This window comes from Capsicum annuum, chromosome 10 (assembly GCF_002878395.1).
Source record: "Capsicum annuum cultivar UCD-10X-F1 chromosome 10, UCD10Xv1.1, whole genome shotgun sequence".
NCBI lineage: Eukaryota > Viridiplantae > Streptophyta > Magnoliopsida > Solanales > Solanaceae > Capsicum > Capsicum annuum.
This window is the reverse complement of record NC_061120.1, coordinates 28,429,326-28,501,414: the sequence shown is the minus strand read 5'-3', so window position 1 is coordinate 28,501,414 and position 72,089 is coordinate 28,429,326. Positions and strand designations below refer to the sequence as shown.

At 33.9% G+C, this 72,089-nt stretch overlaps 1 protein-coding gene across 5 annotated transcripts; it reads right to left on the bottom strand.

Annotated features, from left to right (window-relative positions):
• Positions 1–36,694: 36,694 nt before the first annotated feature.
• LOC107845534 lies at positions 36,695–44,273 on the bottom strand. Of its 5 annotated transcripts, none has more exons than XR_007045608.1 (8): positions 43,359–44,273; positions 42,948–43,005; positions 42,491–42,574; positions 42,155–42,290; positions 40,231–40,566; positions 39,115–39,564; positions 37,459–37,521; positions 36,695–37,116 (listed from the first exon to the last, which is right to left on the bottom strand). XR_007045608.1 is itself a non-coding variant. In XM_016689910.2 (5 exons), the coding sequence occupies exons 1-5, from the start codon at positions 44,083–44,085 to the stop codon at positions 40,288–40,290; spliced, it is 1,284 nt and encodes a 427-aa protein (XP_016545396.2). In that variant the 5' UTR covers positions 44,086–44,273; the 3' UTR covers positions 39,843–40,287. The 5 variants fall into 5 exon arrangements, 1 of the variants encoding a protein (XP_016545396.2); XR_001666884.2 differs by having other exon boundaries at positions 39,499–39,564; XR_007045609.1 differs by lacking the exon at positions 39,115–39,564.
• Positions 44,274–72,089: the final 27,816 nt, after the last annotated feature.

The following is a 72,089-nucleotide window of genomic DNA, read 5'->3' as shown; positions in this document are numbered from 1 at the left end:
AAGGACCACTAAAAGAAATTGAAATAGAGAGGGATAAACTAAAGAAAAGGTTGATTTTGGCCGAAGAAAAAGAGAATGGCCTAAAAAAATTATTGTATAGTTTGTTGTTGGTGTTGGCTTTCTTCAAAGGTGTAATAAGGATGTAGGAAACTGAATAAATAGATGTATGATTTCTTAAATCAATTGTGGGTGTAATCTATAAATAATAGAGAATTATTTTAATGTTGTTTATCATTGATCTCTATAAACCATGATAGTTACTTAATTGGTAACACAACGCAACATATACTAGTAAACTTTTTTGTCGTCATTGTAAATATATGATTTATTCAATTGATCGTGCGTGCAGTCTATAAATTATAGAGAACAACTTATTTAATATTTTCTATCTACCTCTATAAATTAGGACAATAGCTAAATGATAACGCAATGCAATCAACTATTTAATCTAACAATACAGTGGAATAACTGAACATAATTTCATCAGCAAATGTCATCATTGACATGCCAAATATATGTAATTCAATTATCCATTAAAGACAAATCATTAAAAATATCAAATCACTAAGAATATTATTTGTTCAAAACCACCAAACTACATGTTATCATCATTAAGTTCATTAACAATGCCCATCACATCCACCTCATTTTCATCATGTTTTTCTCTTCTTCTTCTTCTGATTTCTTCTCTTCTTCAATATTTTCATCCTCCTATTCAGCCACTCCTTCTTCATTAACTGCCTTCTCATTTTTTTATTTTTCTATTTCTGTTGATTTCTTTTCACCATCTTCTTATGTTTTCTCCTCATTTTCTGCTTCATCTTCAGCTGTCATCTCCTCATCTTTTTCTTCGTCTTCTTTTTTCTCATCTTGTTTATCTACCTTCTTATCTTTCATTTCTTTTTCTATCTTCTCTTCTTCAACTTTTTTATTTGTTGCAGCAATGTCAGTCACTATAACTACAAGTTCTTTAAGGTTTACTTAATGTCGGCTACAAGGGAGACTATCGAGGTAAACTGTATTTTTTAAAAGGATTACAAAAATTATGCAAGAAAATTAAATTAGAAGAATAAAAAATAAATTAATTTACCTTCATCTTGTTGATTCTTCTTATTCTTCTCCATTCTCCTCAACCTCTCGTCTCTAACAAAGAAGTAATATCCAGAACACTTTTCTTGAGCAAAGCAATACGCTCATGCAGGTCATCATCATTAGAAGCGTCTGGTGCAGTTTTGAGTCCACTTGAGCCAGTATGGTCACAAGCATATGCTACAATTGAAACATAATTGTGACCACCCTAATCTTCGTCATCGTTTGCAACCGACGTTGATGAAGTTAGGATAGTCACTCCTTTTAACTATGCCTTCAAAGCATCAATGGACGTATCCTTAACTTCATCCATGTATGGATTAAATATTTTCATATAGCTCTTCTCCATCTCACGAACAGTGGGGGTAAGGTACGGGGGCATAATCTAAAATAAAAGTATAAATTACATGACATTTACTAATATTATAATATTATTATCATATTATAATAAGTATAATCTTACCTTTATGTTGTTTCCTTTTTACTTAAACGGGTCGCCTTCCATTATGTTTTTGCACTATGACATGTGTCATCTAAGAAGATGGGGAATGGGCAAAGGAGAATCCAACGACTTATCGGCTTACCCTCCCAGATGAGGAAAGACCTCATATATCCAAACCTGTAATTAATAGAAGCATAAGTAAATCTACATGGTCTATGTATAAGTACATAAATAGGTAAGAGTCTATAATAAATCAATAAAATAGTAGATTAAAATACCAGAAATGCCCAAGGAAATCCATATAAAGCGTACGATGCATTATTCCTCTTTACAAGTACTTATATGTGCTTGCTCAAATCAATCTTCTTATTCAAATAGCTCAATGTATGCCCAAATGACTCTTTTCCCTAGGAATGCCTCTCGAAGAAATCTAAATCAGCCGCCACCTTGATATGGTCTTAATCTATCTTCTTTGACAGATCCTTTGCCAGCAGCATCGAGTTCACGAACAAAACCAAAGCGTACTCTAACTTTTGTTGATTAGTCAACATATTACCTTTGATCATACTAATCAACCTTGTAGAAGTAATGCTCTTGTTCTTCATCACCATAAAATGAAATTTTTCTCCATTTTGGAGTACTTTGTTCAATTTTGATTCACGGGGATATGCTGAACAATTCAGCCCTATAATCATAGTAAATTCCTTTAAGCCAAAACAAGCAAGCTTAACATTCACATAGAACTAAATTTCATGCAATTTTTTATTATTTTTGATACGTTGTAGAAACACATAATGGACCATTTGTCCATTAGACTTAAAATTTTCTGACATATGCCTCTAGTATCTGAAATAAATCTTCTTAAAATCAGCATACAACTTTTGTTCAACAAGAATCCTTCTAATCTCTCGATAGACCATCATTCTTGCTCATACGAAAATCATTGCACGAAAAGAACCTAGCTCATCCATCAAAGTTGTTAGGTTGTATGACTCAAAGGAGATATATCTCATACAAATTAGCAAGGATAGGGGATCACCATCTTCCCTGTCTCTACTATCTCTTCTGTCCTCATCTTCACCACTATAACTTTCACTTCCTTCTTTACTTTCCCTTTGCTTTTCCCTTCACTTTCCTCAACATCGTCACTCTCATATGCACTATTTTTGTCATATTTGGAAATATCGGTAAGGATTTTTTATTCAGTTTCCAACTTGAAATCATCGACTACAGCTTTTTTCCTTTTTAAAGTTTTGGTAACTTCTTCGGCTTTTCGCTTCTTACTACTAGAAGTAGTGGAAGCGGGCCATTTAAATAGGCTATAAACTCTCACCATTTATGATCTACAACCAAAAATGAATTTGTAGTGGTCGATTTACTGACCACTGGTCAATTAATAAAAATAAAAAAATGCAGCAAAAATAAATCTATAGTGGTCGATCTATCGATCATTGGTCTATTAAGAAAAATGGGAAAACGCCTCCGATCAAATATGCAAATCAAGTTTCAACTTCTCCAGATATTAACAGTGCAATTCACAACAACAAGAACACCATTAAAATAGGTCCAATTCAGTACAAAAATTCAAAATCAATACACAATATAAATACAAAAATTTAAAAATTTTCTAGTCATTATCCAATGGAAAACACAACTAAACATGCGGAATCAACAATGTTAATGATAAACGCTCAAATTTTGACTAATTCAATAATGAACAGTGCAATTTACGTCAAAATCAAAGAACCCCAACACAAAATGGAAAACAATATACTAAAATGGATCTAAAACTAATCGGAAAAGAAGATTAAAATTACCTGAGCAAGAGAAACTGGAAAATTTTGACTTGGGAAGCAAGTGTAACACCCTAGATTCTAAACCCTGGATGCTACAAGATACTTATGACCCCGAAGGACCACAAGCTAACTCATGACTGATATCTGTAACTGAGCACTGAATAATATACTGTAAAATGTGGAAAACTAGCGGAAAACTTGCCATAAGGTTCAATAATGAAATAAAACCAAATAAAGTATAACAATACAAAAACTGAAACAACTGTCTGAAAGTACTCTAGTCAGAAAAAGCCTCTAAACTTTCTGAATAAAGAGTTGATGGGATAATCCCCCAACTAACTCTATCTATAGAAATGATAAATCTAATGCAATAATAAAATTAGGAACATCCTCGAATGATGAGGACTCCCTGCTAAGTCTACTGCTGCTGGCTGAATCTGAACTGTTAAGTGTGATCGGGATCTTATGCTTCTGAACCTATGGTATAAGACACTATAGCGTAAGAGAAAAGTATGTGTCAGTATGTGAGAATGTACAAATATGCTAGATGAGGTAAACCTGAATGCAAGGGTTCATATGCATGAATTGTAACTGACTACATAATGTGAACATGACTGAGTGAGAATATAGGCATGAGTGCATAAACTATAACTGAAATCATGGTATCACTGAATACTGAATTCTAATAACTGAATTTCTAATAACTGAGTCTACTGATACTGATATCTGACTGACTGAAACTGAGATCAGGCCTATCTAGCGGGTAATCTCTGAATCTACTGATAATGAAAATGATTGACTGAATCAGAGATCAAACCTATCTAGCGGGTGATCTCTAAATCTATAAAAAAAATCTAATTTCTTTACTGAGCTAATTGACTATTTCTAATAGTCTTGATTTTCATAATACTGATCTGAGTTCTATTCTAAAAATTGAGACTGAAACTGTGGGATGTAATCATCTAACCGACATACCTCTTTCTGAACTAATTGGGGTACAACTTGTAACCCCAGCTAGAAGGGTGTCAGTAACGTGCCACGGGTAAAGACAACTGTTATGGAGCAAGTCCTAATCTGACGGGTGACCCCTGAGATTAGTCCTAAACTAGCGGGTGATCTCTGAGTATGTCAGTCCTATCCAATGGGTGACATCTCATTCCTATGATGGCTATGTAGTTCTGGAACTTAGGGATTTCTTCTAGGGACCCAGTCCTCACTAACGGGTGTTCCCCTATCCCTAGGCTCGCTCGATGCTAAATCCTACTCCCAACTGAAAGACACTAAACTTATTTCCTAGTTCATACTAGGCCTAACTGAGCTGTTACAGATCATACTATTTAACTGAACTGAACTAAGTTACTGAGTTATCCTAAGTTCTGTAACTGACTGAGTTTTACTGATTGTGGCACGACTGAGATTGTCTTGAAACTAACAATGGCTCTAGGCACATAGCTAAATTATTAGGTATTAAATACCCCCAACATTCGATAGAATGGATAATATAAAGCATGAAAATTCTTGAATAACATGATAATGGTCTATCATTCACAATACAATCAATTAGGCATTTCATCTAGTACTTGAAAGTCATAAACTTGTAAATGTATAAAAAAGCATATTAATGTCTCATGATTCATTCAATAAGGTCTTTCATCAAATACTTGGTATGCATTAACTTATACAAAATTGGGGATTTCTTATCAACATGCTATAATGACTCTATCCCGTTCACCTAGGCCTTTTATTAAACATATAGGGAGCATGCTTTGGTCATACAACAATCAATACATCTAAATCATCATGGCTACATCAACTCACTTACAAATTTAAGAGTTTATCATGAACATTATGCAAATCATTACATACTAGGATCATATCTTGAAACTTGTAATCTAAGACATGAATCAATACCAACAACAACATGAACATAACTATCAATTCACATAATTCATGAAAACTCATAAATACAAAATCTTTGAATTTAGAAAAAAGATTCTTGAACTTTATGGATGGAAGAGACCCATGAATCAACATCTAACATACCTTAATACTTGACTTTAAGAAGATTGACAGTGAAATTCTTAAGTTTTGAGTCTTGAACTAAGAACCCTAATGCTTGTTCTTGAGAGAATTTGAGAGAAAATAAGTGTACTTTGGTGAATAATAGTTGAATCTCGTGTTTTATGGCTATATAGGAGTGGGTAAAAGACTAAAATAACCCTGGGTTCATGACTATTTTAATGATTAAAAACTGGGTACCAACGCGCTGGTTGACATGCCGCGTCGTTGGCACTAACACGATAGCCAATGCACCACATTGAGTCACTATTTTGGACACTAGAAATTGGTCTAAACCAGGTCTAAAAAATCCAAAACTCAGCCAAAAATCCCTATTGACATCCTTGATCATGAATTATCTAAGATATAGACATTTAAAGGACTTTAAGGTCACAAAATGAGATTACCAACTTTTGAAGGCTAAAAATAAACTAAGTCTGAAAACTTAGCTAGAATTTTCTAAGTCTGGGGCCCCTTGGAAAGCAGTAATTAACTGAATTAAGCTTAGGATTTTGCGGGGTCTTACAATATCTCCCCCTTGGGAATATTCTGTCTTAAATAAGACTGACTAAGCTGAGATTTTTGATAGACTGAACTTACTTACTGGACATGAAAATCTGAAGCATGACTATATGACCAACATTACTAATTTTCTAAAATTTAATACTGGACATGCATATCTAATGCATGGATACCTAACTCATGAATGCATGACTGAATATGCAATGGTGACTGATATCGAGTTGTAAGAAAAATCTAAGCATGAAACTAGATGGGTTTAAGGACATGAAAGCATCGGGGAGATCATAGGGTATCTCCCCTTGGGACACTATGTCCCTCTAAGAATGCTTACTTCACTAAGATACTGGGGCGATGCACAGGATACCTATGAACTAATTATGACTGAATATCTGGGATCTGAAACTAATACATGACTCATGAACTGAGTTGAACTCGTAACTACTGGGATGTTCTATCTGGGAATAGTTACATTCCTGAGATTTCTAATAATATGACTAGATGGAAAGATGGGAAAAACAAACCATACAAATTTGACTGCTTGACTGCTAAACTGAATTATGGCTTTACTGACTGACTCATGCTGAAAACATAAGCTCAACTAGGAGAAAAGGATCTAACAAAGCATATCATGAAGATGAAAGACTTATAACGTACCCGAATCTATGATAGGGAAACTTTCCTGATCATGCAGAGCTTGAAGTGCATAAAATCTATTCTGATGCTGACCACTAGTGGTACTGGAAGTGGCACCCTGCTGATGCAAATCTTTACCCCTCTGAGTCAAAACTCTACACTCCCACAGCCTGTGGTCTAGCTTACCATATTCAAAACATACCTCGCTGCCTGCTCTATGTGCACCTAGGTGATTCCTACCACACTCTTCACAAAGTGGATAGGTACAATCACTTCTCACACTACCCTAGCTTTTGGAGCCTGGCACCCCATCATGACTATTATTCCTGAACTTTGGTACTGGTGCACTAGATAAAGACGGAGCTGGGACTGGAAAAATCTGACTATGCTAAGAACGGTTACCACTCTGTGACCCTGGCTGAGAAAAACTAAAACTACCTATTCTGGCTCTTATTTACTCTCTCTTTTTCCTTGGCTTTCTCTATCTCAATCTACTAAGTGTGCATCATCAATATAGAAAGATCTATGTCTCTATTGAGCATAGCATTCCTACACTCCTTAACCACCATCCCAGACACACCGGTCATAAACTTACTTATGCTTGCTCTAGGGTCAGTCATCTGATCAGGGGCATACTTCAAAAACTGGTTGAACTTGAGAAAATACTCATTCACTGTCATAGATCCCTGCCTCAGGTTCATAAACTCTTATATCTTAGCTTCCCTCATCTCAAGTGGGAAAAACTTGTCTAAGAATGCATCCTAAAATATCTGTCAAGTCATAAGAGCTACATCCTCCCCTCTATTCTTCTTCCACATAGCAACCCAATCATAAGCAACATCCTTCAGCCTATAGGATTCTAACTCTACACTCTCCTTTTCAAAAATATGCATAATTTGGGTGATCTTCATCACCTCATCAAGATAAAGTTGTGGGTCCTCACCTGCCTTAACCCAAAGAATTCTGGTGGGTTTATTTTTATAAAATCTTTGATTCTAGCTGCGGCTAAATCTGCATATTACTGAGTTAGGGTTGTATCCTAATGGTTACCCTGAATATTTGTTGTAATAGCTTGGGTTAGCACCTGAAAAATAGCCAGAAACTCTATATGTGACACATTCTTATTCAAATAATTTATGGTCTGAGGTGGCTGGTTATCATTTCTATGGGAATTAGCTCTGTGGGGAGTCATATTCTGTAAATGAAAGAAAGAAACAGATTAGACTGAGGGTTTTACTAGAGCTCATGCTCACTCGCACGACATGAATACTGAAAAAAGGGAAACTATTCCTAAAACATCTCATAACCTCCTATACATAAATGTGGCGTGCAACACAACCATGCATAAGACTCTACTAGATATGTCTTTTCAGACTTCTTAGGACACTGTTGAACCTTAGGCTCTGATACCAAGTTTTTAACGCCTCAGATTCTAAACCCCGGATGCTACACGGTGCTTATGACCCTGAAAGAACCATAAGCTAATCTATGACTGATATCTGTAACTGAGCACTAAATAATATACTATAAATTATGAAAAACTAGAAAAAAACTTTCCATAAGGTTCAATACTAAAATAATACTGAATAAAGTATAACAATAACAAAACTAAAACAACTGTCTGAAAGTACTCTAGTTTGAAAAAGCCTCTAAACTGTCTGAATAAGGAGTTGATGGTTAATCCCCCAACTTCTGAAATATTAAATCTAATGCAATAATAAAATTAGGAACATCCTCGAATGATGAGGACTCACTACTAAGTCTACTACTGCTGGCTGAAGCTGAACTGCTAAGGGTGCTCCGAATCCCGTGCTTCTAAACCTATGGTATAAGACACCATAGTACAAGAGAAAAGTATACTTCAGTATGTTAGACTATACAGGTATGCTAGATAAGGTAAGCCTGAATGCAAGAGTTCATATGCATGAACTGTAACTGACTACGTAACGTGAACATAACTGAGCGAGAATGCAGGCATGAGTGCATAAACTATATGTAGAAAAATCATGAGAAGAAGAGGATTTGAGGAGAGAAAAAATTGTTGAATTTCTTAAATAATTTTAATAAGTATTTGAAAAATTAATAAATATAAAAAGGGACCATATTATATTTTTTATAATATTGTACTTTATCCCTAACTTTTAAAAATATTAAAGAGGCCCATGACCCCACAACCCTGACCCACTTTTTACCTTTTCCAAATTCTAACCCTAAAAAATAAATGAAAAAGAAATTTAGTGTCTATTCTCCAAATTAAGTTTTCAAAGTAGGCATTCTTCCAAATATTCTCATATAACTAATACCTTTCATTTGGTGATATTAGTAATACATAGGATTTAATACAATGAGACTAATACATTCAAAGACAAAATATCTTTCAAATTCTTTTAAGTATATTTTTAAAAAAGGAAATTGACTTTATCTTTTATATTTGTACTAGTAAATTTATTTAAATAAATTAGCTTACAAATTTTATTATTTAGAGAGAGTTGTCCATTATAAATAAAATTCAATATCAATCTATAGAACATTTGAAATATGAGTTGTATAGCCTATTTCTGTGGGTTACTATCAATTTTTATTTCATCACCAAAGGTAAAATTATTAACACAACCTACTTAAACTAGGAGGGATCAACTCATGAAACTCTATCTAAGAAAAAGTGGAAATATATATACATAACTATCCTAGAATATAGCGGTGTGAGTACATCTGGCCTGTTTAATTCAAAATCTACTCATCAATAGATACGAATTAATAGTAGTTGGAGTGTGAATAGTGCAGATACATGCAATTTTCTTAGCTAATTGCTCCCACTGAGGGGCTTTCCTTCAAAAATTCTCGCATTTCGTTCTTTTCAAATAGTAACTTGCAGTTTTTGTATGTAAAAGTAGATGATTTATTCAGTTTTACTATTGTTTATTTTCCTAGTTTTAAAAATAGATAATTTATTATTTTTAATTAAAATTTGATGTTTTGTGAGTGAATTAATTTATTAAGATGAAAAGTATTTATCCTTGAATAATTTAAATGAGAATATAAAAAAGTCGCCTACCATGCATGTTGCCCTTACTTTAGTGATAAATTTTGGACGCTCTGCTAATTTTTTATTTAAGGGTATGAGATAGGTGTGGAGAAAGATAAAAAAGGTCAGATCAATCCTTCAACATTTGAACAACATCAAATTCAAAGGAATTAAAGATAAAGTCATCAATCTAAGGTCATAACTGAATAATATTCAAGATGTCATGAGGATCCTGTAGAGGTTGCTTCAAATAAACAAACTGAAAGGAATTTGAGACAACTAGAGTAATGGAGTATGATAGAGGAGCACTATGCAACAGAAGTCCAGAGTGCAATAGTTGACATTAGGTGATACTAGAACTACCTATTCTTTGGTCATCTCAAGAATAGGATGACTCAAAACACAATTACAAGTTTGATTACTACAGAGGGAAACAAAGTGTAAACTCATGAGGGAATAGAGAAAGAGGTGATTGATTTTTAAAAAAGATTGCTTGGTGAAGCTGCTCCATATTTACCATGTTTTAATATGAATATAATGAGGATGGACCGAAACTAAATAGATAACAAAAGTTACAACTGATTTCCCCAGTGTTACAGAAGGCGGTCGTTAATGCCTTAAAGGATATAAAAGCTCGAGGATAAGACAGTTTTAATGCAGTATTTTTCAAAAAGGCATGAACTGTGGAGAGCAAAGATGTCACACATGTAGTTCTCAAATTTTTTAAAGCAGGTAAAATGTATACTCCTATAAATTGCACAGAAGTCACGCTTTTTTTAAAGTGGAGAATCCAACTAAAATTTGAGAATGTATACCTATATCTTATTGTTCAACAGTGTACAAAATTATCTCTAAAATGATCACAACATGATTAAAGGAGGTGATGAGTTACTTAGTTGGCTTAAATAAGTCAGCTTTTGTACCTGTAAGAGCTATAAATGACAATATTATTCTTATCTATGAACTAGTAAGAGGCTATGAGAGGAAGGGTATCTCAAAAAGATGTATGATGAAAATTGATATAAATGAAGTATATGATTCATTAAAGTGGAATTTTATAGAGCAAATCTTGTCTGAATTAAAGTTTTCGTGTCAATTTATTACTTGTATTATGCAGTGTGTTACTACAGTCACCTATTCGATGATGATCAATGAAAAAACTACTAATCCATTTCATGTAAGAAAGGAGTTAGACAGGGGTGTTGTCTCATGTTTTGATAATGACCTTTTGATATTAAAGGACTAGGTTCTTGGCTCATCATGAATTGGTACAGTTGTCACATCTCTGCACACTTTTGTCTGCTAGTGCAACAAACTATACAGGTGTGCAACGTATTTGATTAGGCATCTGGTCCAATTAAAACTCAATCCTAATTTATACACTACTATAAATAGAAAAAATATGCTTCTCATTCAATAGCTTTTGCAAATTGATGAATCTCTTGAAAATGACAAAAACTCTCAAAAATTGCTCAAGTCCCCAATCTCTTTGTGCTTAAGGTCTAGGTGTTCTTGAGTCAAGTCTTGATTTGTAATCATTTTACTCATCCTATAAGAGTAAAGATTTTCTCTTGGCAGTAGAGTGCTTAGGTCGAGTTACCTAAGGTCCATCGATTAGAGTTATCGATTGTGAAGTGGTTGAGGTTTGTAAAGCTAGTTGTAGTAGAGCATTGCAACTAAGTAGAAATTAGTGTTAAGTTCTTTAGAGTGTGCAATCAATGAATTTTGATTATAGTAGAGATTGAGTACTTGTAAGGGCAACCCGTGATTTTTCTTCCCTTGAGCAAGCAGGTTTCCACGTAAACTGCTATGTGTATTTAATTTCTGCGAGTTTTGCTAGTCATTGTTCTATTGTTATTCTCCAAATCATAGGGACCTGGTCTTTGTTAAGGTGGTGCACCCTCCATATTTTGATAATTAGTATTAGATCTAGGACACTCTAAAAGTCTAACGCCTAAAGTGATTTTTTTATCGTGGCTGCTCCACCTAATAAGGAGAAAGGACAATCTACTACTAAACCACCCTGCTTCAACAGGAAGTATTATGGGTGGTGGAAAACCAGGATGTATGACTTTACTATAGATGAGGACTGTGAACTGATAGATGTAATACTTCATGGTCCTCATGTGCTAGTCAAGGAAGGATGCATAATCGGAACAGTTGTCAAAACCATGAGACAATATGATGAATAAGATCACAAGAAAATTAAAAAGAATTTCAAGTAGAAAAAATTACCCTTGTGTAAAATTAGACCTGACAAGTATAATTGAATCTCTGCTAGTGAAAATGCAAAAGAAATCTTGGACTGTTTGATAATAACCCATGAGGGTACTACAAATGTCAAGGAGTCTAAAGTGGACATGTTGATTACTCAATATGAATATTTTCCCTTGAAAAAAAGGAGAAACCATTCAAGAAATGCATACAAGGTTTACCTCAATCACCAACAAATTGCACTATTTAGGTGAGTTTATTCCCTTGCATATGCAAGTAAGTAAAATCCTAGGAGTTCTTCCAAAATAATGATATCACTTAACTGAGGCCCGAAGAATAGAGTATCCGCGATATAGATTTATTTAAGAGATTTAAACTAAGGACATACATGACATAATCTAAATTTCACCGATCATTAAGAGTGTAGCATGAGTACCTGGAATTGAACATATTGTAAAGCATGGGCACATGAGTCATGAGCTGCATGACCTGAGTTTGGAGTTCATAAATTAATGAAATATGATTTGTACTGCTGAGTGAACTGGAACTCCTCATAATAGAAACTGGAAACATACATGATTCTATGAAAGTGAATAAATATGATCTATGATCATAGAGCTGACATATAAGGAATGAGTAGATGTCATGATGACTGAAGTACAAAACTTTGCACTGAGATAAGAATCGGTCGGGTATCTTCCTCCCTAGTGTTGTTCTACAACACACAGGCCTCACTACTAGAATCTGAGAGCCTGACTTAGTTCCTTGTTCTATCATATCCCCCTTACCTTTAAGCGATTATTCTAAGTTTATGGACCCCTTTAATGAACCCTACACTGAACTTCAACCACTTTACTATAGATTTCAAGATATAATAATACACATAATTAATAAACTCATCCTGAAAGACTACACCGGAGAATGTAAAACCCATTGCTAGTACTTTCTTCTGAGATATATCTCTTAACTTTCTATAGCACCACTACTCATTATATAAGAACTTGAACGCTTACTAACTTAGAATCTTCATGAGTATCACCATACCATGAGTTCACACCATCTAGAATTCCAAATCTTCTTTCTATTAGATCAATCATTCGAGATTCAAATTTAGATTCTAACACTTAACATAGATAGTCCAAAACTTTTAACAAACTATTCTAACTTCATTCTTGAACACTCTTTGAACAAATACAATGCTTAAACTTTCTTTAGCTTCAACAATCATCATCATATACTTACACCCTTCTCGACAACTTACCTACCTCCCTAAACATATAATCTACCTCTTTTCCTTCATAGCCTACTAATATCATATCTCTAAACTTATATTTTTTCCTAAACAAGGAGAATTACTATTTTACCAACATACCCAACATCAAAAACCTATAACCCATAACTTAGCTGGTAAGAACATTATATACTACATAACAAGCCTCATTCGCACTTAGCAACTCAAGGGTACTACCAAAGCACACACACAGTAAGAACTTAGAAATAATACAATCTTATTTCACCTAGGACACACCTCTAAATCATACCCATACCATCATACTTAATTCTAAATCAATAAACTTAAATTCTTGCATATACTATTTTAAGCCTACTGGTCCACCTTTTATACACTAGCACCATGGATTCATAATCTACTAAATCCAGATAAACACTACCCCCACTTTACTACTGTTAAACTTCAAGGTATATTCTTCTAACTCTAGATCATATGTTACCATAGGATTCTGAGAAGGGATCTGAAAGTACATCAAACTTTAGCTCAATGCATAATTTTTCATGATCATGAATGAAATCTTTCATACTTTGGAACATAAAGGCACTAGTGGGATACTTATTGAGCCCACATTTAATCCCATAACTATTTGTGGGGACTGTCTGAGAAATCTCTATCTGTAGAAATTTGAGCTTGACTATTTTTGTTACCTTAAAACTAAGGCAGAGTTGGCATGAATGGAGTATGATGAGAATTTGTATAAGTTTCTTAGAGAAAATCTCTACAACACTATCTGAGATATAAAGAAGGGAAACAATTCTTAAATGCCTTATATGCTTTCAAAAAAAAGTACAGAAGTCACTGTACTATTTCACAAGATTCTACTAGACACGACTTCATAGGCACCCCAGGACACTTAAACCTTGTTCTCTACTACCAAGTTTACCCCCTGGTAATAACACGGAGCTAGGAACCACAAGTGATCCCAAGTTAACCTATGTACTAGCATTCTGCTTGAGCAATTGATTAAAATTGTATTTATTAAAAGCTAAATTTACAGAGTGGAAAATAATCACGAGGAAATTTGTATAAGTACAATACCGATATGGTTTATAACACGATAAAACTGAAGAAAGAACATGAATTATATATCATGACTCTGACTGACTAGGAAGCCTCTACTATGCTGACTGTAGGCGGTTAGGACATGTGTCCAACTACCACAAATCAATACATAAGAGTGATAACAATATAGTACATGAACTAAAATTGATTGGAGTTTTCGAAATAAGATAACTAATCACCTAATGGAAAAAAGCTAAGAACTGTCTGACCCTGGTGTATGAGATACATCTGGTACCTATATTATGAAGGATATAGCTACAAACACATATATGTGGTCAGTACTTTGGAATGTACTGAGTATATGGAGACATACACTAAACATGGAAATATTTAAAACATACTTTAAAACAAAGGACATAAGTTATTTGCTAAAATATATATTTAAAACATGGCTATACGTGAAAATTGTAAGTCATGGTGAGATTTATAAATCATGAGCTAAAAATAATTATGTAAGTTGGGAAATGATAAAACATGAATATTGTATGTGAATCTTATATAATTTTGAACATGCTGTAAAACTAAACTGAGGATCATGTATGGATACTGAGCATGAAAACATGAACATGTAAAACTGAGAATGCAAGACCAAGTAAAGCATGTACTAAAATGATCTAAATAACAGAATAATTGATATCTGAATAACTGAAATAATCTATAAAACTGACTTAATAAATACTGAAATCTGTCTACTTGGTCAAGCATATCTGAACTGAGATAAACTAAGTACTGACTGAAACTATGGGAGTTATTATGTAATCGACATAAACTATGTGAACTATCATAGAGTCCAATGTCTGACCCACGTTGAGGAGGGATGTTCTATCCTTTCCATCGGAGTATAACCTGAACTGAAGTGATCACTAAACTGATCCTGTATTGGGCAAGGGGAAACACTCTCTGGAGAGGCCCCTAAACCTACAGTGACACGTACTTTATGAAAAAGTAGGATGCGCTAAACCCACCCTTCCCACTCGGTGCTAAATCCTACTCCCAACTAAAACACACTAAAATACTAACTGGTGCATACATTAAAGCTGATTAGCTTAGGTTATGGTATTTTATAAGAACATCAGTGCATACAGAGTCTGAAGTAATCATAAACACATAGACTGATAGTGCTTAACATGGTCATAACAAGTTGAGTTTAACACAAAAATAATTAGATGAATGACTCATTACTTAAAAAGTATGAAACGTAAGTAAATATGAAGGTATCGGGTATTTAAAACCCGACAAAACTAAATGATTACAAAATTTGAGAACACTTAAAATAGTGATATAAAGTCATAATTCAAAGACCCAAAACATGAGACATTTTAATAGCCTGATAATTTACATGAACTTAAATATTAGAATGAGTTAACCTAGGGAAAATATCATGTTGATACAGTTTAAAGCATAATTTGAGAATTTGACATGATATTGACAAAAAACATGACATAGGGTTTTGGTACTTCAAGTATACTTGAGCATGATTCATATGGGATAAAACTATTAGCATGGATTGAAGGTAAAACTAATGAGGAAACATGGATGAATTACACGATGTACATTGAACTTGATCATAAATTAGAGTATAATTCATACTTGAACCAAAAAGAGGGTTTTTGGATTCAATGGGTGAAAGGAATCCATCAATGAATACCCAGTTACCTCAATTACTTGAATCCTTGAAGAAAATCTTAAACTTGGAACTTGGATACTTGAATTCTTGGAGAGAAAGTTTGAATTTCTTGTTTTTGGAAAGAGGAAAAGGGTTTATGTGAGTTAATCTCATGAAAAGTGGGCAATAATGTGTTTTAAGACCCCTTAATTTGTTTAAGAATGATTAGAAATAGTTTAGGGGTGTGAAAAGACCTCAACACCCTTAAATTTAAATCAAACTAAGAAACTTTTGACATTTGGCTTTTGTTTGCCGAGGTACAACCAAAGCTAACCTCAAGGTTGGCGGTGCACAACCCAAAGCCCACCTATTCCAGTGGCATTTGGTGATCCCTATGTGGCACCAAGACTTTGCGAAGGGTCCATTGAGTGACACATATCCATTTAAAATATCCCAAAACGCCCTAACATGACCCACAACAACTATACATGATTTACCATCAATATAGGGGTCCTAAGGGGCATATTTAAGGCAATACAAGAGCGTTAAAAACATAGGGTACTACAGAACCCACAAATGGGACCTGACAGTTCAATTAATTCTCAATCTTATCTAACTAATTTTGTTTGAGTCCTAACGCTTCTCAATACAGGTACCATAGCACTAAAGGAAACACAGAAGAAGAGCCCACAGTAAAGACTTCTAGATAAGTCTTCCAAGCAGAGTGGGTCTGTAGAGGACTACTTAGTTGATACTACACCACTTGTGTCGTGCTAGGCACAACATCAGACTTACAGAGATTCCACAACCATGGACGCCATACAACTAATATTTTATCCAAATTCTCAACCTGTGAGACTACTTAGGCCCCAGTCCCCACCAACTCTTATCGCTCGAGCCAAGCCACGGATAAAAAATGCAACGAGATTATTACCACACTCTCCTACCACTACCCAGTCTGATAAAGAAAAGAAGGTAACTAATTTTGGCAAACATAAGAAGAAGACAGCCACTCCCCATTTTAAGAAGGGTGGAATCAGCTGAGTTCGGTAGCAATAAGAGAGAGACTGAAGCTCCCCAGTCTGAGGAGGTAGCAGAGTCTTCAGAAAGTGATGAGTATACTAATGCATCAGCTGCAGCCACAGCGATGTAGGATTCAACACACACCTCTATTATGCCAATAACTCTTGAGATTCATAGGTGGTATTTATAGGATATACAAGACATTTATGACTAGGATATTGAGATGACTGATCAGGGTAAGTCTAGATGGATAATATCTAAGGAGCCCCACATTAAGATGACCGATTTAGCAGGGATCCCAGATATTAAGGTGATCTTTGATAGATACAGAATTGGATGGATGGGTGAGCCTTCCAGATCTTATAGCCCAAAGCATATTTGCTAGTTTTATGCTTCATATGCTGCTCCCATAGAATTGATTACATGAGTAGGGAAAAGAGGTAGGAATTAGCCTCTACTGGCCCAGACATTAGCCAGAGGTACTCAGGTTGACTTATCCAAGTAGATGATCCTAAGATTTTTATTTTGGATGGGTTATAAGATGTCAACTACTATTGCTAAGTTTAACTATATGATGGAAATCGTAAGGATCTAGATTAAGATAATAGATTTGGAGCAGCGAAGAGAGTTGAGTTGATAAGTTAGGTGTGTCGGTAGATTGCTAAGCATAATGTCTATGCCCTTTGGGTTAAGGGGGAGGCAGAGATCAAGAAGTCTACCCTGTACTTTGCAGGAAAGTTTTAGTGGACCCTAGTTCGGCACAAGTTATGCCCCAGATATGGATGCACATAATTTGGACTGGGATGTGCTTATTCCCAGCATTATAATTGGATATGACATAAACTTTGTCCGGTATATTATAGATGAAATTTATGAGAGCTTTTATCGAGATCACTTATATACCATTCCCTACCTTATTGAGAGACTATATGATACAACGGGAGTTACAACATTACTAGATATTGATTGTACTATTAAGGTAACCTGATTTGCCGATATGGAGTTGATCCAAGACAACACTAATCGAGTTTAATAGAAGAAGGCACAACTTTCTACCTCACCTGGAGTAGCCCTTTTTAAGAGGCTTATAGATTCAGTCGAGCAGGTAGATAAGCCAATACTGGGTGGTGATCTTAAAATGGCTATCCAACCGGCAGAGGGTTCAACTACTATAGGAAACGAGAGGGTCACAGGCACTAAATTCCACTATATACATCTACAATGCCCCCTCACCCGCTGCTTTCAAGTATGGTTATAGTACCATATGAGTTTTTATAGTGATTGATGGATAGGCATACAAAGTTAATTGAGCGCTAGACTCATACCGAAACCCAGTTAGCCAAGTTGCTGGGTGAGATTCAGCCATGGGTGCAGACAACTATTGAGATATCAAAGGCGCGGATTGAGTCCTAAATAATGATTGCTATGAAGCAGTTTATTAGAAAGTTGTGTGATAGGATTGATAGTTTTGAGATACAGATATGAGAGAAACTCCTTGAGGCTCAAGTTTTGAATTTATCAAGTTTGAGAGATGAGGTGGCCACACTAGGTCAGAGGTCTGTACATTAGCTGATATCCACACTCCTATCATCCCTCTAGTCACACCTTTCATTTCACATCTACTACCTACACCACCACCTTCAATTTTTGACTTGTTTGCTGATCATGATAAGACCCCCTATACTAGGGGCAAGAGAGAGCGAGATCCCGCCAAGTAGAGTGGTAATTCAGATGAGTTTGAGTGGTACATGAAGTGGACAGCCAAGGAGTATGATGCCTAGTTTCATGTTTACCAGAGTGAGCCGAATAATGAGAATTGAGAGCCTCATCTATTCAGCCACCACCATTTTCTAATGCTGCACCCGACGTGACTACTAATGCCTCAGCTAGGGGAGAGGCCACATCCGATGCCTAGAGCATCTCAGGTATGTCTCTACTTCTATGTTTGTACTTCTTTTCTTAGTATGCAGTAGGGACAGTGCATCAGTTTTTAAATGGGGTTAGGGGTGTGCCAACTACTTAGGGTTTTTATTACCGTGTCTTTTTTTGTAGAGTGTGCTATCATAGTAGAGATGACATGTTTAGGATATTGTGTTATTCGTTATATGTGTTATGTTTAATTGCGAGAAAAATAAGAAACCTTGATGCAGTTAAATTTTTGTTATTTTTATGATGAATAAAATGATACCCTTCCAATATTTTTTATGAACCGTGTGTTGTGAAGATATATAATTATGACCATTGTTGGATCGTGTTGTGGTATTAGTGCTAGGGATAGAATGACCTTTTCTTAGATTGCATGAATCGTATAAGTAGTAGTTGGTAATGTAACCATGTACTATGTGAGTTTGAGGTGTTTACTTAGTTCACATGTGTGTGCAATCAAAAACTTGCTCGATTAGTCTTGCCTAGGTTATAGGATAGCTGGTTGGAGTCCACTTAACCATGTACTATGTGAGTTTGAGGTGTTTACTTAGTTCACATGTGTGTGCAATCAAAAACTTGCTCGATTAGTCTTGCCTAGGTTATAGGATAGCTGGTTGGAGTCCACTTTTATCCTAAACGATCGATCAAAGGAAAATAAGTATTCCTTGATCTTGAAATTTAAGCTAAAGTGACCTATTTTCTTGTTTAACCTATTCACCTTCCCATTTCAATTACAATAAACCTGTTTTGGCCCTGGTCCCTCCTTTAACATTATGTTCTTCAACTCAAGCAAATCGCCTAAGTTGAGGGTGGCTATTATAGGGGTGCCTAATTGAAGATAGTTATGAAGAAGAAGTTGAATAAAGAAAATAAGGTAGGGTTAATGTCACGACCCGACCTCAGGCCTAGTCATGACAGGTATCTTAAGCCTACCAAAAGCCATAGACCACCCCCTAAACCTAGCCAACCAGGTAATAATATAATATAATAGAGGAAGTAACCTAAATAAATATACAAAAGATAGATAGAAAACTCAATAGGAACTAAGAATAAATAAACAATAACCACCCACACTTTGTCAACAAATGCCTCTAAACCAAAATACCAAGTTAGATCGGGACATGCCCCTGACCATGGCCAAAAGTGGAATCCAAAATGTATAAAAAGAAACTGATGGAATTTTGGTACTTATAAAGAAAACAGTAAAATGTCCGACCTTTAGGAAGATAGAGGCTCACCACTTCAACGCAACTTGATAGGAGTGCTAATCCACCTAGCGCTTCACAGGGGTAAAAGAGGTATCTTCGGACCCTACATTATGTAACAATGTAGAGTCCTAGGACGATTAGCAGGATAAGCGCTAGCATGTAACTCAAGAAAGGGATAAAATAATGCCAAGTACATATCAGTCCAAAAACCATATACACACATTCATATACATATATATAATACGTTGGGATAGGGAATGGGGTTTAGAATAAGATTTAAAACCATTAACCTAGACTGTTTAGCTCTAATAATCCTAAGGGCACCCACGGGCTATTTAGGTTCAGCTCCCCTTGCTGAAAGGGTCCCAGGCATGTTAGCCGCATGACCCAGGAAAACTCGAACATAGGCCAAAGCCACTGAGGCTCCAACCATTCTAATATATATATATATATATATATATATAATGTATGAACAATGAACATGGTCACCAAGACCCCCACGCAGGCAAATGTGGTTTCCAGTGTCGGTCCCCCTAGGACCTCCACCTTCTATGCTGAGCTACATAACCCCCTTTAAACCCAATTAAAATATTTGCACATAACCCATCCATTTAACCAAGGATTCATCCATTAAGACATTTATCGAATCATTTCGTCATACCAATTGAACTTGCAAGTTACTTTCATTATGCTATTCCAACACGATTAAACCAAATTAGACTCCCAAGTTCAAATTTAGAAGCAAATCCAGGGCCACCAAGGCCTTTCAAGAAAATTTAAAACCAAACTATGTCCACCAAGGCCTTCCAAAATTGTTATTATTCATTTAGCCATTAATGCAAAGCAATAGTATAGAAGAGTAAGCAAAACCATGTAATTGCCCTGTTGCAAACCAATTATGCAAGTGGATTGAGGTTAATACCAATTCCAAACCAAAAAACATACTTTTGGGGGAATCCATGACCCCTATCCCATTCACCATGCCCATGCATCCAATTAGCTAAAAAACAACAAGTTAAAGCATGAATAACAATTCCAAAACCATGGGAAAACCAACCAAGTAACAATCATTCAAAACCCTCAACCTATTATTCAAAATCCATAATTTTAAATTACATATACAATGATTAAACAATTGTTTTTATGAAAAAAAAAACAAGTTAGGTAAGAGATACATGCCTGAAAATACCAAGAATTTGGAGAAGAAACCACAATTTGAATCCGAGGTGCTCAATCCTTAGAAACTCTAGCCTTGGTCTTGACATGGGAGTTTAGAGAGAAAGAGTAGTGTTTATGTTAATTTAATTTGATGAAAATAGGGCCAAAGGAAGGGTTTTAAGTCATGGGAAATACTAGGGTGGAAGGAAAATTCCATACTGCTACTCATGAGAACGGATAGAAAAATAGTGCCTAGTTAATATAGGTCAGGTAATGACTCATGATGACTGATCACGAATCGTCACCAAGACATGTAGCCTAGTCAGTACTCAAGACCACCTCTATTGGTTTGGTCATAAGTCATACCCTATGACTTGTGACCTCACCTTATGACTTTAGGGTCTCAATCGTGATCAGGACAGAAATATGGGCAATCCCTACTAGTTGAGATACGATTGGCTCTATATGAATCATGGTGAGTGATAACAACTCGTCATGTGAGTCATTGCCTGGGCAGTAAGCTCAATATGCATAGAAAAATTCAGAGTCTAGAACTTGGGTTATTACATTACCCCTTCCCCATTCCAGGATCATTCATCCCCGCATGAGGAGTTAAGGCACCCTTTAGCATGAATATAAGCTATAATACAACCATAAAATAATGCACAAATTTGAGAAGCAACAAAAGCAAAAGGGAACCCATGCCTCTAACACTTTCATCCTACGCGGGAAATAAAAATGGATACTTAGACTTCATATCATCCTTCTCATTCTAATTATCTTCCTCTACCTTTTGATTCCTTCAAAGGACTTTTACCAAAGCCACATCCTTAGTCCTCATCCTACGGACTTGTCTATCCAAAATCTCAACCAAGACTTCCTTATAGACAATGAATCTGAAATACCAACATCCTCCAAAGGAATAAGCAACGAAGGATAACCCATACACTTCTTCAACATATACACATGAAAAAATGGATGAATGAAGCCCAAATTCGCAGACAACTCCAATTCATAAGCGACCTTCCTAACTCTCCTCAAAATTTAATACATACCAATATAAAGGGGACTGAGTTTCCCCTTCTTTCCAAACCCCATCACTCCTTTCATAGGACAAACTTCTAAAAAGGCCCAATCACCCATATCGAACTCCAACTCCTTCGCCTTACATCCGCATAAGACTTTTGGAGACTTTAGGAAGTCTTAAATCTTTCTCTAATTATCTTCACCTTCTTCATTTCTTGATGAACCAAGTCAGAACCAAACAACCTAACCTTACCAACCTCAAACCACCCAATAGGAGACCTATACCTCCTACCATAAAGAACCTCGAATAAAGCCATCTAAATACTCGAATAATAACTATTACTATATATAAACTCAATAAGAATGAGTGATCAACCCAAATTCCCTTAAATTCAATCACACAAGCCTTTAGAGTATCTTCTAAAGTCAAGATTATCCGTTCCACTTGTCCATCTATTTGAGGGTGGAAAGTAGTGCTAAGGTTTACCTTAGTCCCCGAACCTTTCTGAAATGAATGCCAAAAGTAAGAAGATAATTGCGTACCTCAATCTGAAATAATGGAAACTGGAGCACCATGCAACTTCACAATCTTCTAAATAAAGAACTTAGCCTAATCCCCTCCAGAGTAGGTAGTTCTTACAGGCAAGAAGTAAGCAGATTTAGTTATCCTATCCACAGAGACCCAAAATGAATCAAATTAATTATGAGACTATGGAAGAACTGTAATGAAATCCATATTGATTGTCTCCTACTTCCACACAGGCAACTATATCTCTGATACATACCAATAGGACTCAAGTGCTCTACCTTTACTCGCTGACAGACCATAAACTTAGCCATAAAATTTGCCATATCTTTCTTCATAGTGTTCCACCAATAAATCTCCTACAAATGATGATATATCTTAGACAAACTTGGATGAACCATGCACCTTGACTCATGAGGCTCAGTCAAGTTCCTTTCTCGCAGCCCATCAATATCAGGAATACACAACCTACCTTGATACCTCAAGATACCATCTCCAACAATCTTAAATGCCATAACCTTCTACTGACACACATCGTCCTTATTCTACATAAGAATAGAATCCAAATCCTGCTTCCTCTTTACCTCAGAACCAAGAGATAACTACTTCCTGAACAATCACCCCTCCTTCCTTAGAGTCCAAAAGACGAACTCCTAAATTGGACAATTAGGGAATATCCTTCATCAATCCTCTCTTCTCCTTATCCAAATGAGATAAACTCCCGATGGACAACCTGCTAAGAGCATTAACAACCCCATTAGCTTTACCTGGATGGTAGTGAAGATTCATATCATAGTCCTTCAGTAACTTAAGCCACTACCTCTACCTGAGATTCAACTCCTTCTAAGTAAGCATATACTGCAAGCTCCTATGATCAGAATAAATGCCACATACACTCCATACAAATAATGACACCCAATTCTCAAAGCAAAAACCACAACCGCCAACTCAAAATCATGAGCCGCATAATTTTTCTCATGAACCTTAAGATGCCTAGAAATATAGGCCACAGCCTTACCATGTTACGTCAATACACAACCCAACCGTACATGGGACACATAACAATACATCATAAATCCATAAGTACCCTTGGGCAGGGTCAGAACTAGCATAAAAGTTAATTTATTCTTCATCTTCTCAAACCTTCCCTCACAAGCATCGGACCACAAAAACTTAAATTTTTTTTGAGTCAACTTCGTCAATGGAGTGGCAATAGATAATTAACTCTCCACAAATGTCCTATAATACCCAACCAAGCCCAAGAATCTACTAATATCAGTTGGATTTATGGTTTTGGGCCACCTCTTAACCGCCTTAACTTTTTATGGATCCACATTGATCCCCTCATTGGAAATAACATGTCCAAGGAAAGTCACAACATTCAACAAAAGGCCACACTTAGAAAATTTAGCATACAACTTCTGATCCTTAATAGTCTGCAACATATTTCGGAGGTGATTGGATGATCCTTCTTACACTTAGAATACACCAAAATATTATCATTGAAAACAATATCAAACAAATCTAGAAACTGTCCAAAAACTTGATTCATAAGATCTATAAAAACAGTCGGAGCATTAGTCAATCCAAATGTCATAACCAAAATCTCATAGTGACCATATTGGGTTCATAAAGCAATCTTGGGAATATCATCCTCCCTAATTTTGAATTGATGATAGCCCGAACAAAGATCAATCTTATAATAACATCTAGCACCTTAGAGCTGATCGAAAAGATCATTAATCCTAGAAATAGGATACTTATTTTTCACTGTGACTTTATTCAACTGACGATAGTCTATACACATCCGATGAGACCTATCTTTCTTATGCACAAAAAGTATAAGAGAACCCGATTGAGAAATACTAGGATGGATGAAACCCTTATCTAAAAGATCCTTTAACTGATCCTTTAGCTCCTTTAATTCATCCAGAGCCATTCTATAAGGACGAATGGAAATTGGATGAGTATCTAGAAGAAGATCAATCCCAAAATCTATTTCCCTATAGAGAAGAATTTCAGAAATATCATCAAAAACACTTTAGGAAATTCGTTCACCACAAGGACATATTGTAAAGAAGGACCCTTTGAACTAGAATATTTAACCTGAACCAGATCTATATACATCCTTTGGAAATCAACTTTCGAGCTCTAAGATAAGAAATGAACCTCTCTTTAGGCACTAAGGATCTTCCCTCCCATTCAATTACCGGTTTGTTAAAAAAATAAAAATGGACCTTTTGAGTCCTATAATACAAGGAAGCATAACACGAATAAAGTCAATCTATCCCCAAGATTACATCAAAATCTACCATGTCAAGTTCTACTAAATTCATCAAGATCTCCTTATAAAATATAGACACCACACAACCCCTATTTCTAGCCACAACAGAATAACCCACCAGAGTAGAAATAGAGAAGGGATCAAAAATACTTTCAAGACCAAAACCAAAGTGCACAGCCATATGGGTCACATAAGAAGGGGTAGACCCTGGATTAAGTAAACAATACACATCATAAGAGAAGAGTTGTAACATACTAATGAAAACATCAAGAGATGCCTCAAATTCTTAATGGGTGGCAAGGGCATAAGATAAGTCCAGTCAGTGCCTGTACCTGAAGTGACACCCTTTGGTACAGAAGCCAAAAAATTGGTGACTAGAAACTAATTAGCCCTAGTGGCTACTTTATCTACAGGACAGACCCTCTACATGTGTCTAGGATAACCACAATTAAACACAGATTTCTCCCCTCATCACAGTAACCACGGTGAAGTTGTCTACAAAATCTACAAGGAGGATAAGTTGGGTCTGACTAAGCTCCACTAGCCTGAGATTGGGCACCCTATGCCTTAGGACCACTACTAGCCTAAAAACGACGATCACCAAATGGCTAGATATAACGAGAACTAGCTGAAGAATATGAATTAGAACTCCCTCAATTCTTCTTCTTAGTCCATCGCCTACCATCTCTTCCATTATTCTGTTGGTTCATGCCCTACTCTAAATACCTAAACTTCTTATTATGCCTCTCCCCCATCTCTATCTATTTTTTTTCTCATCCTCAACTTTTTGTATATAAAACATATGCCTGGAGATATCCATATCATTGTTTAGCATCACAGCCTTACACTCTAATACCAAATCACGTGAAACACCCAAAATAAACTTCCTTATTCTAGCCCTTATACTAGACACCAACTATGTAGCATAACGAGTAAACTATGGAACTTCAGGGCATATTCCTTCACACTCATCCTACCTTGCCTTAAGTTGAAAAACTATTTGGACTTGGTCTCCCTCAACTCCTGAGGAAAGAAACGATTAAGAAAAGTACCAAAAAACTCCTCCTACATTGTTCGCTCAGCATCTTTACCCCTTAATTGCTCTCACTCCTCATACCATTGATAAGCAACATCCTTTAACTGATAAGCAGCAAATTTTATATCCTCTATATCAGTAGCATGCATCACTCAGAAAATCTTCTCCATCTCATCAATGAATCCTTAGGGATAATTCTCAACCTTAGAGCATATAAAGGTTGGGGGATTCAATCTTATAAACTGATAAACTTAAGTGACCTTAGAAGAAGGAGCAATGGAACCAATAGGACCAGACTGATGAAACTGAGATACCACCAATTAGGTAAGAAGATAAATGGACTGACAGAACTCTACATTAAAGATATCCCCTTGAGGTGATTGAGCATGAGTGTCATTGATCGGGGATGGACTAGTGGGAACCGATGGAACCCTAGGTGGAGAAACATAACCTTAGACCCGATCTGCCTTCATAAATAGGGTCGTCACCTACACATTCCCCTCAAGTGGAATAGAGGTTCCTGTAGAGTTTCTACGGATATCAGATCTTCGAGGAGGCAGGATCTAAAAGACGAGAAAATCAGGAGTTAGAGAAATGCCATGACCCTAGACTCTACAACCCAAAATAGAACACAAGAAAGGAAAATATTCCTAAATGTCTTGTAGTCTCCCTCTTATAAGTGTGGCACGCTACACACCCATAAAAGGGACTCTACTCAACACAGATATATGGACACCTAAAGACCCTGAACCTATGCTCTGATACCAAGATTGTCATGACCAGACCTCAGGCCTAGTCATGATAGATATCTCAAGCCTATCGAGAGCCAAAGACCACCCCCTTAACCTAGCCAACCAGAACACAATATAATATAATAGCAAAAGTAACCCAAACAAGCATACGAAAGATAGAAAGATAACTCAATAAGAACTAAGAATCAATAAATAATAACCATCCATAATTTATCCACAAATGCCTCTATCAAAATACTAAGTTAGTTTGGGACATGCCACAGACCATGGCCAAAAAGGGTATCATAAATATATAAAACAAAACCGATGGAATTTCGATACTCATAAAGAAAATAGTGAAATGCCCAGCCTTCTAGAAGATGGAGGCTCACCATTTCAATGCAACTTGATAGGCATGATAATCCACCTAATGTTGCATAGGGGTAAAAAAGGTGTCTTTGGATCCTACATTATCTAACAATGTAGCATCTTAGGACGGTTAGCTGGATGAGCGCTAGCATGTAACTCAGGGAAGGGATAAATAATGCCAAGTACAAATCAGTCCAAAAACTATATACATATTCATATACATATATATAAGATGTCAGGATAGGGAACAAGGCTTAGCATGAGATTTAAAACCATTAACCTGGATTATGTAACTCTAACTATCCTAAAGGAACCCACGGGCTATATGGGTTCAGCTTTTCCTACTGAAAGGATCCCAAAAGCATATTAGCCGCACGAACCAAGAAAATACAAAGAAGTTCTAAAGCCCCCGAGGTTCCAACCATTTCAAAAAATATACATAATAAAGTGTGAACAATGCATATGGTCACCAAGACCCCACACTGTCAAATGTGGTTTCCAGTATTGTTCCCCATGGGACCTCTACCTTCCACGGTGAGCTACACAACCCCCTTTAATCCTAATTAAAACATTTACACATAACTCATTCATTTAACCAAGGAGTTATCCATTAAAGAATTTACCGAATGGTATCATCATACCAATTGAACTTGCAAGTCAATTTCATTATGTCATTCTAAAACCATTAAATCAAATTAAGACTCCCAAGTTCCAATTTAGAAACCAATTCATAGCCACCAAGGCCTTTCAAAACCATTTAAAACCAAACCGTGGCCACCAAGTCCTTCCAAAATCATTTTTATCCATTTATCCATTAACGCAATGCAATAATTTAGAATGTTAAGAAAAACCATTTAATTATCCATATTATAAAACCAATTATTTAAGTGGGTTGAGGTTAATACCAATTTCAAATCAAAAACCATAATTTTGGGGGAATCCACGACTCCCATCTCATTTACCATGCTCATGCATCCAATTAGTTCAAAAACCACAACTTAAAGTATGAATAACAATTTCAAAATCATGGGAAAACCAACCAAGTAACAATCATTCAAAATACACAATTTAAAATCACATAAACAATGATTAAACAACTGTCTTTATGAAAAAATAAGTTAGGTAAGAGATACATTCCTGAAAATATCAAGAATTTGGAGAAGACACCACAATTTGAATCCTAGGTGCTCAATCCTAGGAAACCCTAGCCTTGGTCTTGACTTGGGAGTTTAAAGAGAAAGAGTAGTATTTATGTTATGTTAACTGATGAAAATAGGACCAAAGGAAGGGTTTTAAGTCGTGGGAAATGCTAGGGTAGAAGGAAAAAACCATACTACCCTTAATAAAAACAGATAGAAAAATAGTGCCCAGTCGCTACGGGTTAAGTAACAAATCGTAGTGACAGGTCATAATTCGTCACCATGACTCGTATCCTGGGTAGTACTTAGGACCAACTCCACTGTTTTGGTCACGAATCACACTCTACGACTCGTGACCTCACTTTACTACTCGTAGAGTCTCAGTCGTGATCAGGACAAAAACATGAGTAATCCTCACTGGTTAAGCTATGACTGAATCTATTCGACTCGTGACGAGTAATAATGTCTCATTACGTGAGTCATTTCATGGGTAGTGAGCTCAACACGCATGGAAAAATTCAGAGTCAAGAACTTGGGGTAAAGTGTGGTAGAAAAAACAAAAAAAAAGAAAAAAATAAATAATAAATAATAAAAATGATTGAAAATAAATATTAAATAGAAATTATGAAAAAAATCACTCCTAATTTAAAAAAAAAAAAAAGAAAAAGGGAGAATAAAAGAAGTGTGGTTGAATAGTGGAGCCAAAAATGTAAGTATAGTGTCAAGGAGGGTTGAGTCACTATTACCCATACCATACCTGCCTCCAAACCTACATTACAAGTTGAGAAAAGTCCTATAGTAATTCTAGCCTAATTATCCAAAAAACTAAGACGTAGAAAATAAGGACAAGCCATGGTATTTTATGTACACTATTTGAATTTTTTTGTGAGCATTTGATGTAGTACCTACATTGATATTTATTATAATAATATGAGAGTAGGGAACTTCTTTGTTGTGAGGGTACATGGGTTGAATTGTTAGCTGCTTATTTATTTGGGTAATATTATTTGTGTACATGCTTGGTTGTTTGTTACTGATCTGATGTCATCGCTTGATCCCTTTTATGTCATGATATTTTTCTACATATATATACACATAGTGGTTTTGAAAGTTGTGCATAGGAGTGGGTTGAAAGTTTGAACTGAACTGAATGAAGTGACTGTCTTAGGTGCCTTAGGGATTGCTTAGTTAAACATCGTGGTTGTTTATTGTGTTTTAGTTTCCTAAGGACATGCAAACATTCTAAGTTGGGGGTATCAATAAGACATGATTTTATGGAACTTTTGATGTTTAAATAAAGAAATTACTGGAACTTAGGTATTCTTGTTGGATATGATGTATTTTTGTGTGATTTCACAGAAAAATAGATTTCGGGTCAAATACTAAGAAAAAAGGATGAAGAGTTGTTGAATTGGTGACCCACAACTCATAGGTGGGACCTACGGCTCTTGAGTTAGGGCGTGATTTGAGTTCTAAAGTTGCTTTGCATAGTCTAAGTTCCATGAGAGGACCCACGACTCATGGATGCAACCTACGACTTGGGTGAATGGATGAGTCAAATACTGAAGATTGAAGCCAGCTCTGATTCTCACAATTTAGAGCCACGACTTGTGGCTTTGATCCACGACCCAAACCACGAGTCGTGGGATACCACAGACCTGTTTTTTCTACACTATTTAGGATCGAATTTATTTTGTATCTATAAACACTCCCTTAATGTTTTATTATTAGTTTACGTACTTTATACACTTTTTACATTACTTTGAGGTTCTCAGATACCTTATTGATCTTGGAATTATTGACATTGGTTTTAGGGTTTTTAACCAATTTGAGATTTTGATTTTTTATCTTATTCTTGTAAGTTCAACATGATGATTTCATCCATGAAATCTTCGTGTGTGCTTAAGATTATGAGTAGCTAAACTCCATAACTAGGATTGTGGCAACAATGATGAATTAATGGGCTAAGTGCAAAGTCATCCTAAACCGGTGTGCTTGCATGTATTGATATTTTCTTTGGCTTGATTGCTTTCTTAATTGTGGTTAACGTTTGAAACTCGCATGTTTTCTAAACTTGCTCGAGAGAGAGGTATAGATTGGGAAAAGGAAATAACTAACAATAATTTGAAGCCACCAACCTTCCTCTAATTAACTTGAGTCATAACTGAGATAGTCAATCTTAGATCACAAAACAAGGATTAGTAATGTGACGCTCTTAGTTCGGAAGGAGATGAGTGAAATTCACCTAAACGAAGGTCGAGGGACGGTTGGGTGATACATAGCTTGTTAGTTTTTGCATACAAGGCATCGAGATAGTCTGTTAAGCACGGATAACCTGTGGAGTTATGAAGTCATGGAGAACACAATCCTAGTGCCCATCTCATATTGATCACAATCCAACTAATCGGCTACTGCTACTATTAAAATTACTTTTACAAAACTCCTTTTTTATTACGTAATTCCCAATTACATTAGCAAACTCTTGACAGACTTTCGGCCTATTCTTCATGGGATCGGCCCCCACCTAGTTGGATTCTATATTTTTCAATGACCGCTTATACTTCATTGCAAGGTGTAATTTGGATGATGTCACTCTCCATATAGTTTTTGAGTATCTATATTTTAATTCTAAAAAAATAAATTAGTCTAATCTAATTTAACTTTAAAATTTAGTCAAATTGACACACGAAATTAAGAGATCAAATAAAAAGAAATAAAGGGTGTATATTGGGTACTAACTATAGTTAATTACTAAGAATATAGTTAATAACTAAGGATAAAATGAGAGACTGCAGTAATAACTAAGAATAAAATGAAAATAAATTATGTATTATTTTTTTAAACTGAATAAATATTGTGGAATATTTAAAAATTAGTACATGAATAACTAAAGATGGACACAGAAAGTAGGAGTGAGGTCAATCAGAATCTTTTGTCCAATTTGCAATCCCTCAAAAATACTCCCTCTATTCAACAATACTTGTTCATATTATTGAAAATAGATGTTCAATTATATTTATGCAGTTTAAAAAACTATTACATAATTTATCAATTTCTATCAATTTTATCCTTTTTATTAATTATAGTTATTACTTAATACATTTTCTAAAATTTTAAATTTATTATATTCAAAAGGTTATATAATTAAATTATTTATATTATTTATATTTCTTAACATGTGTATCAAGTCAATATTAAACATTAAATAAATATTGTTGGAAGGATGGAGTCTATTGTCTTTTACCGAAAACAAATTCTAACAGGTTTATATTTATTTTCTTAAAATTAAAAATGCTCCTTCACACGTTTTTTCCTTTTTATGAATTCCTGTTTTGCCTACGGAATTGATGACCTTTTTCTTCGATATTTGGTATTTTTTGGGGGGTATTCGCTTGTCACACCGTCAATCATGCTCATTAGTAGTTACGTTCATGGGTTGATTTGGATCGGTTATTGGTCAATATCATAATCAAACTAACTTAGTTGATTTTTAAATTTCTAAAACCAAGTCAAACCAACACAAAAAAATAACCGTCAGTTTGATTCTTATCAATTTAGTTTGGTTTGGTTTGATTTTTCGGTTTATAACTTTAGTTAATGATAAAAGTTGAAATTTTTCTTAAAAAAATTAAATCCAACATATGAGATGTCAACCGAGTGTTGTTCCTCAACCTTAAAACTAATATGTCAATTTAGTGTTATACTTAGGCAACGTCATATGAACACTTCTACAAATATATTACGAAACTTACGCAACGCCATGAACAATACTATATGAACGCTTCCACAAATGTATTTAGAAACTACATATAAGAGAATAATATGATAAATCCCCCAAAAGATAAATACATAAATTTTTTGCTCAATAAAGACCAAAAAGAAAGTTCAAAACTAGTGATTATCGATAGTCTAATAAAACTCACCTATAAAATCTCATAGACAACAAGATAATTTTCACAATTAGTATCATTTGTCATTCAAAGTGTGAAAATCATATAGAATCTCATAACGCACCATCAATTAGATGGAGACATATGACTAAAAGTGTTATGACTAAAGTTAAATTCATGATTAAAATTTAAAGTATAAAACTATTTATATTTTGTTTATGAATAATATATAAATAATTTATATATGTATATGTATGTGATATATATATAAAAGAAAAAATTTATCGGTTCGGTTTGGTTATTTTGTCGGTTATTTTAGAGTAAAACCAAATCTAAACCACATAAGTATCGATTTTAAAAATTTATAACAAAATCAAACCAAACCTAACCAAATATCGATTTTTTTAATCAATTTAATTTAATTTGCGGTTCGATTTAATTTTTAACCAAACCACGAACACCCCTACTCATTAGTACAACAAATATATTCAGAATACTAAGGGACCTGCAACTGTTTGTTTAATTACTAGAAAAGAATGAATTACATAAATATCTATATCCAGCGAAATCTCTATATCCGTTTATACTTGTTTTTTTTTCTCAATTAAATCAACAAACTACTAAAATCAAGAAATATTTGTAGGTTGAATGAGATCTCTTCTCTCTTATAAAAGAAATTAAAGAAAATGATTTTTTTTTCAAATGTCTAATATGCAAAAATGAAAATCTTTTATGCATAAAAAGTAAAAAAAAAAAAAAAACTCTTGTCAAAAGGTTATAAAATTTTAAAAAATGGAAAGAGAAAATTGTAAAGAGTTAGAAAATAAATTCTGTCTACTTTTGAGATAGCTAATAGTAAATAATTTTTTTATTCTTTATTATAAAGTATATGAATTTTAAAAATCATGATTTATAGATCTATATTACATAAATTAATTTTTTAATTAAATCCTGATCACATTAGATAATGTAATTTAATATTTTAGTAGTCCCAATGAGCTGAAAAGGGGAATGGAAAGGCTGCTTCTCTGTTGTGAAGGCCATCCTTGAAAGAACAAATAATAGCGGTGGGGGACTTATACTTAGTGCTCCCTCTCTTGCTTGCCGGTGGTAGTCACAAACAAAAGGTATATGCACCAATTTGTCATTCCACTAAGCACCATGCACACGTTCCTTTGACTTATACTTTCTTAGTACCCGTTTGATGATGAAAATTATAATTTTTTAAATTTGAAATTGAAGTTAAAGTTAAAATTAAAGTTAAAATTATGTTTGACTATAAATATAAATTAGAGTTTGTTTTGAAATTTTATAAAAGAAATATAAGTGAAAATGAGTAAAACTTATTTTTACTTTTCTAAATATAATTTCAAAATTGTATTTGGAATTTTCATGGACAAATACAATAGTTTTCATTTTTTTCACTAAAATGAAATAATCTTTTGAAAAAAATAAAAATTACTCATGGCCAAACGAAAAATTACTCATGACCAAACGACTACTTAGTTTCATATTATTTGATCCTTTAAATAATTTCTTGAAATTGAAAAAGGCATAGCTCAAGCATATTCGTGGTTTGAGGCGAAAACCAAATGGAGGTTTTATATTTAAAAAAAAAAAATCCTTTTTTTAAATGAACTTTTTTTCAAAATTATATAATCAATTTTTAATTAATCCTTTTTAAGTAATAATATAATCAATGCATTTAATCTTTTCTTGAAGCATAGTACTCTAGATATATAAACTTCTTCCAATAATTCATTCCTTTTATATGAAAATTTTATTTTTTCTATAAATAATGTGTAATTTAAAAAAAAAAAAAAAAAAACTATAATATATTATCAGTAAAACATAAGGCCCCTTAAATTTGGAGGCTTAGGGCAGCCACCTATTTTTTTTAGGCAAAATTTCAGAAATAACAATTGTAGAGTCTTAATTATAATTTTATAGAAACAGTTTCAAAATTACGAAAAATAGCAATATATATTCTGTATTTTAGTAAAGGTTGCTATAAAAATACATATACAAATAAGGTATCCGTTCCTTATTTAACTCTATTAGTTAGAGTTAAATAAGGGATGAAACTGCTCCTTAATTTATGCCACATTTAATTAAACATATTCCTTTACCTTATATGATTCTTTTATTTTTACCTCAACCATTAATTTACATCAACATAATTCAAATTCAAACAACATTTTTCATAAACAACAAACTCAAAGGATATTTAAAAAATAGAGTGCTTCCAATATTATTGATGATCGTCTGAAATTCTAAAAAAAATATTAAAAATACAACGCTCCAATTATAGGTATCAATAAACAAACTTGATTTTGTTTGTGAATTTCATAAAAAAATATTGCGAAAATTGCTGAAAAACTTGCAACAAAGTTACATAACAGTTTTGGAATTTCAAAATTTGAAATTGTATATGAATTCTATCAGTTCTCAAATAAAATGTTCTGAGCAAATTATTTCTTTCAAATTCAAAGTTATCCATGTCGTTATTTAATTTGAGATTTAAGATACAATTGTTATATGATGAATTTGAATTTCAGTTGATGATAACTAGTATTCAAAAAAAAAATATTCCTGTTTGTTGAAATTAGTTTTGCATTTTTGTATATACGAAATAGTTATTGTATAAAGTACGTATTTGATAATTAATTTTATTTTTACTTTTTCTAGTGTTCTAAAAATTGACAATGGGATGCATCCCTGTTCTTGTTAAACACTCTGGTAGATGGATATATTAACAACAATATGAAGATTACATCAGTGATGTGATATTGTTAAGCATAAATGCTTCGTATAACCAACTCTACATCCTACTGGCTTCTCATATTGATGTAAATTTGACCTGCAAAAGTGTTTAATATACTTATGCAGTCTATTTATGTGTTCACTGTCTGTTCATATATTTCCAGCTATATGTATTTATATTATACATATGCAGTATGTTTATGAAATCACTGGCAGTTACATATGTGTCAAGCTATATGTATTTATTATATATATATTTTGTGTTCACTGGGAGTTAGATATGATTCCAGCTATATGTATATATATGATAGCTATGCATTATGTTTGTGTTCACTGCAGTTATGTATTTATAATATACATATGCAGTACGTTTATGTGTTCACTGACAGTTTCATATATTTTCAGCTGTATGCATTTATAATATACATATGCATAGGGGCGGACCCACTTGTTAGGGTGGGGGTGCACGTGCACCTATTAAGTTCGGAAAAAGTTTTGTATATGTACATGTATATACCTTAAGAAACTATTATATAAATTATGTACATGTATATTCCTCAGTCGTCATTTGAATATTCTTGACCTCTTATGTCAAGATCAGTCGTCATTGGAAGATTCTTGACCGCTTATGTCAAGATAATGGTGTATCCGCACTCTTCAAATCCTGAGTTCGCCTCTGCGTATGCAGTATTTTATATGTAAAAATCATGTATTCTTATATGCATTTTTTCAATATGCAGGGCATATATTTTCTTTGATATATGGTATACTTGATTCTGAAAATGATGCATCTTGGACTTGGTTCTTTGAGAATCTGAAGGAAGCATACGGTGAAAGAAAACATATGTGTGTTGTTTCTGATCGTAATGCAAGCATCATAAAACTTGGTGGTGGTGTGTATAATGTTATATCACATTATGCATTTATGTGGCGTCTATGAAAAAATGTACAATAATATTGTTATAGTTTAAATGTTGCAGTTATAGTTTAAATGTTGATCTGTTCATGATGTAGCATTATGTCAAAAGATAGTTGCTTTATTTTTTCACTGATAATTATATGATTCTAAATTTTGATAAAAATATTTGATTTTATTGAACTTGTTATAGTTAAATTGTTGCAATTTTTTTTACTGAACTTGCTTAACTTAATTCCTTATGAATATATTATACAAGACATATAACATCATTGATTTATACCTAAGAAACTGAAAGTCACACTTACCAAATTTTTAATCTGAAAAAATACATATGAGAATCTATTAAGTACCTATGTTCATCTATAAAAACTAAGAATAAGTTAACATAACTTTCTGTAATAAATTAAAAAATTAAAAAAATACTTATAAAGACATATCAATTACGTAATCAAAACTCTAAATACATATTTTTTTAAAAAAATATATGCATTATATATATATATATATATATATATATATATATGCATAATTGAAAAAAAATTATGGATAACTCATAACTACATATGAATATCTGCTTAAATACATATGTATCAAACTGGACAAATACATATATGTATAGCCGAAAAATACATATTCAGACAAATATATGTATGTATGTATGTATGTATGTATGTATGTATGTATATATATATATATATATTCTTAGCAAAAAATATATATTCACACTTGTAAAAAACATATGCAATATTCATATATACATATGCATTATGCATAAATACATATGCATATTTGAAAAAAAAACATGCATTACTTAAAATACTTATGCATTACTCAAAATGCATTGCATAAAATGGAAAATATAAATGCATATATGAAAAATACATATAGTAACTGGATATACATATTAATTACTCAAAAATATATTCAAAACTGAAAATCACATATTCATACCGACATATGCATAACAGTAACATAAACTAATCACGGAAAATTCTATTTTATAGTTTTAACATCAAAAATCTAAATATCACATCAAATAAACATTAAAATACCGACTTTCAACATTAAAGTAACATATAAAACTTAAGAAATATTCAACTAAATGTTAGTCCACCTAAAGTTAACTGTTGTCAAATACAACAAATTCAAAGTAAACATCAAATATCATGCACTTTAATATCTTTTGTTATCCCAATTTTCATAGGAGGCCTCATTGGTGCTTCATCATCACTTTGTGCCTTCTCTTCTTTTTTCCTCGAACCATAATGCCACAACATAGAAGCATAGCTCATGCAAAGAAGATCTCAAGAGTCAACATTTGAAACACATTCACCAAAAATAAGGCACTCAGCATATGTCATCATATATAAATCACAATCCCTGCAAATATAAATATATATCTATATTGTTACAAATACATCTTATATAATCCCTAAAATACAAATACATATCTTAAATTTAACAGATATATATCTTCACATTATAAAGACAAAAATACATATATGAACATATTATCTATAAAAAAATATATATTTATACTGTAACAAATACAAATTTTACAATACCAAATACAAATACATATCTACACTGTAACAAATTCAAATCTTATCAGTATCACATACAAATAAAAATACAAATACAAATCTTATCATTATCAAATATAAATACATATATATACTGTAAAAATTATATTTTATAGCAATCTCGTCGGAATATACTGACCCGTCGCTACCACATCACCGAAAAATTCATAAAAATGATGACCAAGCCCGTGCCTTACCGAATCTGCAAAACCAACAAATCACCGACTAAAATTCAACCCCTGTGATTGATTTCGGCTAATACTCGCCGGTATATATAACAAAAATATTTAAACGGTAACAAATACATTTCATATAATTCCGAAATACAATATATATATATATATATATATATATATATATATATATATATATATATATCTTAACATTAGCAGCTATAATTCAATATCTTAATAGTAACTCAAAATAAATACACAACTTATCAAATGTATATATAAAAGACATATATGCACATATTCTTCATAAACTATAAATCTCCCAAATCCATTACTCCGTTAATCAAAAAAGAAAAAAAATCCGCAAATCAAACTTAGAAGTAACCCCAGCTAAACGACAAAACAAGAGGGAGTTGCTCGAATGGTAAACACCCGTCACTACCAACTCGGTTGCGAGTTCGAGTCGCTGAGGGAGCAAAAACGGTGCAAGCTCCTAGGGAGGGGGTAACAAAAAAAAATCTCAGCTGGACTTCTTTTTGATTAAACAAAACCAAACTACGAAATCTCATATTAGGTATCATTAACAACTAATCCTTTATGGGAATCTGGGTTATCCAAAGATTATTCCTTTATTATCAAATACACATCATATATAACAATTAATCAAGAAACATAATTATATCTTAAATTTAGAAGTAATCCAAACCAAACAAATTCTTAATTAAACAAATCTAAACTATAAAGTCTCATCTTAGGCTCCCTTTACGTTTAATCCTTTCTAAGTATCCAATCCTTTCTAGAAGTCTGGGTTATCCAAAGATTGTTCCTTTATTATCAAATGCACATCATATATAACAATTAATCAAAAAATATAACCATGTCTCAAATTTAGAAGTAATCCAAGCCAAACAAATTCTTAATTAAACAAATCTAAACTATAAAATCTCATCTTAGGCTTCATTTACATATAATCCTTTCTGGGTATCCAAAGATTGCTCCTTTTTTTTTCAAATAAACCTCCCAAATCCATTAGTCCATTAAACAAACAAACCAAAAAAATAATCTTGGAACTCAAATTAGAATTAAAGAAATTCTTGATATAATATAATCTTAAAAATCAAACTACATAATCTCATATTGGGCTTCATTTACATCTAAGTTTTTATGGGGTCTCCAAAGCCTGCTCCTTTATACCAAATAACAAATTTTCATGATTAAATATTAACATATAATAATTAATCAAGAAACATAATGATATATTAATGACAGATTAACAAATAAAACTCAAGAATATTTGCTAATTGAAAATCATCTATAATTTCAAAAAATTAAAAAAAGCAAAAAAGGAGAGGAACATTACCAAGAATCTAAGAAATAGAGAAGTAAACAAAAACCCACTTCACAAAAGTCACCATTAAACAAGTACCTCTCACAGTAGTAAACGTTTTCAACTACTATGATGTGCATATTCTGCCATTATCGTGTAACTCCAGAAATTTTAACACACACACCAAAAAAAAAAAACTCAAAAAGCAGAAGAAGGTTGAAAAATGTCAAAAATAAATTACAAAAAAGAAGTTATATGAAAAAAACAACACACATTAACTGTAAAATCAATTTACCTTAATTGATGGAGAACAATGTTTATTCGAAAATTGAGAGGAAATAGCAAAATTTGAAAAAAAATAAATTAAAGAAAACATTATAGTGGAAGGAACTGAAATAGAAAAAGTGGCTTGAAAATAGGTAATGGTAGAATAAAGGGTGGACAACACGCATTTTTAAATAAAAATAATAAAATATTACTACTTTTGCTATAAGTTGTAATTTTAAAAAAGTGTTGCTATTATTAGTAAGTTTATATAATTTTTCCCTTTTTTATGGGGTTGAGCCGCCTTTTGAACGATTGTTGAATTCACGGACAAACAAGAGAGAATCAGGCAAACTAGAAGATTTTAGTAGCAAGAAGTAAAGAAAGCAAAAGCGGCAGATGATATGGGAGGTACCTAAACTGTGAATGAAATTGTGGGAGAGCAACGTGAAGCTTGGTGAAGCAGCCTGAATGTTGCATCCTAAATGGAGAAAGTCTTGATTAAAAATATGTTTTACTAAATTAACTTTATTATTGATAGTTTAAAACACTAAATTCGATTACTGCTACTTTATTTGGGTTATCTAATACTAACTAAATTTAACTAATATCGTTTACTTTCAAGAACAATTAAATGAAGACAAAATTCTAAAAAGTAGTAATAATTTTATCTTAATGCTGTAACATGATAACTATTTTAGGACAAATAATTTTAGTAAGCTTGACAACTAATCTGAGACGAATATAGTACAGAACTTGTATAAGCAACAGATACTTCATTCATAATATTTTTTTTCAACTGAAATTCATATACAAACATAACTGAATCAAACTTCAATATCTCTTTTGTTTTCAACTTCCAACTTCACAAGCTCCTTTTTCAACTTCAACCAAATATTGTACAAATAAAACACCTACTTCTTCACACACTTCTAAATTAATCTCCAAAACAAAAGGACTAAAAGGGTATATGATTACAATCTTGACAACTTATTAGTTACTAGTTAGGTCAATGCCTTATAAAACTAAGCAACAAATATATTAATTCTTGATGTTAGTAGGTGAAATTTTGTGAAAACAACTTCTTGCAAAAATGTAAGGTAAGATTGCGTACAATAAATCCTTGTGATTCAGTCATTTTCCAAACCTGCATACAACGAGAACTTTAATGCACAGTACTGTCCCATGTTAGTTGATGAAATTTTCACATAGCAATATGTTCTTGTGTTGCTAGGGTAGCACATTGGACATGTCTTGGGCAAGTGATAATGTGGTCATTGGTAAGCCCAACTGCCTGCATGAAAGAGTGTATAACAGTTGGGCCAACATATCTAAAGCCTCTTTTCACCATGTCTTTGCTCATTGTTTCTGATTTTGATGTCTTTACTGGGATTTTGTTGCAGGCCTTGTATAGTGTTGTAATGGGCTTGCTGCTCACAAATCCCCACAAGTACTTGTGGAAAGACCCTAATTGTCTCTTGATCTGTAAATTCAAGAATAAAATGAAAATACTAACAACCAAAGGATTGCAATTATAGGTGGCAGAACTAACTCATGAAAATATGAATCATCTATTTCGCTCAAATTTGCAAGTAAATGACTTGCCTATGTGTTAACTCCAGGAAACTGTATAAATAACCTTGGAAATGAGTGGTCTTTAATTTTGACCCTCATTTTCCCGAGCAAAACTTCAAGGTTAAAAGGTTGTTCATGCGATAAAATTTGTTATTCTTGAACTTTTGCTGCTGGAGAATTGGGGTCAAAAAGTTCAAGATCATCCATTTTCAAAGTTATTCTTGTAACTCAGTCTATCTTGACTCATCCAAATTCAACCCATATTTAGGGCAAATTTAAGCCAAGTATGTAGTCATACCCAAATTAAACCATGAGAAACTTGATCAAAATATTAAAAGATTTTGTTTGTTTGTTTGAGGTGTTACATTTAGCTATCTAATAGAAAGGAAAAAAGAGTTTTACTAGTTTTATCTGGTAATTAAGAAAATGATAAGAAATCAAATTGGTGGTTAGCCTGTAGGCTTCGGTTGGTGTGAGGTATAAGTTGTGACAGTCTCGGGATAAAATGTAGAATTATTTTACCCCATGTTTGGTTGGAAGTATTATTTAGTCAAGAAAATTATTTATCCCACCATATTTGCCTTAGTGATGGGGCAAGTTATCCCATATATATATATATATATATATATATATATATATATATATATATATATATATATATATATATATACTAATCAGTGGCGGACCTAGGATTTACGAATAGTGAATGCTTAAAAAATTTAAAACTAAAAAAAGTAAAAAATCACCTCAATGAGGTTCAAACTCAAGGCCTCCTTCCACTGAAGGACTTTAAGATCAAACTAAATGTCAATGCATCCAATCAAATTTTTTGTTATAGTGAATACTTTTATATGTTTTATACCTATTTTCATATATTTTTTATATAATTATATCTATTCCGTGTCAAATTTAATGAACGCCGAAGAACCCCTAAATCCTATATAGATCCACCCCTGCAACTAATCCCTGGATAGCTAATTCATAACTTATTCCCGGCCAAACCGTAATTTCATTAAAACGTTGTTTACTAAAATTTCAGAGTTGGTAAAGTCAAGGCTAGATGTGTTATTCTGATTCCATTTGGCCCACCATGTGGTTATGTTTAGTATTAATTAAGTGGTGTTAGCTACATGCAATGATTGACTACATAGCAAGTCAAAAAGTTGGTTACAAAAAGTACTTGGAAGCAATGGAAATGAGAGTTTAAAAGTTGATTAGAGATTTGTTGTTATGCTAATATTGTACTAATTACTCAATCCGTTTCGGAATAATTGAATTGTTAGGTATTTATTGATGTTTCAAAATAAGTGAATCATTGAATTTTTTTTCAAATTTATTCTTATGATTTGACAACCAATTAACTTTTAAAAGGTATTACAAAGTTAAATTTTTTTTTTTTGGGTAAAAATGAAAAGTTGTGTTAAATTTATATCTTTAATGTTTTTTCTTAATATGTGTGCCGAAATCTAACAAGTACGGAGGAAGTAATTATTTACCTCTAAAATTCTTTTAGAGTTGTCAACTACCCCTCTGACTTGGCTCAGCTCAATTCCATATTCAGTACTTGTTGAATTTATCTTCTTTTCATTGTATTTTGCAACAATTTCTGGATCAAATCCTGAAAATGCATCTCTGAAAGAAATAACAAAGCAAATTACATCTAAAATTTCCTGAAATGTCGATGAATGCATGTCATATTCCTCAAAAATAATGCATTTTTTGAAAAATCTAATACGAGCACAACATTATTTTGAGAAAGTCCGAGCAACATAATTGAATAATGTGAAGTAACATAAATTAAAGGAAATCTGGCAAGAAAAGCAAATACCCACCTGAAGTCTTGCCTTTTCTTTAACACTGAAGTCCAATCTGCTCCAACTTGAGCCACAGTTAATACCAACAACTCAAATAGCAGACTGCATGTGATTTAATAAGTAAATTAGCCACCAAATGCTTCTGATTTAACTTATAGACAACTCAAACTTAAATATAAGGAAATAAACGCACGAAGGCAGGGAAATTCATTTATCTAAATAATACTATTATAATTTTTTTACCAAGGGATATTAATTACCTTTTGTTGGATAAAGATGGCTTCGCCACTAACGAGTGATGTAAGAATTTTTACGCTATCAATACAATTTAACATGATATAGCAGATAATCCTTTAACTATAATTACCTTTCAAATGGCATAATTATGTAAACATTTTTTATGTTATCACTGCATATAACTCAAACTTGACAAGATATGGGAACTGTACATGAAAGTGGGAAACAGAGTGCTTACTTATCATCATGGACAGGAACTCCCCATTCTTCATCATGGTATGCAATATAGACAGGGTCTAGAAAACAGAACAAAACAGAATAGTTAATGTCACTCATCCACAGAGGTGTACATCCTAATTGAATTGAAATTAGACAATCACTTTTTCACAGAGATCCACATCTTAATTATTAGCTCTTTCTTTTTTCTATGTCACCACATATGTATTAAAACACATCTAGGTGATAGTTATAATTAATAGTTGGCCTAGTCAAATTTGAAGTGTGTTGATACATAGATAATGACAGTTCAGAGAAAGGGAGCATATGATGTTGAGGTGTGAAACTAGCCAAAAATGATAGTTCAAATGTGTTTTTGACGATTAACTCAATTAGAAATAAAACTCAAGGAAGTGAAGTTTTTTGTAATTACCAGAATTAGGTGTAATAAAGCTGCATCTTCTGCCCTCTTTAGAACTTGAATCAACAGCAGCAGCAGTGACTAATTTGGCTTCATTGAACTTCGCAGAATTTGTTCTTCCATAATGTGCAATTCTCTGTTTCCTCTGCACTTGCATGTTGGCAACTTGTTCCCTTCTTGCTGCTGCTATGCTTCCAGCAACTTCAAGAACCATGATGGAAGAATTATTAATATTTTTCACTTTCTTGATTGCTGGCTGTCTAGGTGACTTGTTTTTCGGTGAAATAGGAGGAGTTGTTAGTGTTGAATTTTTCACTTTTGGGTTTTTGGGTGTCACAATTTTGTCACTACTTGGGTTTTGTCCATTAGAATCATTCACTTTCTTGATAGGTTGTTGTCTAGGTGACTTGATTTTTGGTGAAGTAGGAGTAGTTGTTAGTGTTGAATTTTTCACTTTTGGGTTTTTGGGTGTCACAATTTTGTCACTACTTGTATTTAAACCAAAACCATTAGGATCATTGTTCACTTTCTTGATAGATTGTTGTCTAGGGGACCTGATTTTGGGAGAAATAGGAGGAGAATTTTTCACTTTTGAATAAGGTGAAATCTTGAAATTAGGTGATTTTTTGTGGGAATTGTTACATGGTTGAAGAACAGGACGACCATTGATATGAGTGAGTGTTTCTGGGGAAATATCAACGACCCTTTCTCCTTGCTTTTTGAACTTGTAAGAACACATTTTTCCTTTTTTGGGTCAAAAGGGGATGGCTAGTTTTTGTTTTCTTGGATAATGGGTGTTGTCAAAAGAGGGAAGAAACAATAATGGAAGAAGCAAATGAATTTGAGGCTAGTGTATAAGGGAAATGTGAGGGATTTTATACAGAAATGAAGGAGTCGGAGTCTTTCTTGGGGAGTTTTTTTTGGGCTGGGGGGGGGGGGGTTGGGTTGGGGGGTTGGTTTGTTTTATTATACTTATTTTTTCTTTGGGTGGGGTGGGGTTGGTCATTGGTGAGGGTGTGGTGTTAAGGAACATGTATGAGGGATGTTGTTAGTTAAGTTGATTGGAACATGGAGGAGTTGGGGTATGCCGTCTTGTGAGGGACACTTTCTTTTTGTTTAACATAATCACGAGGATGACAGCGACACAAACCTTTCCTCGAATCTGCATCTGCATTTGAATGGTTTACAATATTTAAAAATAATAGCATAAAGGAATTATATTATCAATATGATTTTAGTTATAGTAAATTTATTTTATTTTTTAACTTTACCTTTGATATAAAAGGTTACATTATTTTTCTTTTTCACTCGATGTTCCGTACTTATAGTACCTATAAGACTCATTAAGAGGGGGTGGGATGAGTGGGGGTGGGGGGCAGTTTCTGTTAAAATGCAAGCAAACTGCAATTAAACATGAACGAAAATATTTCTCTCTTTCATTGATTAATGAGAATATATATAGACGTGAAGTAGGAAACTCTACGACTAACAAATATAGTGTTCTCTTGACGTGCGCCACCGAAAAATGCCATGCGGAAGACCAAGGAAGGACAAACAGGCAAAGATTATGAAGGGTGCAGTGGAGAACATCTACAACAACCTTGGGGTAACTTCGATGAATGAAGAGGACCATGAAGAAGCGGCTTGGCCTTTGCTTATCCAGCTTGGGCATCAAACTCCAAAGACGCAACCTGTACCAGATTCAACGACATTGGTAATCCATACGAGGACCGAGAAGGTAGGATACACCATAGAGAGAGGAATGCACAACAACAATACAAGTCAAGTTCAAGCAAGAGATGTGGTGAATCAGAAGCAAAATACGCAAAAAAAAATTGGAATTCACAAACGACGAAGGAACCTAAGAAGTGAACTAATTTTCTTAATGGTACCCAATTAGTGGGAAAAATGATGCAATTAGGATGCATACCACCCAACATCTAAAATGGCAAGACATTTACGGCACTTACTCAGGCATCAGTGGGTACCAAGATCGCGAAATGGAAATATGCCCTTGTTCTCTATATCATGGGAGAATCACCAATGTTCGCAGCTTTGGAGAGATTCATGGGAGCCCACTGGAACTGTTGTTTCTAAGATCAAAGCATACTATTATCACAATAATGGGTACGTCCAACTCAACTTCAGTAGCATTTATGATAAGGATAGCATGCTCTCACCAAGCCCATACATGTTTAAGAACAAGCCCATGATTCTAATGATGTAGCCAATTGAGTTCAACTTTGATAAGGAAATTCTACTGACTATACCCTTACGGGTTTGATATCCGAACTTTTCCCTAAATTGTTAGGGAGTTGAATCTCTAAGTTGAATCAGCTGCATCTTGGGGAACCCTTTATTTGATGATGATTGTACTAGCAAAATAAAATGAATTTTATTTACCCGTGTTCTGGTGGAAATTGATGTCACAAGAGAATTACTAAAGAAGATCATTGTCCTAAATCCTACTAGGAGATAGTTGAACAAAAATTTGAATATGATTGGGTACCCCAATACTGTCCTACATGCTTGATGGTATAAAGAAGAGGAAATAAAGCAAAAGCCACTAATGATCAAAACAAAAGCAACAAGGATGAAACATGTCTAGCAGAACAAAGAGACTAATGATGATGATAAACTCAGTTGTGCTAATGTGAATACTACATCTATAGGTGATAAGGGGGTAATTGCTTAAGATGGCCAAGTGAGTCAAGTACTGTCTTTAGCAATTGCTAGTTAGAGGAAAAATGAACCAGAAGAAATACTTGGTAGATAGTCAAGACAAAGTCAGTGGCAAGAGCACCTTGATATGTTGAAAAGTGAAGTAGGTGGCTATTAAGGCATGAGGAGTTTTGATTGTAGATATATGAATGAAACATGTTGAAGAAGTTGGTCCATTCAAGGTGAAATAGTCTAGCTGGCATAGGAGTTTGGATGATGTGATTCTGCGTTCAAGACAAGCATAGATGACATTGATTACGTTAGAAGATAAGTCAGATCAGACAAGAAGTCTTGAAGAATTTAAGTTGATCAAGGAGTTCAGTAAGAAGAGGATTTGAAGTAAAAGAGTTCTATCAAATCTAGGAGAGGTGACGCGGCAACAAAAGACAAAATAGTTAACTGATAGAGTTCTACTGGAGAAAGAATTAAACATAAAAAAGAACTCTATCACAAGTTGGCTTAAAGACAACTAACGTGACTCAAAGCCAACACTCACGCATGCACTGAAAAGTTAATCAACAATCAGCATATCAATTCACATACTTGAAGAAGTACCTAGTCTCTTACTTAGTAGGTCATAAACTGTGTAGCAGTTAGGTTCTTGTATTGTAATGAGTCATTGATTCTAGTCTCAGTAATCTAAAAACTGAGTTAGGAGTTGTTGTCTTCAAGTTTGGGAACTCGAAGATTTGGGAACACTTATCTTGGGAAGATTAATGTTTTTATAGTGATAGGAGTTAAAAGTTTTAATTCTTAGGTTACAAGAAGTCTTGTAATTTTGTTGATTGTTGAGGCTCAAGTATTTTAGTGAAGTTGAGTTAAATCCTGTAGAGGTACAGGTCGTGGTTTTTTTTTACCTTTCTTGAGCCAGGTGTTTTCCACGTAAAAATACTGTGTTCAGTTTACTTCTGTGAACCACGTTTACTTACTTGTTCCACAGATAGGCAATTACTTGGATGCGTACTCTAACAAGTGGTATCAGAGAGAGGTTGTTTTAAATAACACTAGCACCTAAGAAAAGGATCAACATGATGAATTTCGCACCTCCTACTGGTCATAGTGAAGGTCAGTCAACCACTAGACCTCCACTCTTTGATGGTTCTCACTTTATCTGGTGGAAAGCAAGGATGGAGATGTTCATTCAAGGTGAAGACTATGAATTATGGGATAGGATTACTGATGGTCCCACTATTCCAATGAAGACTGTTGATGGAGAACAAGTCAAGAAAGTAAGGAGTGAATTTACTCCTGATGACCTATTGGCTTTGAAGAAAAATGCAAAGTCCAAAAATATCTTGGTTTGTGGTCTAGGACCGGCTGAGTATAACAGGGTATCCATCTGTACTACTGCTAAGAAAATTTGGGATGCACCGGTAACTGCTCATGAAGGTACTTCCCAAGTAAGAAAATTCAGGATTGCTCTCCTGCTTACTGAATATGAGGCATTCAAAATAAAGGAAAACGAAACACTTCATGAGATGATGACAAGGCTTACCACCTTAATAAATGAGTTGACTTCGTTAGGGAAATTCATTTTTGAGGAAAAACAAGTTGAAAAAGTACTGAGGGTGTTACCTAAATCAAAATAAAATGTTAAGGTGACTGCAATTAGGGAGGCAAATAAAGAGCTTGAAGGCTTGACCCTGGATGAACTTGTAAGGAACTTAAAGACTTATGAAATGAAAATAGATGGAATAAAATAACAAGAAGCCCCTGAGAAGATCTTAGCTTTAAAAGCTTCTGATAATGATGATGAATTTGAACTTGATAAGGAGCAAGTTGCCTTCATAACCAAAAATTTCATCAAGTTCTTCAGGAAGAAGAAGGGCATAGGTACCAAGAAATGTTTACATGATAATCCAAATGGATGCTACAAGTATGGAAAGACTGATCATCAGATCAGATAATGTCCTCTTTGGGAAATAGAGTGGAGAAAGGAAAGGATTGAGAAGGAACAAAAAGAAAGGGCCAAGAAAAAGGAAAAAGAAGAACATGCCATGATAGCTGCATGGGGATCTGACTCTGATGATGATGAAGTTGATGAGACAATATTTATGGCTTTTGGAGATTCAGACATTGAGGAAGAAGATGATGTTTCTGAGGTAAGTTTACTTGAACTCAAAGAAAAACTGCATCTGTTTTCCAAAACTAGACTTATTTCCTTGATGAGTGATTCAATTGACAATCTCCAAGAATTAACTTCTGATAGGAATGAACTGTTCAACAGCCTTGCAAGCCTAAAATTTGATTTTATTGACCTGAAACTTTGCAAACATTTTGTTGAAAAAGAAAATTACACTCTCAAGAACCACGTCACATTGCTTGAGTCTTCAAATAATGATCTTAAATCTGAAGTTTTTAAATTGAATCTCACTGAAAATGAAAAAAGGGCCATGAGTAAAGAACAAGAAAATGCTGAACTTGAGTTAACTAAGTACAAACTGGAATGTCATGATTTGACTTAAAAGATGAACAAGCTAATTCAAGAAGTTGCTAAGTTAAAGATGGATATGGAAAAAGCTAACAGATGGAAAAATTCTTCAAGAAATTTTCATCAGTTGAGTGGAAGAAATCATAATGAAAAAGCAGGTTTAGGTCTTTTTAAAAAGGCTGATAATCTACAAGATCTATATTATATCTGTGGCAATCTTGGACATCCTACTACTGAATATCCTGTGGCTGTCAAAAGCAGAGTTAGAAGTCAAAATCTATCAATAAACTTTTCTCAGACCAAAAATACAAGCACTAAAATTGGTCAGAGAAACAGGTCTGGTTAATTATTTCCTACATGGACTAGAAGGAATTTAATTCATCCTTTTACCAACAAAACAGGGCTCAAGCTTGTCTGGGTTCCAAAATCTAACCTTTGATTTCTTTTGCAGGAGATGGTAAAGGGAAACAAAAAGCACTAGTACTTAGATAGTGCATGCTCAATACATATGACTGGCGATAAGAAAAAGTTCCTTTCACTCTCCAAAATAGATGGATGAGGAGTTTGTTTTGGAAATTAAAAAAAAAGGAATCATTACTAGAGTTGGGAAAATTGGCACATCTAATTCAAAAGATGTGGAGGATGTGTATCTTGTGCAAGGATTAAATCATAACCTGCTGAGCATCTCACAATTGTGTGACAAAGGTAATAAAGTAATTTTTACTTCTGCAAGGGTTAAAGTCAAAAGGATGGACACCAAAGAAATTGTGCTTACTGCAAGGAGATACAGAAACGTATACAAAGCAGACTTAATGGCAATACCAGGACCTGAGTTGACTTGTCTAAGTACAATAAAAACTGATCATTTGGCTCAGAAGACTTGGACATGCAAGTCTAAAACGACTGAACATACTTTCATCCAAAGACATGGTATTGAGATTACCTAAAACTAAGTTTAAGAAAAAAAAGTTATGTAGTGCATATGTAAGGGGGAAGCAAGTAAGATCTTCAATTAAGTCAAAGAACCATGTTAGTACTACCAAGTGTCTTGAACTGGCCCATATGGACTTGTGTGGACTAATGAGACAACAAAGCAGAGGTGGAAAAAGGTATGTTTTTGCAATTGTTGATGATTATTCCAGGTTCACCCGGACCTTGTTTCTAGCCTCTAAAGAAGATGTCTTTGATATCTTTGAAATTTTCATCAAGAAAATGAAAAAAAAATTGGGCACTTCATTAGTTTTCATAAGGTCTGACCATGGGACAGAATTTGAGAATGCAAAATTCTTAGATTTCTGTTCATCAAAAGGAATAGACCATAAATTTTCAGCTCCTAGAACACCACAACAAAATGGAGTGGTGGAAAGAAAAAATAGAACCTTGGAAGATATGGATAGAACAATGATGCTTGCAGTAAATGTTGACAAAAACCTATGGGCTGAGGCAATGAGTACTGCAGAATATATTATAAACAGGTACATGATCAGACCAATGTTAGAAAAGACTCCCTATGAGTTACTAAAAGGTATAAAGCCTATCATTTCTCACTTTAGAACTTTTGGCTGCAAATGTTTTATACACAATAATGGTAAGGATAATCTTGGAAAATTTGATGTCAAAAGTAATGAGGGAATCTTCTTAGGTTATTCACTTCATAGTAAGGCCTATAGGGTTTTAAATAATAGATCTAACTGTGTTGAAGAAAGCATGCATATGATTTTTGATGAATTATGTGATAAGACTAACCTGAATGAAGGAAGCGATACTAAGGAACAGGTTTCACAACATGTTTCATCGACTGAAATAGTCAAACCTGGATGTATTTTCACAGAGGGAACTGAAGCTAAAGGCACAATGATAGGGGGAACTGAGCTATCAACCGACTCACATCAGAATATTAGCAGTGATCCTAGCAGCTCACTTAGCTTAATCCCAAAAGAATACAAATATCAAGGCTCACACCCCATTGAGAATGTACTTACTAATCTCAATTATGGTATCACCACAAGATCTGGACTGAGAAGTATGTGTACATTCAAGGCATTTCTGTCAGAGCTAGAGCCAAAGAAAGTAACTGAGGCATTATTTGATGTTGATTGGATCATAGCTATGCAAGATGAATTGAACCAGTTTGAGAGAAGCAAAGTATGACACTTAGTTCCTGTTCCAAAAGATAGATTAGTAATTGGGACTAAGTGGGTGTACAGAAATAAATTTGATGAGCATAGAACATTCACAAGAAACAAGGCAAGACTGGTGGTTCAAGGATACAATCAAGAAGAAAGAATTGATTTTGGTGAGACATTTGCTCCTGTAGCCAGACTTGAAGCTATAAGACTAATTGTTACCTTTGCTTCTTACATGGAGTTTATTTTGTATCAGATGGATATGAAGAGTGCATTCCTGAATGGCATTCTCAAGGAAGAAGTTTATGTTAAGCAACCCCCAGGATTTGAAAGCAAGGAGTTTCCAGATTATATCTACAAGCTGGACAAAGATTTGTATGGGTTCAAACAAGATCCAAGAGCTTGGTATGAAAGACAGTCAAAATTTCTATTGGAATATGGACATATCAAAGGTAAAATTGACAATACCCTTTTCTTGAAAACTAATAGGAAGGATTTTTTAGTCGTGTAGGTGTATGTGGATGATATTATTTTTGGTTCAACAAATATGCTTATGACTCATGAGTTTGCCAAATTCATGAGTTATGAATTTGAGATGAGCATGATGGGAGAGCTAAATTACTTTTTGGGCATGCAAATAAAGCAGTCAGCTTCAGGAATAATGATTCACCAACAAAAGTATGTCAAAGAGATTCTCAAGAAATTCTCCATGGAAGAGGCAAATGAGATAAGTACTCCTATTGCTACTTCCATAAAGATGGACTTGGATGAAACAGGTTCTGATATAGGGCAAAAGGTATATCGAGGTATGATAGGGTCATTATTGTACCTCACAGCAAGCAGGCCTGACATTGTGTTCAGTGTAGGGCTATGTGTCAGGTTTCAAGCTAAGCCAAAAGAATCACATTTAAAGTCTGTAAAATGAATCTTCAGATACTTAAAAGGAACCAGTGATCTTGGCTTGTGGTATCCCAAAGGTAGTAACTTTAATTTGGTAAGATACTCTGATGTTGATTATGCAGGATATCTGTGGATAGGAAAAGTACTACAGGTATGTTTGATTACCTAGTCCACAAAGAAGCAAAATTCAGTAGCTTTGTCTACTGCTCAGGCTGAATACGTTGTTGCTGGGTCATGCTGTGCTCAGTTATTGTGGATTAAACAAAAAATATTGGATTTGGGGTAGATGTAGGTTGTGTTCTCATTTTTTGTGATAACACAAGTTTTATAAACATAGCCAAAAACCCTGTCCAACACAAGAGAACTAAGCATATTGATATTCGCCATCACTTCCTTAGAGACAATGTTGAAAAAGGAAATATATCAATTATGTTTTGTTCAACTGAGGAACAAATTGCTGACATATTTACTAAGGCCTTGAGTAGAGAACACTTTGAAAAAAATAAGTTAGCATTGGGGATGATTAAAATTGTATAAATCTCCCTCAGTGATTGACTAGAACATGTTATGCCTTAGAGAGTGTTAATTAATTCAGTCTTATACAGTTAGTTGTGTATCCTAATTCTAAGATTTTAAAGCAAAGTGGTATAATTATGTGTTGTTTCTACAGATAGACTGGATCATTAAGGCAAGAGTGGTCATGGACTAATCAGAACACAAGGTATGATTATTGTTTTCCATAATAGCATTAAGAGAAATAGGTTATCTACATGGTTCACTCTGTCATGATTAAAACCTCCAAAACCCAACAGTCCTCTTCTTCAAAAGGCTGACAACCTTTCCCATCAGTACAGAACTTCTACATCAGCACGTTTCTTCATATCACAGTCCCCTCACGTTTTAAATTCCTTCTTATTTTTCTTAAATACGTATTTTGTTTTCTCTTCCATCTCCACTTCTTTTTTTTTCAACCTCTGAAAATCCAACAAGCTATGGAGTCTTCCTCATCCTCTCCTTCCTACACAAAATCTGAAACAAATCCTTCAACTTAAATTATTCTTCACCCAAACATTACTTTACCTTCACTTATCCAACCCCAAATCCCTCTCAAGTTATCTGATTTTTCATTGTTTAAAACTCTACCACAACCCTTTTCTCACTCCTTTTTCAAAACCTTACTTTTTTTAAAAACCCTACCTGTGGTTCATCTTCAGATCCTTCATCGAGATGGCATTCCCATTGTTGATCTTATCCCTAGACGGTCACGATCGACTCTAAAATGAAAACCATCTTCTATCACCATTGATGTTGATGTCGATACTCAGGTACAATCTTCTCCCGTCATCCATTTACCTCAAACTCCATATACTCGAGGAAGGAAACAACGAGAAGATACTGTTAAGAATTCATGCCCTACTAATTATCTTATTTTCCCCTAACTGTTGCTTATCGATGGAACGGGGTGCCTGATGTGTTCCACTGACGTGTTCCAAGGAAGAAGTAAAACAAAAAGTAAAGAATACAATGATTTTTACGTGGAAAACACCCGGCTCAAAAAGGTGTAAAAATCCACAACCTGTACCTCTACAGGATTTAATCCCAACTTCACTAAATAACTCTAAGCCTCAACAACGATTGATTACAAAACTCTTGTAACCAACAAATAGGAATTATAAACTCTAATCCCTATAACTCAAAAACTAAGAATTATAAACTCTAATCCCTATAACTCAATAACTAAGAATTATAAACTCTAATTCTTAACTACACACACACCTCCTAAGGTATGCTTTCCCAAAGTCTCTGAGTTTTCCCCAACTCAAAGACTATCTCCTAATTCAGTTTATAACATACTGAAACTAATATTACATCAATAGTTCAAACACAATGAACAACTCTAAAAATCAACGCTAAAACTCTTAGCTAGATTCTATACTTAGGACCAGGTTCTTCAATGTGTTTCTTCATTGATTGTGTAGCACTTCGTGAAGTCAATCTGTCTATTGTGCTTTTCTGCTTTGTAAGTGCGTGAATTATTCTAACTGATGCATTTTCTATTTAAGCACAACTCTTCAAAGAGTCATTCTTTATTTCAAGCTCCCTTTTTAATTAAAACTCTCATTGCATAGAGTTCTACTTTAAGTGAGACTCTTTCTTTAATTCCAACTCTTATTTCCTTAGTGTTGTAGTAAAACTCCAACTCTTTTAAATCAGCATATGTTTATTTATCAGAATCTTTTTCCTCTCACACATAGGACTCTACAACATATACTCAGAAGTGAAACTCCTTCTTCACGTAGGACTCCTTTTTCAACTCAAATTGCTTTCCCTTATCATTAAGTATTTGAATCAAATTTAACTTGTTATATTCCCCACTTGATCAATATCTTGAGTATATCAGAATTAGGCTTTCTTATTCATTCTTATCTTTAAGAAATCTTGTCTACATCTATCAGTGAAACTGGAAATCTGCTTTCCTATGCGTGGACCAACTCAAGTAACATGTTTCATTCACGTGTCAGTTTGTCAATCATCAAAACTACATAGTACCCAACAAATTCCCTCTTTTTGATGATGAAAAACCTCTTGTCTTGTGAATTCAACCATTTTCACCTGTAGGCACTAAAGTATAAAACACTAGAATGAAATAAGTTAGTCAATGGGTTATAAACATTGCACAACCTAATTATTTTCCCCTTTTTGGCATCATTGAAAAACCATTTCAATGCAATAATATACTAGCCAAAGTGATTTGTTATGCTATCTATGGCCACTGGGGCTATCACCAAAACAATCAGACAAAGACTGTAGCCAACATAGTAATGTATTAAAGAGAGCAAAAAAAAGTCAATTTAGCAAAGATAACCATTCAATTTAACTGACAGACAATGTTCCACATTAACCTAAGCTAGTACTGAACAAAGCAAAACAACTGAGCATTAATCATAAAAATATGGTATAAAAGTGGGACATGGCTAAGGATACGAATAGTGAAGAGAAAAGAGGAACAGATAATATCAATTGTGTCAATTGACGAATGACTTCAACATTTTCATCCCTTACTTAATCAAGTTCAAGCTTCAAAGTCATGATCCATGCCTGAAGGACCACTTATTCCACTTCATGACTGTCTTGTGCAGCTTCAAGTTCATATATTTTTTTATAGCAAAATCATTTTTTCAATTATTTTTTTAGTGTTAGCCCTCCTTATTGAAACTGGTAGAGCAACATGATTCATCTGTGCAAGAACATCTATTGTTGTTTTCTAAGTCAACCTGAACTAGGACTGAAAAATCCAAAAAAAATAACCAATTAGAAAATAGAAGGAAGATCATATCCCTTTTCATTTCTCAGAAAACTTATGCTGCATGTGATTGATGATCAAGCTTGGCAAATCCATGGTACACAACTGATATTTTAGTTAAGAGAGAAGAAGGAATTTTTGGTGTAGTATTAACATATTTGTGCACAACCATTTGGAGAGAAGCAAAGAAAGTTTGGTCAATCAATTCATCAGCTTTATAAGACAAGGGAAGAATGAAGTGTGAGGAATTGAACAGGTGTGCTCAACTGTTTCAACTTAGACAGCCTATACTTATGTCAATGAAGAACATACCTTCTAAAAAGAATTTTGTGGTCACAATTGCTTGCTTGTACCTATTTTTCTGCAAAATCTAATACAAAATTAGGTTAGAAAAGTCAAAAATATGGAATTAGGACACATAACTAAATGTGTAAGACTGAATAGAATAACTTTTTAGCTAATAAGATTAAGAAAAAAAATAATTATTCTAGTCAATCATTGAGGGGAGTTCATGCAATTTTAATCATCCCCAAGTCTAACCTATTTCTTTCAAAATGCTCTCTACTTAGTGTCTTTGGTGCTTACATAGTCAACATTTTTATAGCCCTCAAGAGTGAAATTGCTTTCATTTGGATATCATAGTCTCAAGCCATTTATTTCCATGGTATATCTCAAGATTCTTTTGACAACACCAATTCTTATAAACTACCAACAAAATTACCAGCAACTTGTGTTGGTTTTATTGATGCATCCATTTCTTTATTTATTGTTCCCCCTGTCAATATGCCCTCAGTCCGTACAACAGTTGGAGCAGGTAGTACAACATGTTCTTGTGCATGCTCATCAGTTTCATTGTTATTTTTTTTCATTTTTTTCATTTTTTTTAAAATCTCCCTTGCTTCCCCCTTACATGAGTACTACAAATCTGGCCATCTTTCAAATGATCCATTCCACCTTTAAATGTGGTGAGTGAAAGAAACTTTATTTTCTTCTAATCTTATGCCTTGAGCAAGCTTTATTTATGCACAAATTTTTCTTGCCTCCTTTTACTCTCACCTGTAAAACAAATTAGGGGTTAACTTTAGGTACCCAGATAAGCTTGGGTCCTTTCTTATGAGTAAATGGATGAATTAGATTTCTTCTAGCCCATGCAGGCAATAGGTTACGTGATCTATTTCTCTGACCAGGTTTAGTTATCCTTTTCTTAGTATGAGATAGTTTATTTTCCATATTTAGACTGCTGGATCTGCTTTTGGCAGCAACTGGACATTCAGTGATTGGATGTCCAAGGTTTCCACAGATATGGCACATCTTGATAAGCATCAAGACTTTTGTGAAAACCCAAACCAGCTTTTTCACTGTGAAATCTTTCACTCAACTTATGAACAATTCTTGAGGAATTTGTCCACCTGTTTGCTCTTTCAAGGTCAAGTTTTAGTTTAGAGACTTCTTGACTCAGTTTATTCACCATTTCTATTGCATTATTGCACTCTTCTTTGTACTTGACCAATTCAAGTTCAACTTTTTCTTGTTCTTTACTCTTGGTGTTTTTTTCTTTTTTAGAGAGTGTCAATTTTAGAACTTCAGACTTAAGATTATTATTTGAAAAATCAAGTTGCTCAACCTATTTCTTGAGAGAGCAATTTTCCTGTTCAACAGTGTTCTTGCAAGCTTCTAAATCAATAAAATCAAATTTGATTGTTGCAAGACTGTTGAACAGCTCATCTCTATCAGAAGTTGATTCTTAGAAGTCATCAATTAGTGCACTTATCAAGGAAATAAGTTTCGTTTTAGAAAACAAATGCAAATTTTCTTTAAGTTCAAGTATACTTACCTTAGAAGAATCATCTTCTTCCTCGAAGTCTACATCTCCAAGAGCCATGATTGCTGTTTCATCAACTTCATCATCATCTGAGTCAAATCTCCAAGCTGCTACCATTGCATATTCTTTCCTCTTTTTGTTTTTTTTCTTTTAATTCCTTTTCAGCCCTTTCCTTTCTCTATTTTATTTCCCAAAGAGGACAATCCTTGATATTATGATTAGTCTTACCACACTTGTAGAATCTATTTAAATTGTCATTTGACCATTTCTTGCTACCTATTCCCTTCTTCTTTTGAAGAATTTGCTGAAGTTCTTAGCTATAAAGAAAACTAGTTCTTTATCAAGTTCAATTTCTTCATCATTATAAGATGCCTTCAGAGTTAAGGTATCCTCTAGGGCTTCTAGCACTTTTGTTCCATTAATTTCCATTTCATAAGTTCTTAAATTCCCTACTAATTCATCCAGGGTCATGGCTGTAAGATCTTTATTTGCTTCCCTGATTACAGTCATCTTAACATTCCACTTTAATTTTGGTAATACCCTCAGTATCTTCTCGGCTTGTTCTTCTTCAGATATATCTTTTCCTAAGGAGGTTATCTCATTTGTTAAGGCAGTAAGCCTTGTCATCATCTCATGCAAGGTTTCATTCTCTTTCATCTTAAATGCCTCATACTTAGTGAAAAAAGAGAAATTCTGATTTTTCTTACTTGAGATGTGCCTTCATGAGCATTTACTAGAGCATCCCAAATTTGCTTAGCAATGGTGCATGTTGATACCCTATTGTATTCAGCAGGTCCTAATCCACAGATCAAAATGTTTTTGGCCTTCGCATTTTTCTTTAATGCCAATAAGTCATCAGGAGTGAATTCATATCTTACTTTCTTGACCTGTTTCCCATATTCTAACTTCATTGGAATAGTAGAACCATCAATGATCCTACCCCATAACTTGTAGTCTTCCCCTTGAATAAATGTTTTCATCCTAGCTTTCTACCAAATAAAGTGAGAACCATCAAAGAGTGAAGGTCTAATAGTGGATTGACCTTCACTGTGATCAGTAGGTGGTGCAGAATTCATTATATTGATCTTTGTCTTAGGTGCTAACTCTTTTTAAGACAACCTCGCTCTGATACCACTTGTTAAGAATTTGTGCCCTACTGATTATCTTATTTTCACCTAACTATTGCTTATCGATGGAATGGGTTACCTGATGTATTCCACTAACATGTTCCACTAACGTGTTCCAAGGAAGCAGTAAAACAGCAAGTAAAGAACACAATGATTTTTACGTGGAAAACACCCGGCTCAAAAAGGTGTAAAAACCATGATCTGTACCTCTATAGGATTTAACCCCAACTTTACTAAATAACTCTGAGCCTCAATAACGACTGATTACAAAACTCTTGTAACCAACAAATAGGAATTATAAACTCTAATCCCTATAACTCAACTACTAGGAATTATAAACTCTAATTCCTAACTACACACACACCTCCCAAGGTATGCTTTCCCAAAGTCTCTGAGTTTTCCCTAACTCGAAGACTAGCTTCTAATTCAGTTTATAACACACTGAAACTAATATTACATCAATAGTTCAAACACAATGAACAACTCTAAAAATCAATACTAAAATTCTTAGCTGGAATCTATACTTAGGACCAGGTTCTTCAATGTGTTTCTTCAGTAATTGAGTAGCACTTCATGAAGTCAATCTGTCGATTGTACTTTTCTTCTTTTTAAGTGTGTGAATTATTCTGACTGATACATCTTCTATTCAAGCACAACTCTTCAAAGAGTCATTCTGTATTTCAAACTCTTCCTTTAATTAAAACTCTCATTGCATAGAGTTCTACTTCAAGTGAGAATCTTTCTTTAATTCCAACTCTTGTTTCCTTAGTGTTGTAATAAAACTCCAACTCTTTTAAATCAGCACATGTTTATTTATCAGAATTTTTCTCCTCCCACACATAGGACTCTTCAAGATATACTCAGACGTAAAACTTCTTCTTCAAATAGGACTCCTTTTTCAACTCAAATTGGTTTCCCTTATCATTAAGTGTTTGAATCAAATTCAACTTGTTATATACCCCGCATGATCAGTAGCTTGAGTATATCAGAATTAGGCTTGATTATTCGTTCTTGTCTTTAAGCAATCTTATCTGCATCTATCAGTGAAACTGAAAATCTACTTTCTTATGCGTGGACCAACTCAAGTAACATGTTTCATTCACGTGTCAGTTTGTTAATCATCAAAACTACATAGTACCCAACAGATACTTCTATGGAAGAGGCACTTAGGGCAAGTAAAAAGAAACGGGTAGTGTCTACTGCTTCTCCTCCCTCACGTGATCCCTCTCCTGATATTCTCTTTTGCTCCAAAAGAAAACGCAAGAATATCCTAGACAAACCCTCAAAGCCCTCCTTCTCTCATAAACAGACCTCCCCTTCCTTTCTCACACCCTCCTCATATTCAAAATCCACTGTCAAAGCTTCTACTATCAAAGTATCTATTGGTCGAGGATCTACCTCCTCTAAAGTTTCTCCAAAATCTACTTCACATCCCTGGAAACAAGTTTCCAAACCTAGTTCTTCTGAACCATCTGACTCAGATTCAGACTATCTTCCTAATACTCCTCCTGTTCCTTCTACTTCCATTAATTCTTCTGATGATATTCATGTTGATACTGCTGCTGATAAAGCTTTTCAGTCAAACCATGTTCTACACTTTCAGAAATGAAAAATGTATAGAGAAAGAGTTATCACTGGTTTTGAGGGTCCTGATATAAATATGTTAGTTTTAAAACTTACAGCTCAGGGGTGGTCATACTTATTTCTTCAAGGTGATCATCAAAGAAGGTTTGGTAAAAATAAGGTGTATGAGTTTCAACCAATGGTGTTGCAATTGGGGAAATGATCTCAACCACTGTTCATGAGAAAACCATCAATCTTTATCCTGCTGATCTAGCCAGAATTCTCAGTGTTTCTACTGGAGGATGGAGTCATTATATGAAGGGATCTTGGCCGCCTTTTGATAATCTTCCATCAGCTCTTGGTATCTGTAGAAAATTCTTTGGAATCCTCTTCTTTCTTCCTATCATAGGGTCATGAAAAATGAGACGTCTCCTCTCTATCAGTCTTATTTTGATGTGGTTCACGAAATGATCTTACCTAGATAGGAAAGGCGCGCAGTTGCAAGTTTTCTTGATCTTACCTTGATGGAACTATTGGATTCTGAGATTCCAATAGACATTTCTCTACTCATCATTAAGCATATACAAAGGGTACTTATCAAAGATACAAATGGTCATGCTCTGCCCTACCAGTTTTGGCTTGCATCTATTTTCGATAATTTTTATGTACCTGTCAAGGTATGGTCTTTGCAGACGACTAAGGATGTGATTGGACAACTGAACCATGCTAGGTTACCTACTGCTATGAGACATACTGACAACCCTATGCAGAAGTTGTGAAATGCCTTAGAGGCAAAGCAGGGTGAGCTGAAGGGTGTGCAGGCTACATTGGTGGCTGTCCAGACTGTTCATGAAGATGAAAAAAGGGTTCTTGAAGCTAAAATTGCATCTCTCACAGCAATCTTGGATAAGGAACGAACTAAAAATGCTGATATCATTAGGAAGTTGACCTCCCTTATCCCCTGCACCTCCTCTAATTAAAATCCTTCTTCGTCCCTTAGGCCTATTCACTATGTTGTTCTTCTGTTTAACTTGTTTCTCTTTTTGTTTTACTGGGTAATGATAATTGTATCTATTTTTTTTATGTATGAAATGGAACTCTTTTGCTTTGCTTGATCTACTTCTGGTTAATTCAATGCATACTTATCTCTTGCTCTGAGTCTTGTATTTTTACTTGATGGCTTAGCTTTTCGATGATGTCAAAAGGGGGAAGAACAGATTATACAATGCTTATAACTCAATTGGACTAACCTGTTTCATTTTACTGTGATTTTGTTATTTAATTCTTTCTTGAGTATGTCAGAATTCTGTAATATTGAAGCTACTATGTTTGTCATCATCAAAAAGGGGGAATTTATTAAGGCATGAGGAGTTTTGATGATAGACATATGAATGAAACTTGTTGAAGAAGTCGGTCCATTCAAGGTGAAATAGTCTAGCTGGCAAAGGAGTTTGGATGATGTGATTTTGCGTTCAAGACAAGCATAAATAACATTGATTACATCAAAAGCTGAGCCAGATCAGACAAAAAGTCTTGAAGAAGTTAAGTTGATCAAGGATTTCAGTAAGAAGAGGATTTGAAGTAAAAGAGTTCTATCAAATCTAGGAGAGGTGAGGCGGCAGCAAAAGTGAAAAGAGTTCACTGATAGAGTTCTACTAGAGAAAGAATTAAACATAAAAAAGGACTCTATCACAGGTTGGCTTAAAGACAACAAACGTGACTCAAAGCCAGCACTCACACACGCAATAAAAAGTTAATCAACAATCAGTATATCAGTTCACATACTTGAAGAAGAACCGGGTCTCTTACTTAGCAGGTCATAAACTGTGTAGCAGTTAGGTTCTTGTATTGTAATGAGTCATTGATTATAGTCTCAGTAATCTATAAACTGAGTTAGGAGTTATTGTCTTCAAGTTTGGGAACTCGAAGATTTGGGAACACTTATCTTGGGAAGATTAGTTTTTTTGTAGTGATAAAAGTTAGAAGTTTTATTTCCTAGGTTACAAGAAGTCTTGTAATTTTGTTGATTGTTGAGGCTCAAGTATTTTAGTAAAGTTGGGTTAAATCCTGTAGAGGTACAGGTCGTGATTTTTTTTCACCTTTCTTGAGCCGGGTGTTTTCCACGTAAAAATTACTTGTTCCACAGATAGGCAATTACTAGGACACGTACTCTAACAGTGGCAACCATAGAAAGCTTATCCCATTATCTAGTGTAAAGGTACATGGACATAGTTGTGGAAGGGTTGGGATTGGAGATTTGTCGACGATAAGTCGCATGTAAAGATTGCCATATGGAATGGTAAGGGGTTTAATAATGTGTATAAATGAAAGGAGTTAAAGAATTATATTAGAGAAAATAATATTCTTCTTATTAAATTGGACTTAAAAAGTATCAAGTTTGAATTCACGACCGTATATAATTTTCAAACAGTTATAGATAGAAAAATAATATGGACAGAATTGAAGAGAATCCATAACACTTATTAAGAAGCTTGGTTAGCCATGAGTTATTACAATGACTTGGCGCACACTGAAGATAGAATATTTGGAAACTCGATACAAAAAGTAGAAATAGCTAATTTCAGAGACTACTTGTTTGATATTGGTGCTGCGAAGCTAAAGCAGGTAGGTAGAGACTATACATGGACTAACTCTCACTTGTTTGGTTTTATTAATAGAGCAATAGTTAATTCCACTTGAATGAAGCATATGAATTAGAGTGAGGTGATGGTTATGGATCCTATATTTTCTAATTATTCACCACTTATCATTAATTTTTAAATATATAAAATTTGGGTACCAAAATCTTTTAAGTTCCACAATTTCCTCGTAGATTGCATAGACTTCTTACAAGTTATAGCAAAAAAGTGGGGTACATATTGTTAGAAAGGTATGCATGGTGTATGGAGTAAATTAAAGAATATCAAATAGGGCCTTGCAACTCTAAATACTTAGTATTATGAGAACGTTAGTGAAAGGATTAAAGTAGCCAGGATAATCGAGATGCAATTCAGGAGCATATAAAATAGGGTCACCAACCAATGTACTTTGCACAAAAGAAAGATTTCAAGTAGGAACTAGAGAAATGGAGTTATGTGGAATAGAGCATACTCAAGAAAAAGTCTGAGGTTTAATTGCTTGAAGTTGGCTGATTCTAATAACTTTTATTTCTTTACTAGCATGAAGAAGAGGGTGGCTTAGAATAACATTCAAAAGTTAATATCAGTTTTAGAGACTCTTATTCAGAAACATGAGGATGTTAAAGCAAAAATAGTTTAATTTTATAAAGATTTATTGGGCATATGAGTAGCTCAAATGCCTAGCATTAATATAATTATAATGAGGAATGGGACAATATTGCATGGAGGGCAATATTTGGATCTCATCAAGCCTATCACCACTACTGAAATTGTAGATGCTCTGAATGGTATAGGGGACAATAAAACACCTGAATGTGATGACATGCATGCATATATTTTTAAGAAAGCCTGGTCAATTCTCAGGAAAGATATTACTACTACAATGAGGGAGTTTTTATCTTCCAGTAGTATGTACCATCCCATAAATTGTAGTAATATAAACTTGATACCTAAAGTCAAAAATCTTTCTAGAGTCACTAAATTCCAAGCCATTACATGTTGTGATACACTTTACACTACCAAAAAATCGCTTGTTACCCACAGTAATTTAGCTACGGTTTAAAAAATTGTGACAAATTTAACAATAAATAAATAAATTAGCTACGTTTAAAGGACTGGTACTAAAATACCGTGGCAAAAATGAGGCAAGAACATAAATTTCACTCCCTCCCATTCTTTTTCATTTCCCCCCATTTATTTAGGTTGAGATAATTTTTGTTTTTGATTTTATATTGTCTCTCTCAACAAAAGTACCTTTACCAAAGAAAAAATAAGGAAAAAATTTACAGTAGCCAAAACTTTCTACAAACCTCTGATTACTTCCCTGTTTCAAATTTCAATTATTTCAAATTGCAGCAGAAAATGATCATTTTTAGGTAATAAATCTCTGCTATACAGATTTTCAGGTCATAATTTTTGTTAAATTATTGATGTGTAGGGTTTCGATTTGTGCAAAATTTCTTTCACCTTTTTGTTCGATTGTTAATAATTGTTGATTTGTGAGTAGCTCTTATTTTTAATTTATTTGAATAATTGGTATTATAGTCTAAGTACTTCCCTGTAAACCAAGAGTTTTAAGCAAAGAGTACATAAGTGCCCCAAATAGTTGGATTATATAGGATCTTAAGATTTTGATGAGGTCCTATTCAAATCAATGTCGGAAGTCATTTTTGATTTCAGTTATCTTATTTATTTCTAGTTTTACCTTGTGCTGCTGATTGCTTCCCATGACTATGCAACCTTGAAGTGCATATTGCAAATCTAGCAGCCATGAATGGAAATAATTTACATGTATTACTAGTTCATTGATATATTCAAGTGGCAGTTTTGCATTGTCAGTCTGTAATATCGCATGAATATGTCTAAAGAATTTGATTATAACAATTGGCGTGAAAATCCCATAATCGTTTTTCAGTGTCCAGGAAATAAAGTTCAAACTAGTTGTCATGTGTGATAACATTGACGATAAATTCACTTTTCAATGAAGCCAGGTATGTCCAGATCACACCATAATGTGTATAGTACACTAGTATACACTTCTTATGATGATTCTTTGTTCTTTTTTTGTGAAGCTTGAGGATGGTGATATAATATTCTTTCAAAAATTTCTAATGGCTGAAAGTCAACAACAATTTTGTTATCCCGATGTTCCTTCATTCCTGGAGTATGTTCACGATCGCCGGGTATGTTATGTGGTTTGTTGTTGTTTTTATTGTTGTTGTTGTATTGTATTGTTTCATTTGCTTTTTTTTATTTTTAAAAAAAAATTCAGTAAAACCAGCCATAAGTGGTTGTTGGTATAGTGTTTATTTAAGAAAACAAATGTTTTTGGAAAGAAATTTTCCTTTCTATTATCTTCCTATTTGTTCAATTTCTTTGTTTCCTTAGGGTTTTTTGGTCTGCTAATAGTATTGAGAGATCTTTAGTTGTTGATTGTTGGTATTGTGTTCATTTTTAGTTTTTGGTGTATTAAAATTGAAACTAATTTCTTTCTTCATTAGACATCCTCTTATATCATCTGTAGGTATCAGTTAATAGCTTAAGTTTATTCAGCTACGAACCTTTTCTGGTTGTGAAAAATAAGTGCTAACAGAAAAATTGACTTGCTTCACTCTATGAGAATTCCTCTCCTCTTTGTCATATATTACTTTTGAAAGTATGTTAAATAGGAAAATTAAATTATATGGAATGAGAATCACACTTTATGAAATCCTTGCTAAGATTCAAAGCTTATGTACAAGTGCATTACTAATACTTTTTGATTTATAAAGTCATAATAAAAGAAATTTGATGTTGTAGAATAGGAAGGTTGAGACTTCATGTTGAAGAAATGTCAAGAATCATTCAATACCTTTCACTGTAATGTGGAAGTATATTGAACCTAAGAGACAAGATTTGGTATTCCAATGAATCATAGTTTACTTGGAATGATTCTTACATGTTAGCTTCTTTTTATGTCATGGCAATAAATACAAGTTTTAAATTTATATCTATTCATCTCCTTTGTTTGTTTGAAATTGCGAGTTAACTTATTATTGACTAAATGGATGAATATTTGGAGAAGATATTTTACAGTAATATTGTTGCTTAAGATTCTGCCATGATTCTTGAAGCTAAACAGGATGAGTTACAAAATATAGTAGGGAGGTAATGTATCTGAATTTGGGATTAAGCTACCGCTGCAAGATCTACAGAGCAACCATTTTGTACTGTTTGTCTTGGTATTTTACCTAATCTAGTTTCAAAATGCTTTATTCTATTTTGGAAATGACATCATTTTGGAGTTTACTTATTCAACCACTGAGCACATCAAAAGTTAGGCCTTAAGAATATCATATTAGCTTTCTTTATCATATAGCTGGATAATATGATCTTTGAAGATCTTAGAGATAAGTTTTTTGTTGGTCACCTGTATCTTTTAGTTAAATATAGAGTTCTAGTATGGTCTGCGTATGCTTTATCCTTCCAGACCTCACTATGTGGGAATATACTAGGTACGTTGTTGTTGTTGTGTTGAGACTCTTTATGGCCCTTAAAGTTTTGATATATTTTATTTTTCTTTTCCGATAATTGGGTGATTCCGAGTATAATTTTATCAATCACATCTAACCTTTATACTATTAGTTTTAAAGGAGTCACTAGAAATGAAGTTAAAGATGACAAAAAAATGAATCAAATGGCTAGCACATGTTTGAAGCAAAAAACAAAGCAACTCCTCTTCTAAATAAGAACCTGAGTTCTCTTACTCTTTTCATTTCTTTCATTGTTCTGCAAACACTCTGCGCTCTCCTTCCTTTAAGATCTGTTGTGTCTTTTTTTTCGTAGTTAATCTATTGCTTATCAATGATTACTGCCCTTGGTAGTTTATGTTGCTCGACATGCGCTGCATTGCAGTCCTTTTCAAAATGAGATGTTGGAGCTGCATATTGATCTTTTCAGATTCTCAGCTACTATGAGTACAACAAAATTTAGTCATTGTAATTCCTGTGTTCTTTTCCTCAAAATTTTTTCAATATATTTATATTTTTGTAATTGTTTTTGTACTAGATATTGTGCTAAATTAAGTTGCTGGTTAGCTATCACATAGAGGCAGATCACAAGTTAAAGGTGATTTACAAGTATTCAAGTTCTCATAGAGATGTTGCACTAAAACCTCCAGTCATTTTTCCATTGGCGCTTCATGAATACATTAGTAGTGAATTGCCTACTTTCAACTTAGATTCTTTTTAGCCTTTAGTATATTTTAGAATTACCATATATCTGGTACTTAAAATTTTTGCATTCCATTATACAACCATTATTATAGTATCTTTTGTGAATATTCAAGGCATGAAACTTATATTTTGTTAGTAAATCATTGTAAACTTTGATTATTATAACAATGGTTTGTATATTATGTGAGTGAATTAGTGAATGTATATCAACTAAATGTATTGGTACCAAGATTTGTGAGAAATAATTATATTTTTTTAAAAAAAATTGTGTAATTTAGCCACGGTTTGAACCATGGCTAACATATTAGTTAATTAATTATGTCTTAAAGTAGACACGATTTTGGTGTGGCTATTTAAAGATTTCAAATATATATTTTTTTATTTAACTCAAATTTATCAATGGGAGAACCGTGGCTATTCACACACTAAACCGTGGCTAATGAAATGTTACCACGGAGGCTAAAACCATGGCTAATTTCGTTGCCACGCCCCTTATGCGCACGCTAGTGACCGTGACTAATGAAACGTGACTAAGACTACTTAGCCACGATTTTGGTATCATTTAGCCACGATTTTGACCGTGGCTAAACAACATATTTTTTTGTAGTGTTACAAGATCATTTCTAAAGTTCTAACCAATTGAATGCAAGGTATTATACATGCCCTCATTAATAATAACCAATTTGCTTTTGTGCTTGGAAGAGGAATAGTGGATAATGTTGTCCTTAGTCACAAATTGGTGAAATTTTATACTAGGAAAAAGGGTGTCTCCTCATTGTATGCTTAAAGTAGAACATGAGAAGGGCATATGAGTCTGTTGAATGGGTGTTTGTAAAGTAGGTTATACAAGATTTGAATTTTCTCAATAAATTCATGAACTGCCTCATGCAATGTGTCACTTAAGTGTCGTATGCAATGGTGATGAATGAAAACCCTATGTAGCCCTTTTGTGCCAAGAAAGGACTACGATAGGGTAACCCCCTCTCCTCATATTTTTTTCTTTTAGTGATAGAGGACTTTAGTAGAATCCTGAAAAGTCTTGAGAAAAAGTCTAGATTTTAACTTTCATACAAGGAGTGAGAAACTCAACATAGCGCAATTAAGTCTTGAGTTACTGATATTCACTTTATTGAGTTGTTGATCTGTTGATTTAAAGAATTCTCTAGGCTGTCAGGATTATAGGAAAATGTGAAAAAAATGTAATATACTTTGGAGGAGTTTCCATATGGGAGCAAACATACATTGCAATAAGACAAATTTTATAAAGGGTGAGTTGTCCTTTAAATACCTTGAAGTACCACTTAGCCCCCAAAATCTCTCCATCAGTTAGCTTCAATCTCTTTTAGATAAGATGATGAACAAAAATACTTTTTGGACTTTAATTTTTTTTATTTGGACAAAATCCAACTTATAAAAAGCGTACTATTTGCCATTTAGAACTACCGGTACCAGATATTATTGTTGCCTAAAAAGTTGATAAAGAAATTAAAATAATAATCAAAATAAAAATTACGATGAAAGAGAGAGTAAACTTTACACTTAGACTTCTCTTAGCCTATTTTGAGAAATTCAGGGCTACTCTAGAATTGAATAATTTTAGAGGATGGTTTAATCTAATGGAATTTAATACTAACATGATTACTGGTAGAAACGTTTTATACTAATAACTTTTCTTTGGAGATAAGTCATTACATTCTACACTTGAAATTACTTTTTATAACCTTAAAAAATTATTAGAAATGAATTCATGGTAGAAAATTGGGGTTTTGCCCTAGTTATATAATTGATGAAAAGTGGTAGAAACATTTATAAATTCGGTAAAGAATAATTCTAGGGTGTTAGAAAATATTAATGGGGTAAAATTATGATTGTTCAAGCTAATTGCAGTTTAATTAATATGATTTAAGAGATAGAAAAATCTAACATGAGGAAATTGAAATTTAAGAGGGGAAGGAGGTGATTTGAAAATTTTCTATGAGTTGACTACTGACTCATCACAGTTGACTCTCCTAGAGATTAGTGCACTTCACAAAACATATTAGTTTTGAAGTAATCAAGCAAGTAAATAATCAAATGTAAAGTAAATATACAGAGATTTATCCTAGTTCGGAACACCAATGTGGTGCCTACTTCCAATCCCCTTGGATTTCAATATTCCTTAGATCGTTTAATGTCGGGCTCGAGTACAATGATGGAAACAAGTTTCGAAGACTTATTTTGTTCTTCAGATCTTGTGGCACAACTTCAATTTGTGTTATAAAGTTGACTCGATCCTACTATTTATACAACAATTATAAACTAAGAGTTACAAAGCTTGGTGAGACCAAGATTGAGACACTTTGAGGTTCTTCTTAAAGTTGCGTAACTCTTGTCTATCTTTAGTCTTCTTTTTTTATAGTCTTCAGCTGCTACTCTTTGTAAGGAAACCTAAGAGATTTCTTCTCAATCAAGGATTTAAATTAATTCCTTGATTGATGAATGTAGTTTTATGATATGTCCATATACGGATTTTACTCACGTCCATATCATATGTGTCCATAATATTTTCTTCCTATTATTCTTGTAGCGATTGTTGCTCTTTCAAGTTTGTTTATGGTCTTTTCTTTCTTTTACTTAGTTATGATTTATCTTATCTGCAGCATTTCAGGACCGATATTTTCCTTCCAATTATTTTTATTTTAATTGATTCGCTTGGATGCCGCTGATTTAGATTTTATGTCCTTCTACTGGATCCGATTTTCTTTTTTGCTTCATTTAGCAGTCCTTCAATATCTTGCAAAGAGCCACTCATTTATTTGTCATTATTAAAACATAAACTTAGGATGCTAACAATCTCCCCTTTTTTGATAATAACGAATGAGTGTAAACATCAATTGACTTTACTGTTTGTCATCTTGCTCCCCCTGACTTGTACACATATCTTGAGTATTGATCGACTATCATTTATCGTTAGTCGACTTGCTCCCCTTGAATGGTAAGCATTTTTTGAGGTCCTGATGTTTTTGTTTTTTCCCCTTTTGGCATAGTAAAAAAATGAAACAATTGACAAGAAGCAGATATATATAATCTATTAACTAGGCAGAGCAAAATAGTGGAGCAGATAGTGTGTAACAAATCATCTTACAATCCATCAACATAAGGGACAGGACCCTTTTTTGAATAAAACATAAAAAAGTCATTATTGTTCACTGCTTCTTGAGAAAGTAGGTCATAGTATTATGCATGTTATGACAGAAGGTGTCATATGATTTTTCAACATTTTTTAAGAAGGAGGAATAGGAATTCTAGATAGAGATTCCTAGATTATCATTGGAGGAGTATACTTGGGTCTTGAGTAAATCCATTCGGGTGAACATCCGAGTAAACAATTTTATACCTTCTTGTTTGAACCCATCAAAAGCCAAACAAACCACGCCTGTGTCTGTGCTGGTACTTTGCCTGAGGTCTAGAAGTTTAGAAGTCGCCTGCTTCAACATTGCAAAACTATCTTCGATCGCCTTAAACCAATCCTTAATATCCTCCAGGTTCTTCAAAATAGGCATCATAGGGTTAGAGACAGATTTGCTTACCTCGGGAAGTTTCAACCTTGACTGAATCGAATCCTTCTTGCACCATTCCTCTTCAAATTGGACACACCCCATACTAGCAAACATCTTGGAATCATAAGTGGCAACAACCTCCACTAGGATGTAAGAAGATAGATCAATGGAGTAATACTGAAGAATCCGAGTAATAAGAAGGCCATACAATAAACTGGTAGAGGTATAAGCATCAGATGCACTTTCAAGAATGTACTCACGAATCCATGTATCCCAATTGATTTTGATTTTCTTAACCAAACAGTACAGTAGAAAATTATCTTGATCGGTGATATTTTCCAGAGATCCTTTTCAGGGAATCAGTGTAGTAGCAATTATGTGAGCCATAATGCGAAACTTGAAACAGAGGGACAAGGGACCAAAATTGGTCAAAGTAGAGTCAGTGTCTGACAAAAATTTCTTGGCTTCTTCAAAGATGGCTTCAAAATTATTGGGCCAGTTACCATTCATGAAACAGATGATACTAGAGAACTTAGTATCAAAGGCATTCTCAAATAGAAAATCATTCACAGTGATTCTCATGCCAAGTACCATAGTCTCGAGTTCACCACTATTACGGGAGAGGTAAAGATTCACATAAAATATGTGAACTGAATCCTCATAGACCAGAAGTCCACAAAGACGAAACACAAAGGACAAATTTTTAAACTTAAAAAAGTGATCGATATTACAGAAGCAGTCTTTTAATTAACGGAGATTAATAATAAGACCGGGTATAATGGAGTGATCCTTAAAGGTAAAGAATTAGTCTTTGTGAGAGCATGCCCATAACTTGTGCATATTCTTTGAAGGGGAGGAAAGGAGAGGGCTTAGACGAGGTTTCTTGGTGGGGAGAAGGGGGCTGGATAGGGATTAGGAGGACGTCTCTTCAAGAGAGTTGACTGAGAGTCTGTTGAGGACTTATAAGATAGCTCAGAGAAGAACATGGCTGTCAAAGAGGGCTTTGGACACGATTGACATTGAACGAGTTCTGTTCATATGAGAGAAAAAAAGAAAAATATTAAAGAGGGAAAATATGAGGAGGAGAGCACAGTTAGGTTAAGCAAAGGAGGAGTGGGGGGAGTATGCGACTATTGGAAAAGATAGATGAAGGAAAGCTGAAGAGGTGTAAAGGAAAGGGTGACTAATGGAAGTGAAAGGGTGGTAGTCAAAGAAGTGTTGGAAAGGTAAAGGGGTTCAGAGGCGGCAAAAAAGGCGTGAAAATCAGTGAGGGTAATAATGACCTCCCTTTTATTTTAATTTTTAAAATAACCATACAATTAGAGTAGAAAATACTTGTCCAAAAATAAAGCTCATAAGTCATTAATACTAAGATTACCTAGTCTTTTTCTAAGGTAACAAAATCTTTCTTCTAACAGGGGTTTTGTGAAATATCTGCCAGTTGATTTTTGTAACCAACAAATATTAATGAAAAATCACAATTTTCTACATGATCACAAACAAAATAATGCTTGATATCAATATGTTTTGCCCTAGAATGATTCACAGTATACTTAGATAGACTAATAGCACTGGTGTTATCGCACATAATGGGAACAGATTCAAAAAACAAATAAAATCAAGTAGTTGATGCATAATCCATAAAATTTGAGTACCACAACTTTCAACGGTTATGTACTCGAATTCAGTTGTTGAAAGAGCAGCTGAAGTTTGCTTCTTGTTGTGCCATGAAACCAGGGCATCACTAAGAATTTTACAAGTTTTACTGGTGCTTTTTCTATCACTTTTGTCACTTGTAAAATCAGCGTCTGAATATCTAATTAAGTGAAACTAAGAAGATAAAGGGTACCATAGTCTAATGTCTTGAGTTCCTATAAGGTATCAGATGATCCTTTTGACGACAGTCAGATGAGACTCTTTGGGAGTCGACTGGAACCTAGCACACTTACATACGCTAAACATAATGTTTGGTCGACTGGAAGTCAGGTAGAGTAGTGATCCTATCATTCCCCTGTATATTTTCTCATCAACATCCTTACTAGACTAGTTTGAATAAAGGCTTGTGGATGGACTCATTGGATTTCCATAGGCCTTTCTTTTTTCCATGCCGAATTTTTTTATGAGTTCCTTCATGTACGTGGCTTGAATGATGAAAGTGCCTATGGGAGTTTGTTTGATTTTAATCCCAATAAGAATGTGAGCTCACCTATAAGACTCATTTCGAATTCTCTTTTCATCAAGTTAGCAAAATTTTCACATACAGAGATATTAGAACGACTAAAAATGATATCAAAATGTAAATTTGCACAATAAGAAGAATTGAATCAAGCTTCTGTATGAACAGAGTTGTATCAATT

What these genes read in the sequence shown, in the direction of transcription:
- LOC107845534 (XM_016689910.2), bottom strand. Translation starts at nt 44,085, where the DNA reads ATGTGTTCTTACAAGTTCAAAAAGCAAGGAGAAAGGGTCGTTGATATT. An exon ending in CTTTATTACACCTAATTCTG is followed by an intron (nt 43,006 to 43,358) that starts GTAATTACAAAA and finishes TCTGTTTTCTAG; the next exon opens with ACCCTGTCTATATTGCATAC. An exon ending in GTTCCTGTCCATGATGATAA is followed by an intron (nt 42,575 to 42,947) that starts GTAAGCACTCTG and finishes AATCACATGCAG; the next exon opens with TCTGCTATTTGAGTTGTTGG.